This window comes from Mus musculus, chromosome X (genome assembly GCF_000001635.26).
Source record: "Mus musculus strain C57BL/6J chromosome X, GRCm38.p6 C57BL/6J".
Classification (NCBI taxonomy): domain Eukaryota; kingdom Metazoa; phylum Chordata; class Mammalia; order Rodentia; family Muridae; genus Mus; species Mus musculus.
This window is the reverse complement of record NC_000086.7, coordinates 21,706,190-21,778,278: the sequence shown is the minus strand read 5'-3', so window position 1 is coordinate 21,778,278 and position 72,089 is coordinate 21,706,190. Positions and strand designations below refer to the sequence as shown.

The 72,089-nt window shown below is 36.9% G+C and overlaps 1 protein-coding gene and 1 long non-coding RNA gene across 2 annotated transcripts; one reads left to right on the top strand and one right to left on the bottom strand.

The window, feature by feature from the left end:
- Window positions 1-33,167: 33,167 nt before the first annotated feature.
- On the top strand, window positions 33,168-34,845 carry Gm28269 (predicted gene 28269). Its single transcript, NR_163859.1, has 2 exons — window positions 33,168-33,378; window positions 34,478-34,845. It is a non-coding gene; the product is annotated as a predicted gene 28269 (long non-coding RNA).
- A 1,075-nt stretch (window positions 34,846-35,920) lies between these two features.
- Window positions 35,921-63,379, bottom strand: Slc6a14 (solute carrier family 6 (neurotransmitter transporter), member 14). The gene is made up of 14 exons (NM_020049.4): window positions 63,084-63,379; window positions 61,879-62,044; window positions 58,837-58,968; window positions 56,567-56,728; window positions 55,727-55,862; window positions 53,514-53,646; window positions 51,897-52,037; window positions 46,719-46,947; window positions 44,161-44,286; window positions 41,856-41,974; window positions 41,295-41,394; window positions 40,908-41,017; window positions 38,616-38,783; window positions 35,921-37,335 (listed from the first exon to the last, which is right to left on the bottom strand). Exons 1-14 carry the CDS (start codon window positions 63,129-63,131, stop codon window positions 37,189-37,191), a joined length of 1,917 nt encoding a protein of 638 aa, NP_064433.3. The 5' UTR covers window positions 63,132-63,379; the 3' UTR covers window positions 35,921-37,188.
- Window positions 63,380-72,089: the final 8,710 nt, after the last annotated feature.

Genomic DNA, 72,089 nt, shown 5'->3' with positions numbered 1-72,089 from the left:
GTTGAGTTGGGTCATGGTGTTTATGCAAGAAATAGAAGTCCTATAAGACAGGGCCTGATGAAAGTTTCATATGATAGTTGTTCCTTATTCAGGAATGGATCTTGTAAAGCACTTCTCTATAGCCACTTCAACTTGAATTGTGGGCACCTACCTCACAGGAGCTTCAACTGCCACTAACTACTTAGTAAAAAATAAGCCCTGTTGAACACCTCCCCCACAGCAGCTTCAACTGCCACTAACTACTTAATAAGAGGCAGTTTTGGAGAGCACCTTCTCACCATAGCTTCAGTTGCCATAGCAACTCAGAGAGGGATAGGGCTTCTATGTCAACATCAATTGCCAAAGCTCCTCAGGGATAGGGACTGGAGAGTACATTTGATGGCAATTTCAATTGCTAATAATTCTTCGATGAGGGGTAGTACCTAGAGGGTACCTTGCCTATGGCAATGTCAACTGGAAAAATCTCCACATTAAGGGATGGGGCCTGTACTGGCTGGAGTTTTGTCAAGTTAACAGAAGCTAGAGTCACCTGAGAAGGAAATACCTCCATAAGACTTGCCTGTAGGCAACTTACAGGGCCATTTCTTGACTGAAGATTAATACAGGAAGGTCCAGGTCAATGTGGAAGGTGAGACTTTGGGTATTTTGTCTAGTGTGCAGTAAGAAAACAAACATAGCAAACCGTAAAGCACCATTCCTCCACGGTCCCTGTCTCCAGGCTCTAGCCTTGAATTTCTGTAGTGATTTTAACAGAGAATGGAATTTCTATATTGATTTTAACGAAGAATGGACTACAAGCTATGAGATAAAATAAACCCTGTTCTCCGCTAGTTGATTTTGGTCATGCTGTTTATTGAAGAAACTGAAAGTCTAAGATAGGCTGTTAAGAACATCTCTCCTAAAGGAAGATTTATCTGCTAATAGCTCCTCAGTCAGGAATGGATCTTAGAGAGCATTTCCATAACAGATTCTACCAACATCTCCTCAGTAAGGGATATGCCACCTTATCCATGGCATCTTCAATTGGCACTAAGTCCTCAATAAGCTGAGGCCTGAGGAGCAACTCTCACAAGGCAGCTTCAACTGCTGGCAGCTCCTGAGTAAGCCAGTCGGCCTGGAGAACACCTGACTAAGATGGATTAAATTGCCAATAACCCCACAGTAAGGGAAAGAACCTGGAGAGTGTTTCTCATGACAGCTTCAATTGTTAATACTCCTCAGTAAGGGCTAGGTCCTGCAGATAACTCTCTTCCTGGCAGTCTCTACTGCAATAATCTCCTAATTGAAGGAGAGGCTCAGAAGATTCCCTGCTCCATGAGAGCTTTACCTATCAGCAGCTCCTCAGTACGGGCTATTTCCTGGAGAGCACTTACTCCATGAAAACTTCAGCTGCCAATAACATATAAATAAGGGATAGATCCTGGAGAGGGCTTTTCCACAGAAGATTCTATGGCAGATGACTACTCAGGAAGGATAGGGTAATGGGATTTTCTAGAGGAACAGAACTTGGAGAATGAATCTATTTCCATAGAAAGGGGATTCATTACAATAAGTAAATAAATAGGGCCAAGTAAATAAATAACTGTTATTTATTTAAATATTTACTTTAATTAATAATATTTGTTAGGATAAATAAGGCTTTTATTTATTAGGACCCAAATTAATGGTAGAAGTGAATGGTGTGGACAAGGAAGGGTTGGTGGATACAGGGGCTAATGGTAGTATACTTTCTCAAAAGTCTTGGAATCTAAATTGGCCACTTCAGAAGGTTTACACACAATTTATAGGAATTGGTAAATTATCATGAATAAGGCAAAGTGACCAATGTATTAACTGTGTGGGACCAAATGGGCAAACAGGGACATTGAAACGTTAAAGTAGGCTATGAAAAATTTATGAGTACACTCTTCTCAAAATATCTGGATTAAAAGCAGGTCTTTATACTTCGAATGATTTAAGAAGAAATCCCTTAGACGTGTGCCCAGCCATTTGTGGTTTAGTTAATTCCAGATACTGTCAAGTTGACAACCAAGACTAACCATCATAGCGACTTGAAAGCATGTCCTCCATGGCTATTTTAACTGTTGGTAGCTTCTTGGTAAGGAACATATCCTGAAGTAGACCCCCACTCCCACCCCTGCCCATGAAAGCCTCACCTGATGCTCAGCAGGAGATAGGGACTTGAGAGCAAATCCTGATAGCTTCAACTGCCTACAGCTCTGCAGTAAGGGACAGGGTTTGTGCTTGCTGGATTTTGTTTGCTGGTTGTTTTGTTTTGTTTTGTTTTGTTTTGTTTTGTTTTGTTTGGCTCAACTTAACACATGCTAGAGTCATTAGACAGAAAGGAAACACGATTCAGAAAATCCTTTCTGAAGAAAGATAGGCTTGAAGCCAACTCCTGAGGGTGTTTTCCTGATTGAGGATTACTGTGGGAGGATATAACTCACTGTAGGAAATACTAGAAAACATATAAGATGTGAAACTGTTAAGTAAATTACGTCAGACATGGCTAGATGAATATTATATTTTTGCTTAAATATGAAATATATTTTTTAAAGACACGAATAATTTGGATATAACGCATTGCTAGAGCACTTACTTGAGATGCCTGAGATGCTGGGTTTTTGTGAAATTCTCAGGAATTTCAAAACAAGGTTATAAAGGCCATGTGTGCTAGCATGTGCCTCTAATCCCAGTATTTAGGAGGTAGAGGCAGGCATGTCTTTGTGAGTTTGAGCTTAGCCTGGTCTAGATAACAAGTTCCAAGGTTACATAGAGATATCCTATCTGATTGGGTGTAAGATCCACTCCATGAGATGTAACCCATGCCTATGTGGCCAAGACCCTGAGAATGGATAGACTGTGGGCGAAGGAGAACAAGTACTATTGCTAAAGGAGCACAGTTATAAAAGGATTCCTAATAACATTCAGCTACACATGTAAATCACTACCTTGCTTAGTTATTTATCATTTTAAAAAGTCCTCTTGTAAGAAAGGGATGTGAACTAACACAGAGACCCACAACTGGACAATGTGCAGATAGTGAAAAATTTAAAACACTCAGTCCTACATGTATGTCTTTATCAAACTCCTCCCCTCAGGGCTCAGGAAACTATGTGGAAGAGGAGGCAGAAAGATTGTAAAAGCCAGAGGGGATGGAGGACAGCCCTTGGTGTGACTTCTAGGCACAACACGACTAATGTTCATATGAACTCTCAGAGACTGTGGCTGCTTGCATAGAGCCTGCACAGGCTCAAGCCAGATGGGGGCCCCTCATTGAGAGGGAAGTGTACAAGGGCTCCCCTCTCTAACTAAGAAACTATCACACATTGACAAAGGAAATTTTAGTTCTTTCCATTGGTGTCTCACTGGGTATATTAAGTACTTGGTAGGCCCCATGCCAAACAATAGATGGAAACACAAAATAAACTTAATGGTATTTTTTTTGTCTCATATTGCTTCATTTGAGACTTTTAGTTTTAGTGGCTTTTCACTTGTATTTTTTGGTGTTCAACTTTGTATTTTTATGGAGAGAGAGAGAGATGGAGAGAGAAAGAGATAGAAACAGAGACAGAGAAGCAGACAGAGAACATGTGTCTCTGTTTATTTTTTCTTTGTTTTTTTTTTTTTTTAATCTTTGCTTGCCTGTTTGCTTTCTGAAGAGAGAGAGAAAGGGCATGGGCTTGAGTGAGTAGGGATGTAGGTAGGATCTGGAAGAAGATGGGGTTAGGGCAACTGTGATCAGAACATATTGTATGAGGCAGGCATACTGACATGCACCTTTAATCCCAGCACTCTGGATATAGAGACAGGATGTTCTTTGTGAGTTTGAGACCAGCCAGGTCTACATAGTGAGCTCCAGGAGAGTCAGAGTTGTGTATTGAGGCCCTGTGTTGAAACAAACTCAAACAAACAAACAAACAACAAAAATGAACATATTGCATGTAAACAGTTTTCAACTAGAAACTAACAAACAAATTAGACAAGAAAATAGAAATAATTATATCTTGGAGGGACTATCTAGTGGAATGGGAGATGGTAACAAGAAACAAGAAAGGATTAGATAGGTGAATGTAATCAAAGTACATTATATAAATTTATGGAATATCATACCAAAACTATTAGCACAGTTTATAAATGCAAATAAGCATATATAAGGCAATAGAACACAATAACCATGACAAATTTTTAAATGAAATAAAGTAAAAATTCTAAAAATGTGAAAACTAGGGACAGGAGAGATGGCTCAGCAGTTAAGAGTGGTTGTTCTTCCACAGGACCCACTTTAGGCAGCCTACAACCTTCTATAACTCCAGCTTCAAGGGATCTGACTCTCTCTTCTGGCCTCTGTGAGTATTTTCACACATGTGACAAACACAGACACACACATGCATGTAACACATATTTTTAAAGAATAAAAAGTGAAGACTATATCAAACAAACATTTCCAAGGCTGAAATGAAATTGGTAGAATAACAGAATCCAAAATCAACATACAAATGCATTAGCTTTCTAAACACCAATAAGAAATTTAGTAAGAAAGAAATTATGATAGCAATTTGAAAATTAAAACAAAATCCGAGGAAAAAACTTTAAAGCAGTAAAAGCCTGACATTATAAAAGTTATAAAACAAGTAAAGAAATGTAGAAGAGAACTAAAAGTGGGCTAAGCCACTTAAGTTCATAGAGTTTTAATATGATAATATTTCCATACAAGCCAAAGTGAGCTACATATTCAATGCAGTACTTCCCAGCCATCCATATACCAATGAAATTGTTCACAGAACTCCAAAAACTATCCTAAAATCCATATGGATGCACAAAAGACTCCAAAGAACCAATCTTGAACAAAAGCAAATATGAAGGTATCACAATACTGATTTTTAAATTTTTTTGAGAATTTCATACATATTGTATTTATATCATTTCAACCAATCACTCTCCCCCTACAAAACTCTCATATCCCCCAACTACCTTTCACGTCCATGACCTCTTCCTTAGTTATTGCGATAGATAGATAGATAGATAGATAGATAGATAGATAGATAGATAGATAGATAGGACAGAAATAATTTGAAAATTATGCCACTGGAGTAATAATGTTCCCCTCAAGAGTCAGAGATTAACAAAAACCAGAGTGCCAGGTATCTAAAACTTCTCTTCAAATTGTTGCTAAGGATAAAATAAACTCTTAAAATAATATAGGTTATTGCTGTTGCCTCCCAGAACTTAAAGGTAAAACTTCATCGCCAAAGCCATCACTAATTTAAAGCATAGGAATCAGTCTGGATCTGACCTGGAAGGTTTCTCCCTGATGACCAGCAGTTATGGTATTAGAAGGCAGTATCCCACCCAGCTGCCAGCCTATGAACCACAACGATGATCAGCATATCGTGATGTCCCCAGGATTCAATAGTGCCACTTATATCTTAGAGGCAACCACAGTTGTTTAATTGAATTCAAGGCCTGCTCAATAGGAAGGAAGTATACTTGTCATGGTAAAGATAGCCAAAGATCACAGCTAGTAATGGATGAATCCTAGAAGAAAACCTTCTACTACTACTTTCCTAAACCAGATTTTTGTTGTTGTATTGTTTGGTTTGATTTTTCTACACAGTTTCTTTATGCAGTCCTGGATAGCCTGGGACTCCTTGTGTAAACCAGGTGACCTCAAACTCAGATACCTATCTGCTTCTCTATCCTGAGTGGTAAGATTAAAAGCATGCACCATCACCCCTGGCTATAAACCTATATCTCTAACGGCATTTAAATTCTTATCCTATATCCACAAATAAGTGTATCTCTCACCTCTCATCAAAGAACCTTCTATTTTCAGGAGATGGAAACCATTACAGTAATATACAACAAGTGAAAAGGAAGAGAACAACTGACCATAAAGTGCCCACTCCAAGCCAATTCATCTACACTAATACCTGATTTTTAAGACATAATATAGATCCACAGTAAACCAAACAAAATTATCTATGTATAAAAACAGACACATAAACAGAAGTTTCAGAATAGAGTCCAGGGATACTATAGGCATCATATTCAGAGATAACTACCCCAAATGTGCTTGATGTCAGAAGCTAAGCAGGGTCAGGCTTGTTCTGTACTTAAATGGAAGACCAAAAATCTTTCCTACATCTATGTAGTACTGATTATACACAGTTTTCCAAAAAATGTGCACAAGAAAACAATCAGTTTCTTCTACAAATGGTGCCAACAAAACTATATTCTCATGTAATATATTGAAAGTTTTCTTTCCCTTGTCTTTCACATTGTACAAAATAAATTCATCATTGAACTAAGACCTAAATATAAAACCTTAAATTCTGAGGCTACTAGAAAAATAGATAGAAGAAATGTTTCAAGATGTTGGTGTAAGAAATAGTTAAACACCCATGGAAGGAGTTACAGAGACAAAGTTTAGAGCTGTGACAAAAGGATGGACCATCTAGAGACTGCCATATCTAGGGATCCACCCCATAATCAGCTTCCAAATGCTGACACCATTGCATACACTAGCAAGATTTTGCTGAAAGGACCCAGATATAGCTGTCTCTTGTGAGACTAGGCTGGGGCCTAGAAAACACATAAGTGGATGCTCATAGTCAGCTATTGGATGGATCACAGGGCCCCCAATGGAGGAGCTAGAGAACGTATCCAAGGAGCTAAAGAGATCTGCAACCCTGTAGGTGCAACAACATTATGAACTAACCAGTACCCAGGAGCTATTGACTCTAGCTACATATGTATCAAAAGATGGCCTAGTCGGCCATAACTGGAAAGAGAGGCCCATTGGACTTGCAAACTTTATATGCCCCAGTACAGGAGAACACCAGGGCCAAAAAGTGGGAGTGGGTGGGTAGGGGAGTGGGGGGGGTATGGGGGACTTTTGGGGTAGCATTGGAAATGTAATTGAGGAAAATACGTAGTAAAGTAAAAAAAAAAAAAAAAAGGAGACAAGAAAAAAATAGTTTTCTGGATATATCTCCAAAAGAACAAAACAAAACAAAACAACAAAAAAAGAAACACTACACCAAGGTAAAAAGGCTCATGGCAAAGGAAATGGCCAACAGAGTAAAACAGAAGGGAGAAAATTCTGCAGGATACTCACTTAACGGATTATTAATAACTTGAATACATTAAAAATAAAGGACCTTAATAATCTTAACCTAAATGATCCAACTAAAAATCGTGTAAATGATCTGAACAAATATTCCTCAAAAATAAAATTTCAAATGGTCAATAAATGTACAAAAATGTTCAACATCATTAGCCACCTAAAAACTGTGAATCAAATTTACATTGAAATAACATTTCATCCTATTTAGAATGGCTATGATTAAAACAAAAACAAGTTCTACTGAGAATTTGATTAAAACTGAATTCTCATATACAGTTAGTGGAAATAAAAGGTAGTATGGAGACAACCCAAAGTAAAGCTAGTTTATGATCTTGGGCATATTAATGAAATGAAGTCAATGTACAAAACATATGCCAACTAACCTATGTTCAGTACAGTATTATTCATAATAAGTACATGCCAGCCTAGGTATCCATCAGCAAATAAATGCCTAGAGAAAATATATCTACACTATAGATTAGTATGATTTATTCATACGTGAGTAATGAAATCATGTCACTTACAGCAACATGAATGAAATTGGAGGACATCACCCTAAGTAAAAGTATGCTAATGATGAAATTAAATATCACATATTCTCTTTCAAATTTGCAAAAAAATAATAAAAAGTTGACCTGTAATTAGGATAGAAATTTGTGTGAACTGTAAAGATGTCAAGTATTGAGGGTCTTCTGGTTTGGTTTCTGTCATAAACACCATGTCCAAAATCAACTTGTTGAAGGAAGAGTTTATTTTAGCTTACAGTTTATAGTCCATAATAAATGGAAGTCAAGTCATGAACTCAAGGCAGGGACTGAAGCAAAGGCCATGGAAGAAAGAATTAAAGCTTTCTCTTCATGGCCTTCTCAACTAACTTCCTTATGCAAACCAGGATTACAAAATCAAGACTCAGTAGACTAGGCACTCCCATGAAATAAGCAATTAAGAAAGTGTCTCACTGACACTCCCACACAGTAATCCTATGAAGGCAAAATTGAGGCTCCCTCAATTGAGGCTTATTATTTGACTCTGTGTATTATGTATATTAAGTTGTCATTGTAATTAGGTTCTTTGTTTCCTCCTACAGTTGCCAATTAATGATTACTAACATATAAGAATTTTATTTTTGCAGTTGCCACTTCATTAAAAACTTTTGTATTAAACACAAGACTTTTATGTTTGACCTTTTAAGGCTTTTATGTAAATATTTCTTACTAAATTCACTGTAATGTTTACAAGGACAGGGGGAAAAAGAATAGTAAGAACTGCATGAGGCATGAAAATATCACAGATATGCAAAGTTGATGTATAGTAGTAAACATGTGTATGTGTGTGTGTGTGTATTAAATAATAAATCAAATTTTTAAAAAGGAAAAAGCATGTGGTGGTTGAATTTCTGCTGATGAACTAATATCCATAACACTGCATAGAATTATTATTTTAGGAATGATAAAGTACAAATACACATGTTTATATATAAACTTCCTTTTACTATTTTGCTATAGTACTTTCTCAACTATATTTCTTATTTCAGGTGGTTGATAGTTTTCTAATAGGATATTCATCTTTAGTTTGAGTTTCAGCCTTTTTCCACACCTGCATATGCCTATAACACCACAAATTTAAAAATAAAAAACATTTCTTTGATACATTTTTCTGAAAGCAAATATCTTCTCCTTTACTTGTTAAAAAAAAAAAAAAACTTGGCTTTCTCACTTTTAAAAGCTTCCAGATGAATGTTAAAATTCTTTCTCAACTTTCAAAAATCCTGTAGGGATTTCAGTTTGAATAACAGTAAACTTACATCTGAGTTTTGGAAATTTTGGCATGTTTATTATGTTTAGTCTTCTCATCCAGGAACATGCTATTCTTCTACATAAATTTACGTAAATGTTATCTCTCTTCCAGCACAGTTTTGTAACTCTGTGCAGTTATTTTTTATGGTTTGATTCTGAGTATTTTGTATACCATATGATCACTGAAAGTAGGCCCTTTATTTCTTCCTAAAATTGCCAATTAATGATTATTAATATATAATACTTTTAGGTTTTGGCCATTTTTCTAAAAACTTTCTCATGACTTTTAAGATTTTTGTATTTTATCTTTTGTGGTTTCTATGTGGGTATTTCTCCCTGCATTCACTGTAATATTACAAATAGCATTAAACTAATGTACGGGTAAATCATGCACTTTTTGATTTCTGATTAGAGTATCCCTAGTGTAGCATTGTTAAAGATGACATTGGTTATCATTTTTATTTGACTGTCATCATTTTAAGGATATATGCTTTCATACTAAGGATTTTTAAAAGCATGTGCTGGAGCTGGAGAGATGATGCTGCAGTTAAGAACATCTGTTTTTCTTGCAGAGGACCGAACTTTTGTTACCACACCCACACAGTGGCTCACAACCACCCCTTAACCATCCAGTGAATCCAATGCCTTCTTCTAACTTCCATGTGCACCAAGCCCTTATGCTTTGTACATTCATGGAAATAAAAACACTGATACATATAAAATCAAATAAATAAATATTAAATGTGGTTTTTTTTTGGTTTGTTTGGGTGTTTTGTTGTATTTGTTGTTGTATTAGCTTTGTCTGTTCTAGAACACCATAAACCAGGCTGGCCTTGAACTCACAAAGATTCAGCAGCCTCTGTCTCCAGAGTGCTGGGAATAACAATGTGGGCCACCAATGCCTGGCAAGTTTGTTAATAAAAAACAAAACAAAAACAAAAAAAAAACCAAAAAAACAAAAAAAAAAAAAAAACATGTGCTTTACATTGTTAAGTTAAAATGTCTGTTGGAATTCAATATATTCCTATTGTAAAAAAATGGTGTTGTCTTACAATACAAATTTCAGTTGGTCATATCTTCATGTTAATATTGTCTTTTATGTGATTTGCCTTGGTAATTTATGTTATTGGAATGCTAGTCTCCTTGTAAACATACTCATTTTTAACTTTCTTGTGCTGTATATGGCAAGATTTCATGGCAGGGATTTTTGATGTTAAAAACTTATTAGGAAAATATTTTAATTAAATGTAATCTGATATTTCTTGAACTTACTAGAAACTTATAAATTACTCATGAACATAAAAACACCATAAATAATGTCAGTTTTGGAATTTGCATTTTTTCTTTAGAAATCTACTAGTGGAATGATTTTGTGTGTTTTATTCAGAGCTGTAAATATAGCATCTTGAATAGTCCTCCAACAAAGGAGAAATTTAGTAAACAGCCATTGAGTAAATGACTACCCAGACCATTTTTGGAGTTTGTTTGTAAATGCTTTTCAATTTATGTCACATATTGCTCTATAAAGTTCTTTTAGGGCAACACACAGACAAGTAAAAATGAGGTTTTTTAAATTGAGATATAACATATTTCTTATTCTCTTAGTAAAGGCAGTAAATTCTTCAAGTGCTTTAATATGACCCAGACCAGAAAGACACTAAGAATGAACTTGAAATGTTACTCAAAGTAATAGGCATCCTATTTAGTTTAGATAAACTATTCCCTTTAATCATATAGTAAACTGTTTTATAACATAATAATAATAATGATGCAGATAGAGACTCAAAATGTTTCTGTTGTGTTTGACTTTTTCACAACATACATATTCTTTATCCATTTCAAAAGAAATAAAAGTACATGATCTAATAATTTTTACTCATGAGTAACTAATTTAATTTCAAAAGTATTTTATTTAAGTATATATGTGCATGTCTGTGTGAGTTATTTACAACAGAGGCGTGCAGGTGCAACGAAGGCCAGAAAAGGACAGTCAATGCCCTGTAACTGGAGGTAAAGGTAGTTTTCAGCTGTATAATTGTGGGTGTTGGGTCTCTCTTGCACCATAGGACTAATTTCAAGTATCTTTAACACACAATGCTATGGTAATTTATATGCCGTGATCTGTGATTATTGATCAATAATGTTCCACTTGTTTACTTGATTGAGTAATATGGTGCAACTCCAACTATTAAACATTCTATAGTTTAAAATTATAGAGCAACACAAACAAGTATAGAAATTAACTACTGCAATATCTTCTGCTGATGGAATGTGTGATAAGAGAATGTGTGATCAGATACAAAATGCTGACATAGAAGTCTCTCAGTTCATTTTTATTTTAATTGAGATCATTTTGTAAAAAAAAAAAAAGAAAAAAGAAGAAAGAAAGAAAGAAAGAAAGAAAGAAAGAAAGAAAGAAAGAAAAAAAAAGAAGGGAGGGAGGGAGGGAGGGAGGGAGGGAGGAAGGAAGGAAGGAAGGAAGGAAGGAAGGAAGGAAGGAATCAGTTTTTGTGTAGTTTGACAGAATTTGTTTTGTAGGATCTGCTTGGCAGGCTCCCCTTTTCTCTCAGTCAGCATCAAGTTATGACAGTTAATAGGAACATGCCAAAAAGCAAACAGTCAATGTGGTGGTACATGGCCATGAGTTACCATGATCAGGCCTGATCCTCAGGGAGTAAAATCGGGAAAGAAAAACTAGTTCTTTTGACAATTTTCATTAAGTCACAGTTGAAGGGATCAATTGTTGATATACTGAAATAGTTAACACAACAGTGCTCCTTTTCCACAATGCTCAAATGTCTAAAGAAAGCTTCACCAAAGGGTCACCTCATTTGTGGTTAATTGGCACAAGATTATGTGGTTTCTGAGAGAAAACATAAATCCTCTCCTAAAACTGCATAACAGTTGGATGCATAGTCTAGCAATAATTCTTTATTCTCCTCCCATCTTTAGTAACATAATCATAAATTTTTATCTAGTTGTACTGGTCACTCCTTTCTTAACTTCATTTGCAGCAAACTTTATCTTTATACACACAAGGCATGGTGGCACATATCCATAATTTTAGTACTCAAGAGATGAAGACTGGAAGATAAAAAGTACAAATTCATCCACTGCTTTCTAACAAGTTTGAGGCCAATCTAGGATACTTGTGCCATTGTCTCTAGATCTCTACTGCAGCTGAAACTGAACCTGAAAGAAGGAACCATAATTCTGCTACACTTGAATATTTAGCGTACAAGGACCAAGTAAGGCATCGAAACATATTTTTTGTATGTTTTATCTATTTCAATACTTAAGTATACAAAAAGAAAACCATGATACTACCATAGATTTTTCTTCAGGTATCTTCTAAAGTAGTCACATGTGTGTTAAACACTGCTTAGAACATTTGACTACAGCTTCTTAATTTTGGGGAGATTGGATGTTGCAGATTAAGAGGAAAATATCCCAACTTATATTGAAGTTTCTTTATAGCCATTGCCACACTCCATGTTGTGCCTAATAACTTTGTGACTACTTAGTCTTTTGTAATGTGCTATTAGACAATACACCCATAGCTTCTAGAACCCTAAAACTAAAACTACTACTACTAATAATAATAATATGCAAAGACACACACAAAAAAGGTAACATCTGAAATGTATTGAAATCACTCTGCTGCTCTGCTACAGTCCAACTACCTGCTGCTTCACCAATGTATGCAGGAAATTTTTGATTTAGACTTCTGTCTTGTTTTGTGACATTAAAAATTCATGTAACCTCTACCAGTATGTGTAATGGCAGGGTATTTTCAGTTGGTTAAAATGCCTATTTGCATCACCTAGTATAGTAACTCTACTTTTAGGCCATGTTTTGTTTGTCCTAATTTGCCTTCAGGTTTAACGTCCCTTTATATGTCACATGTAAAAATTATATCAAACACAGAGAAAGAAAAACACAGACTTGGAATTTACGGGCTGACAGCACTGATATGGTCCAGATTGAGGGATACCTCTCTTAATGAATTTAGATACTATTTCCTTTCAAAAGACTACTTTCTTTTATGAAAGTGAAGTCCTCCATATACACTATATACATCCTTTGGTCTCCACAAACACAAAATGTGACACTTAGAGCAAGAGAGATGGCTGTGTGATATAGAGCACATGTCTTTCTCTCAGTATCCACACAGTGGCTCACAAATATTCTATAGCTACAGTTCAAAGGAATCTGATATAGCCTTTTTTTGAATGCTAATTGATACATTCCTCTCTCCTTGTACTAAGGTCAAATCTAAGTGGATCAGGGAACTCCACATAAAACCAGAGACACTGAAACTTATAGAAGAGAAAGTGGGGAAAAGCCTTGAAGATATGGGCATAGGGGGAAAATTCCTGAATAGAACAGCAATGGCTTGTGCTGTAAGATCGAGAATTGACAAATGGGACCTCATAAAATTACAAAGCTTCTCCAAGGCAAAAGACACTGTCAATAAGACAAAAAGGCCACCAACAGATTGGGAAAGGATCTTTACCAATCCTAAATCAGATAGGGGACTAATATCCAATATATATAAAGAACTCAAGAAGGTGGACTCCAAAAAATCAAATAACCCCATTTAAAAATGGGGCTCAGAGCTAAACAAAGAATTCTCACCTGAGAAATACCGAATGGCTGAGAAGCACCTGAAAAAATGTTCAACATCCTTAATCATCAGAGAAATGCAAATCAAAACAACCCTGAGATTCCACCTCACACCAGTCAGCATAGCTAAGATCAAAAATTCAGGTGACAGCAGATGCTGGGGAGGATGTGAAGGAAGAGAAACACTCCTCCATTGTTGGTGGGATTGCAGGCTTGTACAACCCCTCTGGAAATCAGTCTGGCGGTTCCTCAGAAAATTAGACATAGTACTACTGGAGGATCCTCTCCTGGGCATATATCCAGAAGATGTTCCAACTGGTAATAAGAACACATGCTCCACTATGTTCATAGCAGCCTTATTTATAATAGCCAGAAGCTGGAAAGAACCCAGATGCCCCTCAACAGAGGAATGGATGCAGAAAATGTGGTACATTTACACAATGGACTACTAATCAGCTATTAAAAAGAATGAATTCATGAAATTTCTAGGCAAATGGATGGACCTGGAGAGCATCATCCTGAGTGAGGTAACCCAATCACAAAAGAGCTCACATGATATGTACTCACTGATAAGTGGATATTAGCCCAGAAACTTAGAATACCCAAAATATAAGATACAATTTGTAAAACAAATGAAACTCAAAAAGAACGAAGACCAAAATTTGGACGCTTTGCCCCTTCTTAGAATTGGGAACAAAACACCCATGGAAGGAGTTACAAAGTTTGGAGCTGAGACAAAAGGATGGACCATCTAGAGACTGCCAAATCCTGGGATCCATCCCATAATCAGCCTCCAAATGCTGACACCATTGCATACACTAGCAAGATTTTGCTGAAAGGACCCTGATATAGCTGTCTCTTGTGAGGTAAGCCAGGGCCTGGCAAATACAGAAGTGGAGGCTCACAGTCAGCTATTGGATGGAACACAGGGCCCCCAATGGAGGAGCTAGAGAAAGTACCCAAGGAGCTAAAGGGGTCTGCAACCCTATAGGTGGAACAACAATATGAACCAACCAGTAACCCCTGAACTCCTGTCTCTAGCTGCAAATGTATCAGAAGTTGGCCTAGTCAACCATTATTGGGAAGAGAGGCCCCTTGGTCTAGCAAACTTTATATGCCTCAGTACAGGGGAACTCCAGGGCCAAGAAGTGGGAGTGGGTGAGTAGGGGAGTTGGGGGGGGCGGGTCTGGGGGACTTTTGGAATAGCATTTGAAATGTAAATGAAGAAAATACCTAATTAAAAAAATAAATTAACCCCCCCCAAAAAAGATAGTTTCTTTGAGATTTTTTTCTGTTTTTCATTTATTTACTTATTTTTCAATCTTCTTTTTTCATTTTTTTCATTTTTATTAGATATTTTCTTTATTTACATTTCAAAATTTATCCCCTTTCCTCATTTCCCCTCCAAACATCCCCCTATCCCATCCCACTCCTTATGCTCCCTAACCCACCCATACCAGCTTCCCTGTCCTGGCATTCCCCTACACTGGACCATCAAGCCTTCACAAGACCAAGGGCCTCTCTTCTCATTGATGTCCCACAGAGGCCATCCTCTGCTACATATGCGGCTGAAGCCTTGAGTCCCTCCTTGTTTGTGGCTTAGTCCCTGGGAGCTCTGGGGGTACTGGTTGGTTCATATTGTTGTTCTTCCTATGGGGCTGCAAACCCCTTAAGTTCCTTGGGTCCTTTCTCTAGCTCCTCCACTGGAAACCCTGCGCTCAGTCCAATGCATGGCTGTGAGCATCCACCTCTGTATTTGTCAGGCACTGGCAGAGGCTCTCAGGAGACAGTATATTAGGTTCCTTTCAACAAGCACTTGTTGGCATCCACAATAATGTCTGAGTTTGGTAACTGTATATGGGATGGATCCCCAGGTAGGACAGTAACTGGATGACCTTTCTTTCAGTTTCTGCTCCAAACTTTGTCTCTGTATCTCCTCCCATGGGTATTTTGATCCCACTTCTATTGTCCTCTAACCTCTATGGCACCACACACACACACACACACACACACACACACACACACAGGTCATAAACACATATTCAGGAAATACACCCATATACTTAAAATCAGTAAATATTTTTTCTTATTTAGGAGTACTTGTCTTAAAAAATGAATTGTAAACTGAATTTCTCTGAATAAGCCACATTTGTGTTAAAAACACAAGGACATTATAATTGTGGACAGTAGGAGTGTTGTAAGTCAAAAGAAATATTAGACACAGCAGCAGCGGTCGCCATCTTGGTCCGGGACCCGCCGAACTTAGGAAATTAGTCTGAACAGGTGAGAGGGTGCGCCAGAGAACCTGACAGCTTCTGGAACAGGCAGAAGCACAGAGGCGCTGAGGCAGCACCCTGTGTGGGCCGGGGACAGCCGGCCACCTTCCGGACCGGAGGACAGGTGCCCGCCCGGCTGGGGAGGCGACCTAAGCCACAGCAGCAGCGGTCGCCATCTTGGTCCGGGACCCGCCGAACTTAGGAAATTAGTCTGAACAGGTGAGAGGGTGCACCAGAGAACCTGACAGCCTCTGGAACAGGCAGAAGCACAGAGGGGCTGAGGCAGCACCCTGTGTGGGCCGGGGACAGCCGGCCACCTTCCGGACCGGAGGACAGGTGCCCGCCCGGCTGGGGAGGCGACCTAAGCCACAGCAGCAGCGGTCGCCATCTTGGTCCAGGACCCGCCGAACTTAGGAAATTAGTCTGAACAGGTGAGAGGGTGCGCCAGAGAACCTGACAGCTTCTGGAACAGGCAGAAGCACAGAGGCGCTGAGGCAGCACCCTGTGTGGGCCGGGGACAGCCGGCAACCTTCCGGACCGGAGGACAGGTGCCCACCCGGCTGGGGAGGCGGCCTAAGCCACAGCAGCAGCGGTCGCCATCTTGGTCCCGGGACTCCAAGGAACTTAGGAATTTAGTCTGCTTAGGTGAGAGTCTGTACCACCTGGGAACTGCCAAAGCAACACAGTGTCTGAGAAAGGTCCTGTTTTGGGCCTTCTTCTTCGGCCAGGAGGAGGTCCAAATACAAGATATCTGCGCACCTTCCCTGTAAGAGAACTTGCCAGCAGAGAGTGCTCTGAGCACTGAAACTCAGAGGAGAGAATCTGTCTCCCAGGTCTGCTGATAGACGGTAACAGAATCACCAGAAGAACAATCTCCAAACAGAGTCAACTATAACTACTAACTCCAGAGATTACCAGATGGCGAAAGGTAAACGGAGGAATCTTACTAACAGGAACCAAGACCACTCACCATCACCAGAACCCAGCACACCCACTGCGCCCAGTCCAGGGAACCCCAACACACCTGAGAACCTAGACCTAGATTTAAAAGCATATCTCATGATGATGGTAGAGGACATCAAGAAGGACTTTAATAAATCACTTAAAGAAATACAGGAGAACACTGCTAAAGAGTTACAAGTCCTTAAAGAAAAACAGGAAAACACAATCAAACAGGTAGAAGTCCTTACAGAAAAAGAGGAAAAAACATACAAACAGGTGATGGAAATGAACAAAACCATACTAGACCTAAAAAGGGAAGTAGACACAATAAAGAAAACTCAAAGCGAGGCAACACTAGAGATAGAAACCCTAGGAAAGAAATCTGGAACCATAGATTTGAGCATCAGCAACAGAATACAAGAGATGGAAGAGAGAATCTCAGGTGCAGAAGATTCCATAGAGAACATCGGCACAACAATCAAAGAAAATGGAAAATGCAAAAAGATCCTAACTCAAAATATCCAGGAAATCCAGGACACAATAAGAAGACCAAACGTACGGATAATAGGAGTGGATGAGAATGAAGATTTTCAACTCAAAGGTCCAGCAAACATCTTCAACAAAATTATAGAAGAAAACTTCCCAAATCTAAAGAATGAGATGCATATGAACATACAAGAAGCCTACAGAACTCCAAATAGACTGGACCAGAAAAGAAATTCCTCCCGACACATAATAATCAGAACATCAAATGCACTAAATAAAGATAGAATACTAAAAGCAGTAAGGGAAAAAGGTCAAGTAACATATAAAGGCAAGCCTATCAGAATTACACCAGATTTTTCACCAGAGACTATGAAAGCCAGAAGAGCCTGGACAGATGTTATACAGACACTAAGAGAACACAAACTGCAGCCCAGGCTACTATACCCAGCCAAACTCTCAATTATCATAGAGGGAGAAACCAAAGTATTCCACGACAAAACCAAATTCACGCATTATCTCTCCACGAATCCAGCCCTTCAAAGGATAATAACAGAAAAAAACCAATACAAGAACGGGAACAACGCCCTAGAAAAAACAAGAAGGTAATCCCTCAACAAACCTAAAAGAAGACAGCCACAAGAACAGAATGCCACCTTTAACAACTAAAATAACAGGAAGCAACAATTACTTTTCCTTAATATCTCTTAACATCAATGGTCTCAACTCGCCAATAAAAAGACATAGACTAACAAACTGGCTACACAAACAAGACCCAACATTTTGCTGCTTACAGGAAACTCATCTCAGAGAAAAAGATAGACACTACCTCAGAATGAAAGGCTGGAAAACAATTTTCCAAGCAAATGGTATGAAGAAACAAGCAGGAGTAGCCATCCTAATATCTGATAAGATTGACTTCCAACCCAAAGTCATCAAAAAAGACAAGGAGGGACACTTCATTCTCATCAAAGGTAAAATCCTCCAAGAGGAACTCTCAATTCTGAATATCTATGCTCCAAATACAAGAGCAGCCACATTCACTAAAGAAACTTTAGTAAAGCTCAAAGCACACATTGCGCCTCACACAATAATAGTGGGAGACTTCAACACACCACTTTCACCAATGGACAGATCATGGAAACAGAAACTAAACAGGGACACACTGAAACTAACAGAAGTGATGAAACAGATGGATCTGACAGATATCTACAGAACATTTTATCCTAAAACAAAAGGATATACCTTCTTCTCAGCACCTCATGGTACCTTCTCCAAAATTGACCACATAATAGGTCACAAATCAGGCCTCAACAGATTCAAAAATATTGAAATTGTCCCATGTATCCTATCAGATCACCATGCACTAAGGCTGATCTTCAATAACAAAATAAATAACAGAAAGCCAACATTCACATGGAAACTGAACAACACTCTTCTCAATGATACCTTGGTCAAGGAAGGAATAAAGAAAGAAATTAAAGACTTTTTAGAGTTTAATGAAAATGAAGCCACAACGTACCCAAACCTTTGGGACACAATGAAAGCATTTCTAAGAGGGAAACTCATAGCTATGAGTGCCTTCAAGAAAAAACGGGAGAGAGCACATACTAGCAGCTTGACAACACATCTAAAAGCTCTAGAAAAAAAGGAAGCAAATTCACCCAAGAGGAGTAGACGGCAGGAAATAATCAAACTCAGGGGTGAAATCAACCAAGTGGAAACAAGAAGAACTATTCAAAGAATTAACCAAACGAGGAGTTGGTTCTTTGAGAAAATCAACAAGATAGATAAACCTAGCTAGACTCACTAAAGGGCACAGGGACAAAATCCTAATTAACAAAATCAGAAATGAAAAGGGAGACATAACAACAGATCCTGAAGAAATCCAAAACACCATCAGATCCTTCTACAAAAGGCTATACTCAACAAAACTGGAAAACCTGGACGAAATAGACAAATTTCTGGACAGATACCAGGTACCAAAGTTGAATCAGGATCAAGTTGACCATCTAAACAGTCCCATATCACCTAAAGAAATAGAAGCAGTTATAAATAGTCTCCCAGCCAAAAAAAGCCCAGGACCAGACGGGTTTAGTGCAGAGTTCTATCAGACCTTCAAAGAAGATCTAACTCCAGTTCTGCACAAACTTTTTCACAAGATAGAAGTAGAAGGTATTCTACCCAACTCATTTTATGAAGCCACTATTACTCTGATACCTAAACCACAGAAAGATCCAACAAAGATAGAGAACTTCAGACCAATTTCTCTTATGAACATCGATGCAAAAATCCTTAATAAAATTCTCGCTAACCGAATCCAAGAACACATTAAAGCAATCATCCATCCTGACCAAGTAGGTTTTATTCCAGGGATGCAGGGATGGTTTAATATACGAAAATCCATCAATGTAATCCATTATATAAACAAACTCAAAGACAAAAACCACATGATCATCTCGTTAGATGCAGAAAAAGCATTTGACAAGATCCAACACCCATTCATGATAAAAGTTCTGGAAAGATCAGGAATTCAAGGCCAATACCTAAACATGATAAAAGCAATCTACAGCAAACCAGTAGCCAACATCAAAGTAAATGGAGAGAAGCTGGAAGCAATCCCACTAAAATCAGGGACTAGACAAGGCTGCCCACTTTCTCCCTACCTTTTCAACATAGTACTTGAAGTATTAGCCAGAGCAATTCGACAACGAAAGGAGATCAAGGGGATACAAATTGGAAAAGAGGAAGTCAAAATATCACTTTTTGCAGATGATATGATAGTATATATAAGTGACCCTAAAAATTCCAACAGAGAACTCCTAAACCTGATAAACAGCTTCGGTGAAGTAGCTGGATATAAAATTAACTCAAACAAGTCAATGGCCTTTCTCTACACAAAGAATAAACAGGCTGAGAAAGAAATTAGGGAAACAACACCCTTCTCAATAGCCACAAATAATATAAAATATCTCGGCGTGACTCTAACGAAGGAAGTGAAAGATCTGTATGATAAAAACTTCAAGTCCCTGAAGAAAGAAATTAAAGAAGATCTCAGAAGATGGAAAGATCTCCCATGCTCATGGATTGGCAGGACCAACATTGTAAAAATGGCTATCTTGCCAAAAGCAATCTACAGATTCAATGCAATCCCCATTAAAATTCCAACTCAATTCTTCAACGAATTAGAAGGAGCAATTTGCAAATTCATCTGGAATAACAAAAAACCGAGGATAGCAAAAACTCTTCTCAAGGATAAAAGAACCTCTGGTGGAATCACCATGCCTGACCTAAAGCTTTACTACAGAGCAATTGTGATAAAAACTGCATGGTACTGGTATAGAGACAGACAAGTGGACCAATGGAATAGAATTGAAGACCCAGAAATGAACCCACACACCTATGGTCACTTGATCTTCGACAAGGGAGCCAAAACCATCCAGTGGAAGAAAGACAGCATTTTCAACAATTGGTGCTGGCACAACTGGTTGTTATCATGTAGAAGAATGCGAATCGATCCATACTTATCTCCTTGTACTAAGGTCAAATCTAAGTGGATCAAGGAACTTCACATAAAACCAGAGACACTGAAACTTATAGAGGAGAAAGTGGGGAAAAGCCTTGAAGATATGGGCACAGGGGAAAAATTCCTGAACAGAACAGCAATGGCTTGTGCTGTAAGATCGAGAATTGACAAATGGGACCTAATGAAACTCCAAAGTTTCTGCAAGGCAAAAGACACTGTCTATAAGACAAAAAGACCACCAACAGACTGGGAAAGGATCTTTACCTATCCTAAATCAGATAGGGGACTAATATCCAACATATATAAAGAACTCAAGAAGGTGGACCTCAGAAAATCAAATAACCCCCTTAAAAAATGGGGCTCAGAACTGAACAAAGAATTCTCACCTGAGGAATACCGAATGGCAGAGAAGCACCTGAAAAAATGTTCAACATCCTTAATCATCAGGGAAATGCAAATCAAAACAACCCTGAGATTCCACCTCACACCAGTGAGAATGGCTAAGATCAAAAATTCAGGTGACAGCAGATGCTGGCGAGGATGTGGAGAAAGAGGAACACTCCTCCATTGTTGGTGGGATTGCAGGCTTGTACAACCACTCTGGAAATCAGTCTGGCGGTTCCTCAGAAAATTGGACATAGTACTACCGGAGGATCCAGCAATACCTCTCCTGGGCATATATCCAGAAGAAGCCCCAACTGGTAAGAAGGACACATGCTCCACTATGTTCATAGCAGCCTTATTTATAATAGCCAGAAACTGGAAAGAACCCAGATGCCCCTCAACAGAGGAATGGATACAGAAAATGTGGTACATCTACACAATGGAGTACTACTCAGCTATTAAAAAGAATGAATTTATGAAATTCCTAGCCAAATGGATGGACCTGGAGAGCATCATCCTGAGTGAGGTAACACAATCACAAAGGAACTCACACAATATGTACTCACTGATAAGTGGATACTAGCCCAAAACCTAGGATACCCACGATATAAGATACAATTTCCTAAACACATGAAACTCAAGAAAAATGAAGACTGAAGTGTGGACACTATGCCCCTCCTTAGAAGTGGGAACAAAACACCCATGGAAGGAGTTACAGAAACAAAGTATGGAGCTGAGATGAAAGGATGGACCATGTAGAGACTGCCATATCCAGGGATCCACCCCATAATCAGCTTCCAAATGCTGACACCATTGCATACACTAGCAAGATTTTACTGAAAGGACCCAGATGTAGCTGTCTCTTGTGAGACTATGCCGGGGCCTAGCAAACACAGAAGTGGATGCTCACAGTCAGCTAATGGATGGATCACAGGGCTCCCAATGGAGGAGCTAGAGAAAGTACCCAAGGAGCTAAAGGGATCTTCAACCCTATAGGTGGAACAACATTATGAACTAACCAGTACCCCTGAGCTCTTGACTCTAGCTGCATATGTATCAAAAGATGGCCTAGTCGGCCATCACTGGAAAGAGAGGCCCATTGGACACGCAGACTTTGTGTGCCCCGGTACAGGGGAACGCCAGGGCCAAAGGGGGGGAGTGGGTGGGTAGGGGAGTGGGGGTGGGTGGGTAAGGGGGACTTTTGGTATAGCATTGGAAATGTAAATGAGCTAAATACCTAATAAAAAATGGAAAAAAAAAAAAAAGAAATATTACCCTCTTTGATAGCCAATAACTACTAACTTCCACATCTGACCCAATATTCTTATTACTAAGTAAAACTTCTAAAATATACTATAAAATATAGGAGAGCTCTGTCTTTCCCTAATTCTAAGGTTAAGAATGTCATAACTTATGGGACTAGTTAGTAGTGATTCTCAAGCTGATAAAAACTGGACTCAACTAGAACGAAATATACACCTGTCACATACCTTTCAGGCTCTGGGGATTTATGTAAGAAATCGCATTGATTAGTTTGAGAACTCATTCTGAAATTGGACAGCACCAGCATCCATCCCCTTCTCTTTCCAGATTACAATACATCATGACCAACTGCTTCAAGCTCCTGCTGCCTTAGTTTCCTTACCACAAGAAACTGTAACTTAAGCATTGAGCCAAAACAAATCATAAGTTGTTCTGAACAACAGAAAAGTAACTAAGACTCATATGAAACCATAAAAGATATTTGTCTACTCTACTGCAATTCAGCTACCTAATACCCCACAATGTATTTGGTAAATGCATTGATTTATGACTTTTATCTTGTTCTGTTGCAAAATAAAGTTTTCCATAGAGAAACATGATTCTGTAGTTGGTCCATGATTACTCATATTTGGCTCAGAACAAACTATCTCTTATTATCTCTGGAACAAATGTTATGTTTTTGCATTGAGAACTTTGGAGCCAACTATATGGTATTACTAAATTATTTCTTTTGAGTGCTAAGCTAGAAGTCCTGGGCAATAAGCCAAAAGATGATTAATAGGAAGTATATACTTTAATTGAAATTGTAGAGCATCTGAAATAAAGAATTGTTAAGAGAATTACTAATTTATAACAAATTAGATCTTTGAAGTCTATCAAAAATTTTATAAGTCAAAACTAAACAGAAACATCTTCCTGACTTATAAGCAATGGTTTGCTAACTTGTATAAATTGCTAGAGTTATTGGCTTCAGAAAACAATGCCTAGGAGTGGCTTCATTTAGGAAGTTGGAGAAAGAACCTAGGTACTTTATCAAAATAACAATTAATGACAAAACTGCCTACATACATTAAGATGAGATACTCTGAACTCAAAAATATTTCCAGAAACTATGCCTAAGACTAGAAAGACAGTGTGAGATAAAGCCAAGAGAAACTATAACTGATTTCCAGATGTCTACTTATTACTTTATGTGCATAGATCTTTTGCCTGAACGTATATCTGTGCACATACCTGGAGCTGGTAAAGGTCATAAGGTCAGAAAACAACTTCTGACACTCTGGGACTGGAGTTAGAGATAACTGGGAGCAACTGTATGAGTGCTGGGAATTTAACCTTGATCCTCTACAAGAGCAGCCAGTGCTCCGAACAGCAGAGCCATCTCTCCATTGCCTAGTTCAGACTTTAAAAATATTTAAGGAGGGCCAGTGTGTAAAAGTGCCTGCTACCAAGCATAATAACCCAAGCTCAATTCCTAGAACTCAAATAGTGGGTAGAGAAAATCAACTAGCATAGACACACAGTAGATAAAACAGTAAATAATAATGAAATATTCAAACACCCAAAATGCTTCCTGAGAATTTAAAGGATAGCAAAACTGATATTTTATACAGCTCTGTGAAGATTCCCAAGTTAAAGGGCCAGAAAATATCATCAACAAAAGTATAGAAGAAAACGTTTCTAACCTAAAGAAAGAGATGCCCATGAACATACAAGAAGCCTACAGAACTCCAAATAGACTGGACCAGAAAAGAAATTCTTCCCGTCACATAACAATCAAAACAACAAATGCACTAAGCAACAAAAGAATTTTAAAAGTAGTAAGGGAAAAAGCTCAAGTAACATATAAAGGCAGACCTATCAGAATTATACCTGACTTCTCAACAGAGACTATGAAAGCTAGAAGATCCTGGGCAGATGTCATACACATCCTAAGAGAACACAAATGCTAGCCCAGGCTACTATACCCAGCAAAACTCTGAATCATCATATATGGAGAAAACAAGATATTCCATGACAAATCTAAATTTACACAATATCTTTCCACAAATCCAGCCCTACAAAGGATAATAGATAGAAAACACCAACACAAGGAGTGAAACTATAGCCTAGACGAATCAAGAAAGTAATCTTTCAACAAACACACACAAACATAATTCTACCTCTAAAAGAAAATTAACAGGAAATAACAATCACTTTTCCTTAATATCTCTTAATATGAAAATGAATAGGCGGTGGTGTCACATGCCTTTAATCCCAGCACTTGGGAGGCAGAGGCAGATGGATTTCTGAGTTCGAGGCCAGCCTGGTCTACAAAGTGAGTTCCAGGACAGCCAGGGCTATACAGAGAAACCCTGTTTCAAAAAACCAAATAATAATAATGATGATAATAATACCAAGATATCCTAATTGATTGAAATTCAAAAATATGAGGAATTAGAAATTTGTCAGATGTCATCCCATGGTCTCTCTAATTTGGTAATGGGAGAAATATGTCCAATATTGGACAATCCATATACACTTTGTGCTTGTTTGTACATGACAGGGTCTTGCTGTGTGCTACATAATGGTCTTGAAATCATGCTTCTCCTATCTCAACCTCTCTATTAGTAGGATTGTTTATTTGAGGTTTTCCCACTATACTATGGTTTTCAGAAAAGCTTACATATTTCAAAATTATTTATACAGCCAAAAGAAATGTAGACAATTAATTTGGGAAGTGGCTTGTAAGAGAACAGCAAATAGTGAGACTGGAGGCTTTGTTTGATATTTATAACTATTGTATCAACTTTGAAGAAGGACTTTGTAAGTTACTCTTATTCAGAGATGACTGCTTTTCAAAATCATCACAGCCAATGAACCAGAATCTTACCCTCAACTAATGTCTATGCCACCCTCCAAGCAGAACCATTCTTCATTGAAAGAGTTGATGAACGACTTCATGGATAGACCATCTTAATACACACACCATTTCTTTTTTTTAATATTTTTATTAGGTATTTTCCTCATTTACATTTCCAATGCTATCCCAAAAGTCCCCCATACCCCCCCACTCCCCTACCCACACACTCCCACTTTTTGGCCCTGGTGTTCCCCTGTACTGGGGCATATAAAGTTTGCAAGTCCAAATGGGCCACTCTTTCCAGTGATGGCCGATTAGGCCATCTTTTGATACATATGCAGCTAGAGTCAAGAGCTCCAGGTTAGTTCATAATGTTGTTCCACCTATAGGGTTGCAGATCCCTTTAGCTCCTTGGGTACTTTCTCTAGCTCCTCCATTGGGGGCCCTGTGATCCATCCAATAGCTGACTGTGAGCATCCACTTCTGTGTTTGCTAGGCCCCGGCATAGTCTCACAAGAGGCAGCTATATCAGGGTTCTTTCACCAAAATCTTGCTAGTGTATGCAATGGTGTCAGCGTTTGGAAGCTGATTATGGGATGGTTTCCCGGATATGGCAGTCTCTAGATGATCCATCCTTTTGTCACAGCTCCAAACTTCGTCTCTGTAACTCCTTCCATGGGGGGTTTATTCCCAATTCTAAGAAGGGGCAAAGTGTCCACACTTTGGTCTTTGTTCTTCTTGAGTTTCATGTGTTTTGCAAATTGTATCTTATATCTTGGGTATCCTAAATTTCTGGGCTAATATCCACTTATCAGTGAGTACATATTGTGTGAGTTCCTTTGTAATCGATTGGGTTACCTTACTCAGGATGATGTCCTCTAGGTCCATCCATTTGCCTAGGAATTTCATGAATTCATTCTTTTTAATAGCTGATTAGTAGTCCATTGTGTAAATGTACCACATTTTCTGTACCCATTCCTCTCTTGAGGGACATCTGGGTTCTTTCCAGCTTCTGGCTATTATAAATAAGGCTGCTATGAACATAGTGGAGCATCATACACTGTTTCTTAAACAAATTTAACCTGTTCCCTGTGGGCTGAGAATGATGGCAATCACTCAAGTCAAATAGCTTTGACCATAGCAGGAAATGTGTATCTAAAAATTCTGCCTACAATTCATTCCTTGGTGCAGCAGAACTGTCAACTCTTAGCTTAGCTACTATGGAGGTAAAATCCTTTGGTGATGTGAGGGACGTTGAAGTATAGCCTTATTACAATGAACGCTAATGTCGAAAAATTGTTCTTATTTTGTGTTTGTACCACAGTAAGAGCCAAGATTTTAAGCTCTACTAAAAACAAAACAAACAAAAAGACTTTATGTATTTATGTTAATTAAAAAACCTAATAGTGATATATTATTTTAAAATATACAGTTAACATATTTGGATTTATTTAAAATTTATATTGAGAAAAATGTATGTATTTTCAGTTGTTGTAGACAAGCATCTAATAGTTATTTTTCACTTATCTATGAAAAATATTCTTGGAACATATTTATTCTATGGATTGCTTTGTGGAGTATGGGTATTTTAACAATACAAAGTCTTCTACTCCATGAACATAGAATATCTTCCCATTGTGTGTGTGTGTGTGTGTAAATATTACAAATTCATCCCTTCTGCATTTTCTCTCACTTGTTCTCTTCTAACATCTACAATATCAGACATAACATATTATATTTTTAAATTTATTTTATATGTATAAATATTTGTATGCATGGATTACTTGCACCGATTGGGTATTTGGTACCCATGGAGGCCACAAGAAAATGTGATATTCTCTGGAATTAGAAATTAAAGTTTGTGAGCCACAATGTGGTCATTGTTAACTGAAACTGGGTCCTATGCAAAGAGTAGTCAGTGCTCCTCATCACTGAGACATCTCTCCAGTTCTTGGGAATTTCGTGCATGCATACATAATATGTGATCTAACTCCAATTGCCCCTCCAACTTCTGAGGTTCCTCCAACACAGTCCCCTACCAATTTCATACCCTCTCTTTACAATCCTTTAATTACAATTAGTGCTGCTCATATATGTATGGGTGTGAGGCCACTCACTTAAGCATGAGAAAACTATTAGTGACCATGGTTTTGTTTGTTTGTTTGTTTATAAGAATGATTCACCTACCAATTCAACTGCCCACCGTTCAACTGCCAACAGCTCCTCCCTTATAGCAGTTTGAACTGCCAAAAGTTGTCCAGTAAAGAATAGGGTCCAGCGAACTCCTCCCCATGGCAGTTGAAACTGCCAACAGCTTCTCCCCCATATCATTTTTAACTGCCAACAGCTCTTCAGTAAGGAACAGGTCCCAGAGAACTACTCTCCCATTGCAGATTCAACTGCCAATAGCCATCTGGTAAAGACTGGGGCCCAGAGAGTTCATCCTCCATCTTTGCTGGAATTTGGAATAGACCAATCTTGTGCATAGCTCTTTAGAGTTCATGAATCTAACACCCATGTCATGTCCAGTAATTTGTACTTGCTAGCACTCCTTTCTATTTTCTACTTCTTGCATTCTTTCTGCCTTCTCTTCCACTGTGACCTGAATCTTGGTTGGGAGTGGCTAATGAAAAAGATGTCACATTTAGAGCTGAACAGTTATCCATTTCAGCACTGACTGCTGTCGACTGCAAAAAAAAATGTTTTTTTTAAATATTATCTTATTTATATGTATTGATTTTTTGCCTCCTTCTATGACTATACTCTACTTGCATGTTCACAGAGGCCAGAAGAGGATATCATGGAACCCGAGTTACTGATGTTTGTGTAAAAAAAAAAAAAAAAAGAACAACAAAGAGATATCTACATTAATACACATTATAATAAAAGTTTGGAAAACAAAGTACAGAAAAATGTAAAGGTATCAAGCATTATAATCCTTTAATTACAATTAGTGCTGCTCATATATGTATGGGTGTGCGGACACTCACTTAAGCATGAGAAAACAGTGACCATGGTTTTGTTTGTTTGTTTATATGAAAATACCTCAGTAAGTCTGTGAATGGATTTCTCAGGTGTTACCTGAAAGACTAGAAAATACTGGGATAGTATATTTAAATTGGCAAAAGACACACTTGATTGAAAACTATGTTTTCAGAAACAATATTATTTAAAATAAAGAGTGCCAAATATGGTGGCACATGCCTTTAATTCCTGTACTTGGGAGATAGAGGCACATCAATTCTCTGTGCATTCAAGGCCATTCTTGTCTACATAGTGATTTCCAGGCTAACCAGAGCTATATAGTGAGGCAGTGAGACCTAATGTGAAAAAATAAAATGAAAAAAAAATTAAAATAAAGTAAGACATTTTCAGATAAAAAAAAAAGTCATTACCACCAGACCTGTACCACATGAAATACTAAAGAGAATCCTCTGAACTGAAAGCAAAGGTCCCAGCTAGTAATTTACAACATGAAAACAAAGTAATTCCTCAAAAGTAAATAGATAAACAAGAAGATCATATATGCCCCAGTACAGGGGAATGCCAGAGCCAGGAAGTGGGAGTGGGTGAGCTAGGGAGCAGGGTCGAGGGAGGGTATAAGGGGCTTTGGGGATAGCATTTGAAATGTAAAGGAAGAAAATATCTAATAAAAAATAAAAACACAAATGTAGTTTATACATGCATTTGCTTAGTACCATACTATTTAAAAGAAACAGCACAAATTATATTTTTGTTAGGTATATAATGTATAAGCATTTATTCATGGCATTAACCAAAAGGTTCTAAATTAAGTTATTTCATTACTAAGATGTAATGGAGTTAAAGAGATGGTTCAGTGGTTTCTTGGCAGAGGTCACCTCCCCGCAACCAGATTGGGCACTTTATTACCACCTGGAATGAATGTCATGTATGTGTGTGTGTGTGTGTGTGTGTGTGTGTGTGTGTGTGTGTGTGTATAAATTCACTTTTTATTTATTTTTATTTTGATACTATATAAATATATGTATTAATATATGTATTATATAAAATATAGTTATATATAGTAAAATATTTAATTAATTTTTAAAATTAAAAATTCAGTGGAAGCATGCCATATTTTATTCTGTTGGGAAATGGATAATAAAGCATGCTAAATAGACACAATGAAATTTTATTCATCTGTAGTGAAAAATGAAATTAAGAAATGGATGAAACTGGAGGCAAAAAAAAAAAAAAACCCAACAATATGCTGTGCAAGGTAATTCATGCCCACAGACAAATACTGTGTGTTCTCTCTCGTATGTTGATCTTAGCTTTGACTCTTTTGTTCCGGCTGTTTTACACAAAGTGCTTGTTACAACCAGAAAACTAGGAAAGAGATATGAGCAGATTGCCTTAAGGAAAGGGCTGTAGTAAAAGAAAAGAGAAGAGGGAGAATAGTTTGAGCTGTAAGGTTCAGCAGAAAGAGAGAAAGGAGGAGTAAGAAAAAAAGTGTGTGCAAGTGGAAAGAAGATTAATAAAAGTTAAAGAGTGCATAAAGAAGCCAAGAGGAAGTCTACTGACTTGTAACACAAGTAAAAAAAAATAAAAGAAGGATTGAAAATAGTTATGCAGCATGAATAGATGGCAATGGTTCTAGATAATATGGATTACTGAATATAGTTCCCAGTCCCAGATATCATATTACCTCCCCAGCAGTAGGTCAAGGTAGCCACAGAAGTTTTTAAAATAATACAAGCTCTTGTCAATTCTGGCTGCCCACCAGAACTAATGGATCAGATCATAATATGAAAGAGACCACATATCTTTGTTGTAAGATACAGAGAAAACAGACAGCAATAAACTTCCTCCATGTTGGCTAGTATTCAAACCACCTGAGGGTGTAGAGTGGGAAGCTAGGGGATTAAAAAAAAAACACCATTGGTTTTGCTGAACTGTGACCCCTTTGTGAAGCAGAATCCTAACCTGTTGAGCAAAATAAGCCCACCTGCATGAAAGGCTTCAGTGTAGTGGGTGTGACCAACTGCCCTCTGATTGGATTCCAGGCCTGCTTCACTGGGGATTAGGGTTGTGAGTTTTGTTCTGTATGTACACTTTCTCTTTTGGTTTAGTCCCCAATCCATTGATTTATTATGAATCAATCTGGCTATCCTCTTATTGATTACAGGGCTTTTGTCAGAGCATAGGAAGCAGAGCATGTATTAATTCAGGTGGCAGGTGTGTGTGTGTGTGTGTGTGTGTTTCTTGTTTTGTCAACTTGACATGTTAAAGTTATCAGATAAGAGGAAATCTCAATTGAGAAAATGTCTCCATTAGATAGGATTCTAGGCAATTCCATGGAGGATTTTCTTGATTATACTGTATTAATGGCATAATGCTACTGTGGGTGGTGCCCAGGCCTGGGAAGGTGGTCCTTAAATCTATAAGAAAAACAGCTGAACATGAGTCTGAGGAGCAAGCCAGTAAAAGGCATTCCTCTATGGCTTTTGCTTCAGTTACTACCTCCAGGGCCTGTCTTCAACTCTTGCCCTCATTTCTTTCAATAATGAATCAAGGCATGAAAATGTAAAGAAACCCTCTCATCACCAACTTGCTTTTGATTATAATATTTATCACAGCAATAGAAAGCAAACTAAGGCACAGCATATGTATGGAGCATTTGTAAAAGCCTTGTTTGTGAACACTACAGTTAACCATAAGGGAATTTCATCCACATCTAAATTTCAGCTACTGTTCATAGCCAGATGCCTAACAATTTCATGTCTTCATTGTCTACCTGCAATTAATTAGTTTGTATCTCAACATGTTTGAGATTCAACATATGCAAGATCTAGTTTATTAATGTGAAATCACACATTTGCTCAATTCTCCTTACACAATTGAAGTAAACCACAAAGCCAGGATCTTCACCTTCCTTTGCATCCCATAGGTCACCAGCACCTAGGCACTTTCAAATTCACTTCCATAAACACTTGATAAATGTCTATCCCACATTCAAGAGAGCCCACAATCGGTAGAGTCATATAATCATACTTTGTGAACAACAGAGCTCTCAGTACACAGGTGTTTCACAAACATGTACTGAACTAATAATACTGGAAGCCTTGTGCTCATCCTTAGGAAATCATATGATACAAAAGAAGTTAAAGGAACTTCTCTTTATGTGTTTATGCACACAAGAGTTGAGTTATTTCTCAAGGAAATTAGGGACCACATGTTGACATGTACTTGTGATTTCTCCTGTTATTGTCTTCAGTTTGGGGTCTTGAGTTTAGTATCACCATTCACATTTAACTGAGTTTCTGCAACATCTCTAACTTGTTTAGTACAATGATTCTTCTATCTGTTGCCTCCTATCATTATGAATCTAATGCACTTCAATTCTTTGGTTGGAAAAACACAAAAGACTTGGTGCTCATGAAGCAGAGTGGAGGTAGAGATGAAGGGATGTGGATGAGGGTGAGGGAATAGAAACATGTATCTCAGAGCTACAATTTCCTGTGCATTAAATATCTGACTCTATTTCCATATTTTAAAAAACACTCAGAAATAAGCATTCTTAGTGAACAAATTTGTAGTGAAGGCTGTAGGAAGAAACATCCCTGAAATTACTTTTTCAACTCAAAAATGATATGAGTACACATAGCATATCTGGGGGCAGGGCTAGGGTTGCAGAAAATCCTAAAGAAGCCATGGGAAGAAAGTTCTTCTGATCAGTGTTGTTCAACATTTGGCTTCCCACTACCTTTCACAGTGTTTCTGATTTTTGTTTGTTCTTTTCAAATCACATTCCTTCTGTGTTTCCTTTATCATTTTCCTTTTATTGAAAATAGAGTCTTTATTCATACAATATGCTCTGTTTAGAGTCTCCCCTTCCTCTATCCCTCACATCTCCCCACTCCTCACCTCCCCTTCCCTCTGGATCCATTCCCTTTCTAACTTTAGAAAAGAACAGGCTTTTAAGAGATAACAACCAAACATGACAAAACAAAATATAATAAGATAAAACAAAAACTATCTTGTTGAAGTTGGACACAGCCACCCAATAAGAAAAACAGTTCCAAAAGCAGGTCCAAGAACCAGAGATCCACTTGTTTTCACAGTCAGAAGTCCCATTAAAAATACTAAGCTAGTAACTATAATATATTTACAAAGGACCAGGTATAGATCTTTGTGTGCCCTGTGCTTGTTGTTTCAGTCTCCGTTAGCTCATATGCGCCTTGCTTAGTTGATTCAGATGCCCTTGCTCTCTTGATATCCTCCATTCCCTCTGGCTTTTACACTATTTCTGCCTCCTCATCCATGGAATCTATAAAGGTGATCCTATGAGGACTCCTAGTAATGGGGGATATCCAGTGTCAACTGGTGATTTTGTTTGCAGATAAGGCTTCTAGTGGTAAGTCTGGTTTATATTCAATTGAGTTGTTGTTGGTCAAGAGACTCCCATGAAAATCCCCCAAACACCCTAGACTACTGCTAAGTCAAACTTACAGTGGGACCCCATCACCGATGACAACACCACACAACTTATGGTACATGGAGTGTTTCTGTTTTTGATTTTCTTTTTAACATTCTTCAAGTGAGTGATAGAGGTTGTAACAAAGACATGTATCGTTAAGCAACAAAGGAGGGGGTGAATGCTTTTCACATCACACATTTCATGGATCTATATATAGTCTATGTTTTTCACAGTATCATTCTGATGGAATTCAACCCCAACCTCCCAATTCTTTTTCTCCAACCTAATGACCTGGTCCTACATCCAGCCAGGCAGTTACTAGGGCACACCAGTCTTCCTGCTATCCAGGATGGTCTTGCCAGAGAGAGGACCCTAATTATGAGGCTGCACTTGTGTAGACAATGAGGAGCCATGACTTCAACTGCAGTATATAAGGCAAGGCTCCAGGCAACTCATGCCACTTATCACCAGGCACTGTAGGAAGTACCCTCCTTGAAACCAGACTCTGTTTGGTCTGGCTGCTGCCCTTGCTGCTACTGCTAATACATCTTCCTCCTATTAAGCAGACATCATTAAACAACCAACCATGATAAACGTAAACCTCATACTCCTCATAGTGAGCTGTTCTCTCCTTATCTTAATTATATCGTTATTGACACTACTGTTCCAGGTAAGTTAAGATTTGACTTCCCTAAGATTAAACTAGCTGAATATGGGGATGGGCTTCTCTTTATAAGAAGCAGGGGGAGGGAGGAGGGGATAGGAGGTTAGCAGAGGGTAAACCAGGAAAGGGCATAGCATTTGAAATGTAAATAAAGAAAATATCTAATTAAAAATTTAAAATATATGATGGAAAAAAAGAACAGAGAGGGGAAAGGAACCAAGGTAAGAGCATCAAATGCCGCTGCCCTCCCTAGAATTTGGACATTTCATGTTTCTTTCATATGGGCTTCCCAGGATTCACCACTGTATTCAATAGTTGTGGTCAGTTAGAAGATGGACATAGGTCACTAATAATTTGATTGGCTATCCAGCGATCCTCTCACACACAACATGAGAACAGAAGAGCTAAAAGCTGCTGTTCCCCACTATCATTATCTCATGTTAAAAATCTACCATGCCTCTCTCTTCTCTTCTCTTCTCTTCTCTTCTCTTCTCTTCTCTTCTCTTCTCTTCTCTTCTCTTCTCTTCTCTCCTCCATCCTCTGTCCTCCTCCACTCCCCTCCTAGGAATTAATCCCTCTTCTCTCATTTTTCTTTTTGCACTCTAAGTCAACCCATTGCAAAATCTATCCTGTTTTCTTTTTCTTATGTCAGGGCTCCATTCAGTTACATATGTATAATTACCATTATAGGCAACTGCATGAATGGCCACCATGATCCTGTTATTTTATTTTATTAATATTATTAGCTTGCAAAGTAGAAACTATGTATACTCAGTTATTTCAGGTCTAAATGTGTTGCTAAAGTTTCAGTGAAGTGCTTTTACATAAAAGTCAAGGTTATGGGTAAAAGCTACTACTGGACTTCCCGGAAAATTTATGTAAAAATATAGCACTTTGGATAACAAGGCAACTTCTTTGAGCTCCACCACCACCACCCAATCTATATATAAGTAAAACACACTTGTGAATTAGTGTAACCCTTCAAAACATTTCTAATCTCTAGGTCTTAGTGTGACTCAATTGGGTTTATAACTAAAATGGCATGAGATGGGATCTAGGATTTGCCAGGCTCTGATAAATCACAACAGTATAATTCTATTTACAGTTGATCATGGGTAAAAAATCACCCAAGAAGTTGTATCCTGGAGGGAAAAAAGTAACTGCAATTCGAAACCACATTCCCTTCGTTCCACTTAGCATCAACCGCATACTTTTAGCCAGTGGTGTTCGACGTGGTCCTGGTAAAAAGCAAGCATCAGTCAAGACAAATTCACTCAACAGCAAGGTAGACAAACTAGAACAGTTTATGATGATAAAAGGCCTGTATGATTGCGTGAAAATCATCAAGAAACCCACTCGAAAGCCAGACAAGGATTCTGACAGCGATGGTAACAATTAAAACACTGATGCTATGCAGTTGTTTGTGGCAACATAAAAAAATGATGCATTAAAAGAATGTGGGTGTCAGATTCAGCTTACAGACATTTATTGCTTCCCTGGCATTCTGTTTTAAGAATCAAGTATGGGCATTGGTTAATATATTATTGATTAGATATAAAGTATTATAATTTCTTATATAATATTCAATTAGTAATTTATATACACTTAATTATATATTATAGGGAAAAGATGTAGAAGAGTATAGTACAAAAAGGGAAGGGAGTTTAAAAATGTATAGCTTACAAAATAGCAAGAATAACTTCATTTAAGTTTGAAATTTTCATCTAAAGGACTGCATTTGTCTTACAAGTATCCTCAAAGGGAGAGGAATTACATGGAGCTGTTGTCTATTATGCTGGTGACTGCTTACTATTATTATAAAATCTTTACAGTAAAAAAAGAGTTGTTATTTGCCAGCCTGTAATACATGTTTGCCATAAATTAAAATGGTGATTAAGATCTATTTTTTCCACACTTGAAGGTAATGATACAAGTCTGTAACTACTCCTTCTAACCAGCTTCTGAAAAACAATTATTTCCATTTTATCCTCTCCCTGCCCAAATTATCTCCATAGATTTACCTCCACAAATTGCATGCATATATTTCATTGGTGAAAAGTACAACCCTGAAATAGTACTACAAATATAATGGGAGCAAGCTTTAATATGATTTGAATTGCAATGCAAAGTAAGTTTTCTAAGCTTTAGTTTGTAATCTGTCTCACATAATATTCTATAAAATAACATCTAGCTAGGATTTAATCTCCCTATCCTTGCTCACAGCATTGTATCGATCCACAAGGAAAGCCTTCAATGTATCACCAAAGTTCATCTTATTTGTGAACCATTGAGATGATGGTTCTTAAATGTTATATTATTTGTGAGTCATAGATCTCTTTGACAATTTTATGAAAATAATGGACTCACTATCCCCTAGAATGCAAATCCACATCCACAGAAAATGATACCTAAAATTTCAGTATTTTAATCTCCTTAAGCTCAGCATAAATCTTGAAATCTTTGCTATATATTTAGGATAGAATTTAACATCCTAAGTTGTGATATTTAAACCATAGATCAAAAATGCATAATAAAACATAAGGTATCATTTGTGAGGAAAACAGGATATAAAATTTTTATTGGTGACAATTAACAATTAGCATCAATTCATATATGAATACTTTGTTACACTTAGGCAAAAACAAATCTATAAAAGAGAAGATTATTGCTATTTATCTATTAGATATATATCATTATCAAAAAATGCCAAATTTAAAGTCATGTTATCAGTAACAATTTCATACAAATTCTACTTGCAATTGAATCTAGAATCCAGAGAACGTAATGAACTACTTGTTTTTCCTGAAACACAATAAAAATTAAACGTGTCGTGGTTTTATTCCAAATACAACTTAATGAATAAAGATATTCTGAAAGGTAAGAAGTATTCAAAATTTCAATATTTCATTTCCTAGGTTTATCACTGTCTGGATACCTGTTCCTCATTTTTGTATCATTTCACTCTAACTAAAGAGTACAACTGCAAAGCTTACATAGAAAACATGATACATAATAAATTGATAACATGTTTAGACATATTTGGATCACAGATATTAAACAACAATCCTCATATCACATACAGTCATTTTCCTACATATTTGTGGAACTTCTTTGGATAAAGATGTTTATTCATTTTATTTTATGGGTATGGGTGTTTTCTGCCTGTGTGTATGTGCACCATGAGCATGCAGTATCATAGAGGTCAGAAGAGGACATCGGGTTTCATGGAACTAGAGTTAAAGATGGTATTAGTAACCTTGGTGCTGAGAATTGAACCTACATCCTCTGTGATAGCCATTTATCTTGTCACTGAGCAATCACCCCAGGCCAATTTGTGACATATGTAAGGTAAGTGAGGACTTTAACTGTGTAACACTAGCTTTTAACTTCACTGACTTATTTCCCTATTCTATGAAAGAGAAAAGTACATATTTAGACTACAGAAGCAGTGTGTTTAAAATCACAAAGTACAAAGTATGATTACTTCGTAAGTAATCATCTCACAGGAGACCTTCAGTACACTAAAAACAAAACAAAACAAAACAATTACAGTAATATTTACAAAATGTCATTGCAAAACAGAACTGGGTATATGTACTAACAAATAGCTAATCTTAAAGAGAAACACATTACTAAACACTGATAGATTCACATTTTAATATTTCATTCTTGATTAAGTGAAAAAAGTACTTACAATCATGTACTGAGCATGACATGTACATTTCCCTAATTGATTAACATACAAATAAATTAAAAATCTCCCTTACTCTACAAAATCACATTATATAACAATTAGATATTTTCAAAGGTGACATCTCATTCTGGTTTTGTACTGCCACTAATAGTAGGTATTTCGTGGTCAGTCTCCTTTGCAGGTTCAGCCATGTCTCTGTATCTCTCCCCACGATGTTTTTCCAGGTATGGACCCCAGTTCGAAGCTGGTCTACAGCAGCTTATGATACGCTGAAATGCAATGACAAAAAAAAAAATCTCATTTTAGAATTTAAGTGCTATTACCCGTTTTAAAAAGGAAAATATTAAACTACACTTTTATGGTAAAGGCTTTTGCTAGCAAGAATGACATAACAATCATAGAAAAGTAGGAAGCTCTAGAGTCTTATGGAAGAGTTTGATGGGGGAGAGATTGACAGGAGGGAACAAGGACACAAGAAGATGTAGAGTCAACTAATAGGGCTCGCAAAGACTGGGCCACCAACGGGGGGAAGGGCATGCCAGGGAGCTGGAACTAGTCCCCTAAGCATTTATAGCAAATGTACAGCTTGGTCTTCATACAGATCCTCTAATAACTGGAGCAGGGCTATTTTGGTCTCTGTTGCCTGCCTTTGGATCCCTTTCCCCTACCTGGATTGCCTGGTCTGACCTCAGTGGGAGAGGATGTGCCTATTAGTCCTGCAATGCCTTGATGTGCCAGAGTCGGGTCTATTCAAGGCAGTCTTCCCTTTCTCTGAGGAGAAAGGAAGGCAGTAATGGGCAGGGAGTGGGGGACTGTGACGAGAATGTAAAGAAAATTAACTAATTAATGAAAAAAAAGAGAAGTGGTGATATCTTAAACATCATCTAACAATTGTAACTAAATAAATTGCTATTACCTGTTAATAGAATTATCCTAACTACTAAACCAAAAGAATGATTTCAGAAGATAGGTCTATGACACCTTTAGAAAAAAATGCAGCTTTCTTGCATTCATTTTAGTCCTTGTCACAGAGAATCTGATGGGAAGCTAAACTATTGTGCACTGGATATGTTTCAAAAATGAGAAAAGGAAGTTCCAAATATCTAACCATTTCTTTAGATCTGCTCTTGGATAAGAAGAGGAAGTAACTAAAATGAAGTTTCCTAAGCCTATCTTGTCAGTGTAGACTTGATCAACGCTATTACTGTAGGCCTCTGTGGAAGAAAGATGATTCAAGAGCAGTAAAGGATGAAAGATAATTTACCAGGCTAATTCAAATAAATACAAATTAATTACAATATTAGACTCTGTATTACAGACATATGAAGATTAAAAAGTAAAGATTACATAGAGAAGAAGCAAATGGGTCATTTGCTTTTTTGACATCTACAAGGATAACTATACAAATAAATGCAGAGATCACAAATGTTATGTCCTAAAGAGTGCAGTAAGACCTGAGGATACAGTAACAGACTTCTACAAGGAACTTATAGTAAAGTATAAGTAGATGTCAAATTTTATTATATATATATAATTTAAATGTGCTTACCTGAAGTATGTTTCCTTCTGCCTGAACTATTTTTATGATAGCCATAATTGGTATCCAAATAATGCAGAAAATGATCATACACCAGCCAAGAGCAACTCCCCAGTCAGGATATGGAATATCAGCATAATCAGGTCTGTGAAATTTCACCAGTGACCAGACTAGAATTGCCTAAGAAAGGAAAGCATTAAAAAAGACCAAAAGATTAGACTTTGTGTTATAAATGAGTCATAATTTGATATTTATCAAACAATAAAATGAAGCTATAATTATGTAAGTAAGATAAATGGGTAACAATAGAAGGCATTATAGAGTTTTCTCCAAGGCAAATAAAAAATAAAATTACCTTTTCCAACAACTTTCTTGTGGACACATACACAAGGAGATTAAACTGTTAGTTTGGTTTCATTCTATGCCACAAGCTAGCTAGCATATATATGAAAAAAAATCCAGTGAGAATACACAAGTAGACTTTTCTGTCCCTCCTTACCTGCTGTTATTTGTTGTACAAGACACAACTTTCTTCCCCCAACCCCTACCCCATTACTCAAATTTAAACATGTAGTACTGGCACATTTAACAAAACACAATTCCCTCCTAGCCTCTTCTTGAATAAAAAAATAAGTTTGATATTAGTTAGTGTTGCAAAGGTTCTGGCAGGACTTCTCAGGAGACAGCCATAACAGGCTCCTGTCAGCATGCACTTCTTGGCATCCACAATAGTGTCTGGCTTTGGTGTCTGTATATGGGATGGATCCCCATGTGGGGCTGTCTCTGGATGGTCTATGCTTCAATCTCTGCTCTATACTTTATCTCCATATTTGCTCCTGTGAGTATTTTGTTCTCCTTTAAAGAAGGACTGAAGCACCCACACTTTGGTCTTCCTCCTTCTTGATCTTCATGTGGTCTGTGAATTGTATCTTGGTTATTTGAAGCTTTTGGGCTTATATCCACTTATCAGTGAGTGCATACCATGTGTGTTCTTTTGTGATTGGGTTACCTTACTCAGGATTATATTTTCTAGTTCCATTCATTTGCCTAAGAATTTCATGAAGTCATTGTTTTTAATAGCTGAGTAGTACTCCATTGTGTAAATGTATCACAATTTCTGTATCCATTCCTCTGTTGAAAGACATCTGGGTTCTTTGCAGCTTCTGGCTATTATAACTAAGGCTGCTATGAACATAGTGGAGCATGTGTCCTTATTACATGTTAGAACATCTTGGTGGAGACTCGCAGCCAACCATTGGACTGAGTGCAGGATCCCCAATAGAGGAGTTAGAGAAAGGCCTGAAGGAGTTGAAGGGGATTGCAACCCCATAGGAAGAACAACAATATCAACCAACCAGAACCCCCAGAGGTCCCAGGGACTAAGCCATCAACAAAGGAGTACACTTGGCTCCAGCTGTATATGTAGCAGAGGATGGCCTTGTCATGCATCAATGGAAGGAAAGGTCCTTGGTCCTATGAAGGCTAAATAGATGCCCCAGTGTAGGAGAATCAAGGGCAGGGAGGTGAGTTTGGGTCAGTGGGTGGAGGAACACTTTCATAGAAGGGGGAGGAGGATGGGAAGGTAAGGGTTTCCAGGAGGTGGAAACCAGGGAAGGGGATAACATTTGAAATGTAAATAAAATATCCAATAAAAAAACGTGTTACAAAAATCTAAGATTTATTTGAAATCTCAGTATTCACAAAGGATGGAGGCAAGAGCATCCAGGGTTAAAGATAATGCTACATACTGATTTCAAGGCCAGGCTGAGATAAAAAAGAAAATCCTCCCTCCAAAGAAGGTAATAAAATCTTCCTTTTAATCAGCGATCTTCAACCCATGAGTTGTAATCCCTTTGAGGGTCAAACAACCTTTTCACAGGGGTCGCCCAAGCATTGGAAAACACAATTATTTACAATTCATAACTAGCAAAATAATTATGAAGTGCCAATGAAATTTTATCATTGGGGACTACCACAACATGAGGTATACTGAAGGGCCACAGCATTAAGGTTGAAAACGACTGCTCTAAATGATTTTTAGATTTTTTTTTCAAAATTCACTAGAAATAATTAAGGCAGTTAGGAGATGTTCTGGGACTTAATCTCTGAGTTGTACTACTCTTTTCCAAAAAAGGTATATTTTCCTGCTCAACTGACACACATATACACACACGCATGTCTAACACACATGTGAAGAGAACCAGTTGTAGCTGGTGGAGGAATTACTTAGAACAAAGTATAATCGTACATTTAAAGGTATGAGTCATATCATCAATAGCAAGTTCATTGTATACTGTTACTTACAGACAACAGAATAGGAGTGATGACAAACCAGCAAGCTCTCCACCAAAGCCAGAATATCCATCTTTTTGCTCCAATCATCATTTCTATATCTTCAATGAATCTATTTCCTCCTACAGAGAACAATTTCAGACTTTGAGCCCTTTCTTACAACTTCCATAGGAATTGTCATACAAATTGGTTTTCTTCATTTAAACACCTCACTAAACTGCAACAGTGAAGCATATACCTGGAATCCCGTTTCATATTCCAATTAATTCATAATGTACTTTGCTCGATAGATTGTATTTTACAACTATATGTGCAATTATACATATTATATAATCTCAATGAAAATGAATTAAATGATAGTGTATAAGACTTATAAACAGATCTGCAATCACCACTTACCATAAATCCAGATGATTCCTGCAATTTCCAAGATAGCAGCAATTAAAATTCCCCATCCAGCACAGAAGTGATCAATCAAATGAACCCAGTAAATTCCAGCCTACAAGGAAACAAAACAAAAACAAAATTCACACAAATTACAATTATATTTTAACTACAATTTTGGTAATGTATTCAAATAGAATATATTTTAAAACTATATGAAATGTATGTTTCAAGTATAAATTCAAGTATGGTTTTTGTCTTAAAAACAAGATTTTTTTAAATAATATACTACAATATTGGCAAAATGTAACCATTTAGAACAGTTGATTATGAGCTCTGTAATAGCTAACAAGAAAATAGACTTTATAATCCATTTGTTACTTGGAAAATTGTCATATTGGAGACTATGTACTAGCAAAGTTACAAAGGAGAAAATAACTGAAATTTGGAAAACTTCCATCCAAATAGAAACTGGACCTGTCACAAAACACCAGCTTGAACCTTAGTATATTTGTTTAAATTTAAAAGTATATTCCAATTAGTATTTGTCTACAGAAGTTAAAAGCTATCCTGTACCTGAGTCACACAGAGGAGGCCAAGGAGAAACAAAATCAAGCAGCATCCCAAAGTTATAGGAACCCTCATGCGTTTCATTGCTTTGGGAAACAAATCTTGAAATGTTGTTGTAATTGTTTCTAGAGGAGGAAATGGTGTATTACATTTCAACTGAATAAGACTATCAGAGAATTCAATTTCTATTCATCGAATTTACACAAATAAGCTGAGAATACACTCTGGGTATTGTTTCTTCTTAACAGTCAATAAGGTCTTTTCTCTTAGTCCCAAGGTTTAGTTTTCCAGCATCAAAAGAGGAAGAGAGAACAAGTAAACAGAAGGACTGAGAAGGAGAGAGAGAGTGGAAATAAAAGGAGGGGAAGAAAGAGGAAAGAAGGGAGGAATAGAATGTCTAATAGACAGATTTATCTAAAAGAAAAATGTATAAGCAGAAAGATCTATAATAATTATATTTTACATATTTGAAGGCTTTGGAAATCAACCAGAAGAACCTAAATTTGTCCTATAAACAGAATAAAGTAAGAAAATGGGATATATTATGCAATAATATAAAAATTGTTTCAAAGGTTCCAGGTGTGTGCTTCAGGGAAATTTCTTTTGTGTACATAGAATTATATCTATGGGGAGTTATTTCACCTGTGTGGGTAATTTGTGTGTGTTTGTATGCATACACATTCACAGGCTCAGCCACAAATGGGACATTTGTATCACATAGATAACACACACCAAGGCTTAGGGATCACAACCGAAGGGGCAGAAAGATTAAGAGCCAGAGGTCATGCAGGCCTCAGAGGAAAAGGGTATCCTCTAGTTGTGACAGAAGCACTGCACTCATGATCTCACAGCTGTAATTGCCTATGCAAGAACAAGCCAGTCAACATTCCAGCACCATGTGGGAGGGGGCATTTGTGCTCACATTTAACTGAAAAGCTAATGACAGTTGACTTCTAGAGGAGTAACAGTTTTCTGTAAATGTGTGACAGTTGGTCCATGTTCCAGTGGATGACCACTATGTATATGGGTAGGACAAATTGGAGTCAGTGGCTTAGTAAAGACAAAAAAAAAAAAAAAAAAGAGGATATGGAGGTGATGTGGAAAGAGTCTAGTTGAATATGATCTAAATACACTATACAAAATTCTCAAAGAATTACTAAAAATGTAATATTTTCAAACTTTTTCAAAATTTTCTTGTTGTGTACCTTTAGGAAATTTCATTTGTATACACAGAACCATACATAAGAAGAATGTATTCATTGTGTGCAATTTGCATTTCTATGTGTGAGTATATGAAAGCACATACACATACGTGGGGTGCATGTGCATATGTGTGCTACATGTAAGTGGGCAGAGGGCAGTCTTCTCAAGTGCCTTTCACATTATTTTTCTGAGACAGGGTTTCTTACTGAACCTGGATTCACAAATGGACTCTATTGATGAAACAGTGAGCCCCAAACAATACTACTCTCTCCACCTTTCCAGCCTTAAGATTACAGGACTGTGCCACTTTGCCCAGATTTTATAAAGATATTGGAGTTCAAAGTAATGCCATGATGAGAGCATAGCAATTACTTTTCTAAGACAGCTCCCCAGCTTCAGTGTGTAGAATTTTTAAAAGATGATTCAAAATACTAGTCAGTAGGATAATATATGATATAATAGACCCATATGTCTTGTTATGATAATATATATATATATTTACCATGAAACTTCAAATTTATATGAAATATTTAAAATTATGCTATTAATGGACATGTTTATATACATACAAACATGTATATATGAATGTATATATGAAGGTATGTATAACATTCACTCATGTACATGCATATACACTTGAATCAAATAGGACACTAGCGATTATAGTGGTTGCCTCTACAAAAAATAATGAGAAATATATTAGTGTTTTGTTAAAACTCTTTCAAGCTAAAATCAAGTTTTCAGGGAGAAATGAGATTGTTCAGGTACAGGGGGCAGGGAAGAGAAAATTGTCATTTTCACATTGCTTAGTATAGTGTACACTGAATTAAGAAACAAATACAAAACTCTAAATAAAGTAATTGAAAAATGACCCCCTCAAAAATATCTATCTGAAGCAAATAGAATAAAGTATTTCCTGTTCCAAGTAAATAAGTATATCATACTTTTATATATTTAATTTTTAAATTAAAATAATTTGTAAAATTCATTCTGTTAATAGTAGCTAAAAGGATATGGTATGATATTACCTGATAATGAAATAGGATGGTTTCAAGTACAGGAAACAGGATTAAATATCAGTTCTTTAATGCTAAAAGGTATTACTTACCAATAGAAGCAAACTGAGAATCAAGGCCCAATGTTAAAAGCATGAAGAAAAATAATATGGACCAGAATGGACCAGCTGGGAGTTGAGCTAGAGCTTCAGGATAGGCAATGAATGCCAAGTCAAATCCTAAGAAAAACATGTGAGTTTTTAAATTAATTGCCAGGAAAATTTACACATTTGAACATTTTCAAAGTAATATACTGTTAAAACCTCATCATGCTTTGGCAATGCAACTCATGACGTAGCGCCTTTGTTTTACTGGAGTCCAGAGACGTGGCTCACTGGGTGAAAGCACTTGATGACCTGACTTCAATCCCCAAAGTCTATGATGGAAGGAGAGAACAGATTCCTGAAGATTGTCCTTTGACCTCCACACAAACACTGTGATGTGCATAGACCTGCACTTGCTCTCTCTTTCCTCTCTCATTCACAGTAATAATAAAGAAATGTTGAGCTGTCACACTAATGTGAGTATACGACATAAATTAAGCTTCTAATACAAATTCTTTTTCATGAAAGTTGTCTTAGAATTTTAAACCTTTCATTATTTTAGTGATTTAATGTATAAATTTGTGTGTGTGTGCATGTGTGTGTGTGTGTGTGTGTGTGTGTGTGTGTCTGTGTTCATTCATGCCTCATTCATGCAAGACTTCAGGAATTCAAGGGCCATACTGTGCATATAGAGGTCTGAGAACAACCTTGGATGTTGGCCTTTGCTTTATATCTTGTTAAAATCTTTTTTTCTCTGCTGTTTATTTCTGGATAGCTGGCCCATAAGTGAGGATTCTCTTATCTTTGCCTCTTGTCTCTCCGTGTTCTGGTATTACAGGTTTTTCACACTAAGCATAGGCTTTTGCAAAGATTTGGGGGATTTGAACTCAGACCCTTGTGCTTGCATAGCAAGTGCTTTTACCCAGTTAGCCACGTATCCAGACTGTAATCAACTGACTGACATGAGGGGTGGTAGCACACACCTATTATCTCAGGACTTGTGTGGAGAAAAGGAGGATCAGGGGTTCAAAATCATCCTTTATTTCATACTGAGTTTGATACCAGCCTGAAATCCATGAGACCCTCTCTCAAATAACAGTAACAAAAAGACTGATGACAAAGAAGAACATATTTCTTAAATGACAAAAATGTAAATTAGTTCTCCTTATTCTAAAATTTGTAAAAAATAAAATGAAAATATGAAACATTTACAAAAATAAATGTACAGAATGGATTTTTGTGGTTGTTGCTTTTTGAGATGGGCTCTTTCTATATAGTTTGGCTGTCCTGGAACTTGTCATCTAGACCAGACTGAGAGAAATCTGCCAACTTCTGCCTTCCTACGACTGGGATTAAAGGCATGGATCATACCATGCCTAGCTGGAATGAATTTAGTCTTCCACCGTCTTGCCAATTATTTACCCAGAATAATTATAAGTAATACTATTTCAGTTTATAGATACCTGTAATATTGTATATAAAATAAAGTCCTAGATGGAATCTCATTTTCACTTTGATGCTATAACCTTTAAAGCACTTTGTAGTTTGTTCCAGTTTTTCTATGTGGCCATCAGTTTTAAGTACTTTCAGTTTCTGTACCTTCCCAGAGTACTGACATAGAGTTCATACCATTAGCTTTTCAACTAGTCTCTATGACTTTCTAAATATTTACATTTGTGCAAGACAAAATGTTTCTGTGTATCAGTGAACTATGAGGAAATGGACACTTAATGATCTCCAAAATTCCTTTTCATACAGGGATTCTTCAATATTTCTATTATATTATACTAAATATAATAAAAGTTTCCAAGAGATTCTTACTTAAATAATCCTAGAACTCATTTTTATGGGTCTTATAGCTGGACACCAAGGATCCTTTGACTATTGTCCTTAGGGTAAGAAAGTTTGTTAATCAGATTTCTTGAGAGCTGTACACAATTATGCACTGGGTCACTTGATTCTTCCTATTATATACGTTTAAAAGTTCAGATCCAATACTGTTAATTGCATATGGGAAAATTTGGTCATAGTTGTTTCTTTCATAAAGCATAGAATATACTTACCATTATACCTGAACCTTGTAATTGTGGATTGAGTAATTCATTTTAAGTATTAAATAAAATACAGAAAATTGTCTTCTTTTCTCATTCTTCTAGATAAGGTCTCATGCAGCCTCAGCTAGCCTCAGTTTATCTCAGTAAATAAGGCTAGTCTTGAATTTCTAATCCTCCTATCTCCACTTCCCAAGTGCTGAGATTACATGCATAGAACACCAAATCTGCTTTATGAGATGCTAAAAATAAAACTCAGGGCATTGTGCATGCTTGGCAAGCCCTGTACCAACTGAAATATGTTCCCAACATTATGTATTCAGAATTAACAGTTTCATAAAATACTCCTGTCTATCCAGATCTTTTAGGAGCTATTATATTAAAATAAATTATGTCAAATGAACTGAAAAATACAATAACTCTAATCATAAGTATAGATGACTATAAGTTATACCAGAGTTTCATAAGTGAGCTATATCTAACTAATCCAACTTGGTATCATAAAGAATTGTATACCTGATTTTACAACTTGAGAGACTTCTTTTCCAGATATATGAGCCATGTGTCCCAGAATAGAAAATATAGCAAATCCAGCAAACACACTAGTGAGGCAGTTTGTCAAGCAAACTATAATGGCATCAGAGTAACAGTTGTTGTTGAACTTGTTGTAAGATGACAGAGCCACTAGGCCACCCCAAGCCACAGAAAGGGAATAAAATATCTGAGTGGCAGCATCCTTCCAGACCTATAAGAGAACATTTTTTTTTTAAGTTTAAAACATGCACACTAAAAATTGAATTATATAAAATAATTCATGGGTTAATACGAGTGTGTATTATAACATAAGGAAATGAATACTTAAATGTCAACCATCAAGGTGAAGAAAACAATGGTAGGAGTCTTAATTTCTCTGTGTGTTTTTTTTTTCATGCTCCATTAGTAACTGACTCTGACTTTGGTGTCTGTGATTTCCTCATCCATTACTTCAAGACAAGGTCTTGCTATGTTCTCTGACTATCCTGGAACTTGCTCTGTAGACCAGGCTGGCTTCAGATTCACAGATCTGCCTGCCTCTGCCTCCCTAGTGCTCAGATTAAAGGTGTGCATCACCACTGCCTAGCTATTTATATTTATTTTTAGTTTTGAATGTTTACGGTTCATAGAAGAATTACCTTGCTGCATGGAAATTAACACAACTCGCCTTTGTAGTTCAGCATTGTGATATTTAACCATTATCAAATGCAGCCATATAAAATTTTAATTTTATATAATTTACATTTCTGAAATTTAAAAATTAGAGACTAGGGACAAGTTCAGGTGGTTTAATTAAAAATATGTCGTTCTGAGTAGACATGCATATATGAGAATTCTGAAAAGTAAATGGATGGCCAGGGATGGTTGGTAGATAAGCGATGAGTGGTCAGTATGCATACATATGTACATATGCAAAACTCTAAAATATAAATACAATTTTAAAAATTAAACACATGCCATTTTAATCATTTTTTGCTTCTCTATACCCCACTATAAATATTACAACTTATTCTTTCTCCTGTTTACTGATACTAGATTACTTAATGTTTTGCTATGATGTAACTTTGAACACTCTTATACATATCTCCTGCTCATGTAGGTGAGGATGTAGAATATCAAAGGTGATCCTCTCTTTCACTGAATCTTGTCAAGTCATCTTCTCGAATCTACCCACTAGTTAGTCCTCTTACTAGATGAAGATGAGAGAGGTTCCATTCCTCTCTAACAGTGGCTCTCTTAGTGGGTCATGACCCCTTTGGGGATCACAGATTATAAATAACTTTGAATTAAGAGATTTGATTATACTCACTACTTAAAAAAAATTAATGTTTTTCCTCAGGACTTCTTTTTCTGTTCACATGCTTCCCATTTTCTTTAATTATTTGCTTTATTTGATTTCTAGGATCTCTCTCTCTCTTTCTCTCTCTCTCTCTCTCTCTCTCTCTCTCTCTCTCTCTCTCTCTCTCTCATCCTTAATGAAATGGGGTTTCTGTGTACCAGGATGACAAATTAGCCTGTGGAATTTAAGTTATGCATAATCACACCACACCCAGTAACTCAATTTTGAAACTGAAATCTAAGATTTTGTGTTCTATATCTTAAGAGGTTTTCCCCTTCTAAATCCATGGATTACTTTTTTGTCTTCTTTATTTTGTGTTCTTATAATAAGCCAAAGTATTTTTGTTATTGCCATTTAATATAGCTGAAACTATTCAGTTTTGCTCACCTCTGTTTCTTTGTCTGTGTCTGAAAACAAAATTTAACCCAAGGTTATTGGGATGTTATTATGTATTCTCTAAATGAAACTGTTTTGTTGAAAATATAAATTTTTCAATTGCCCTGAAACTTATGTTACACATATTAATTACATATATGTTAGACATAGTATGTTACACATATTTCCACTTTGTGTCATTTTCAATTGTTTAAGGATAATTGACATGATACATTACATCCATTAGTTATCAATGATATCCATCGGATTATGCATCCTTCCCAGAGTGAAGTAATTTGTTATCTCTACCACATGCCAAGCTTTGTTTCTTCATAAAAATATTTTAAAAATTACTATTCTATACCACCTATTGGTATATCTGTTCCTATGCTAAAACCATGTTTTTTAATTACTGCAACATTGTAGTGCTTTTTGTAATAACGTTTTGTATCTGACATGATAGTTTCTCCACACTTTATATCTGTGTTGGGAATTTGATTAGAATTCTATTGATTCTGTGTACCAATGTGATATTAAAAACACATTAATTCTTAGCAAGGATGTTACTAGACAGCCCACCCTGACTCTGTGCTGTTTGTGTAATTCCACTCCTTTATCATTGCTGATGTCCAATTTGCCTCTCCTCCTTCTTTGTTAAAGGTCAACAGTTAAGTCGGAGATTTATTCAGGTTAATCTATTCAAAGATTTTAATTATTTGTCTTTGGATATAATATCACTCAAAAGAGAAAACTTTATGTACATAGATTTCAGATAACAGAGCCGATTTACATTTGAACAAAAAGTGTCCTTTCAGTTCTCTTAACACCATACTGCTCAGCGGAATGCAGGTTGAATAGCTTGAGTGTATGTGAATAACAATTCTGGTTTTAGAATTAAAAAGAATAAATTTACATCCAAACCATTCATCCTCTGTTTTTTCAGTTTAACTTCTTTAACTCATTGGTAGGTATGAACAATAACAATAATATTTAGAAAGCTGTGTCATAGTAGCTATAATTGTTATTATAAGAAACGATCATATAGTGTTTTGGTTTATTATATGTGTAAAAACAATACTTTTAATTTGAATATTATTTCAATAGAAGCGAATATCCTAGGGAGTTAAATATCACTGGGTCTTCAAAATACACCTTTCACGGTAGATTATAGCATGTCTATGTGAAGGGAGATGGATATGTGGGTGGATATGAATATATATATATATATACAGACAGACACACATAGACCAAGATAATTTCATTTATATATAACACAGTCATGTTTTAAAAAACTACCCTTAGTTCTTTCATTGTGTTCCACCTTAGGAGATGAAACTCATGCTTGTGTTGGTCTCTGAGCCTCTCTACTTGACACATTATGCAAGAATATGTGATTTAAGAGGAGCTGAGGTGGATGAGTCAGATTAGTGTTGAGAAAGAATGCTAATCTGAGAAAAACTATTGTCATCACCAGTAAACTCCCAAAACATGGAATGTGGCCCTTTGCTATGGGGAGTGGAGGAGTAAGAGGACTAAATTGCATGGTTCACAAGGAGCTTTAAATGTAGGTCTGACTCTTATTTAATAATAGAGACACAGAAACAGAGGCAAATATAAAATGCATATGAAAACTTCAAAATAGTTTCAAAAGAGTATAAAGCCCAGGTGTCTGAGGCTTATAAAAAGCCACTTAAACATATCAAAGGGGCTTTTCATCTGTGTTCAATGTTATGAGGCTTAAGAAAAATGGAGGGTATACTTCTTGGAGAAAACGAAGTAACTATATGATGATGTACTATCAATAGTTAAAATAATTGTACATCAGCCCACATTTACAAGAGTTTTCTATTTCTCCAGTATCTTATTTTATCATGTTTAATAACTTAACAGAAAAATGGTCTTCTGTTTGAGAATGGATTAGTAAACAATGTTAAAAAGATATGGACTAAGACTAATGAAGAAGTGCATTAAGATGCCCTGTGGACACACCAAAGTTTATTAATCTCCAAGTGTATAAAAATAAAGTATTATAATTCTAAAGTAATTATAACTGATGAGGTTAATGACAGTGAAAATTATTGGGCACTGCAAAAGTAACCAAACTCAGAAAATTACATTTCAATTTTTCAAAAGTTAAATAATAGATTTCCAAGATGCAAACTGATCAACTTGAGGTTGGTTACCAAAAACATTCGACAGTGATCAGATAAATATTTGATTTGTAAATATTTTAAAAAGAAAACTTCAATGTCTGGAAGCCAGCATTTTTTTTTATATAAAAGACAATAGAAGTCTAAAACTATCCATTTTGGATAGCACCACTGGTGTGGCAGGTAATATTAGCACATTTTTTTCCTTCTCTAAATTTTTATATAAGATTGAGATTAATCTTAATATGTGCCAAGAACATAATGGAACTACTAAAAACATGTAAGTGTCCTTGGTTTTTATCAATAGAAGCATGATAACTAGGTAAGCTTACTGTTAATGCCCATTACAATTAAAGCTGTAAAACATTTTATGTGCCCATGATACACAGCCATTGTCTAGAAATGGACTTTTTTTATTAGGCATTTATTTCATTTACATTTCCAATGCTATCCCAAAAGTCCCCCCACATGCTCCCCCACCCACCCACCCACTCCCACTTCTTGGCCCTGGCGTTCCCCTGTACTGAGGCATATAAAGTTTGCACGACCAATGGGCCTCTCTAAGAGAGTTATTCAAGACTAGAAAGACAACTCTGTGATTAAAAACATCCGTTGCTAATGATCCAAGGTCTATGGAAACAACATAATGGAAGAGAACTGACTCCCCAAAATTGCCCCCTGACTTCCATATGTGCACCACGCCATGTGTGTGGCCCCAACTTACAAAATAAATAAATTATTTACAGGTAAAAGTTTTTCAAACTTATATTCAAAACACGTGTTTCTGTTTGTAATAGAAGCAACAGTTTTATTTCTGGACTACTTGGTCCATGTAAAGTTTGTGTGCTAACTGTATAATCTATTGGGCAAATTTTGATCTTACTGTTAATATACAAACTTTTCAAGGAATTAGATGTATATTAGACCATCAAACTTTCTCTGGTATTCTTTAAATCTACCAAAAATTTGTTGAATGAGTCCCATAGTTCTATCTTTAAATTACAGGTGTTAGGGTATGAAATATTCTTTTATTTAGAATAGTAACCCCCCCCCAAACTGTAGGTCAAATAGAATAAGTACCATTAATACAATGAGTTTTAAGACTATTGCTGAACTGGATCTTACTTCCAATAAAGAGTTTTATTGACATTACATACATTAATCAGAATTTCTAGTGGGTGGAAACCCTAATCATTTAATTGCATATGCTTTTTGTAAGACATACTTTTTATAAAGCAGTTATAAGGTTTTAAGTTTTAACTTTTAAGGTAATTTAAAATCCAAATTAAGTCTTACCTCAGCTTCTCTTAGTTTTGTAAAATTTGACTGTGCTCCAATGTAATATGAAATGCCTTTTGATGCACCCTCCAAAGTTGCACCTCGTATTAACAGAATGAGAAGGACCACATATGGGAAAAGAGCTGTAAAATATACCACCTACCAAATAGAACAACTAAAAGTTAATGCCACTTTAAAATCATGCTATATAATTTTCTATGAGCAAAATTAGTAGCCAGTTGCTACTAGAGAAATAATTTACTCCGGGTTTCAAAACATAATGATATTAATACAACTTATAATTTCCTTTCTCTGTTCTCACCACTCCAAAAATGGATCAATTTCTTAAATGTTATGATGCAGAGGTCACTATTTTTAAAGTTCATGCTATAAACAATCAATTTATAAGCAACTTGGGATCAGATGGAATGCTAAGAGGATCCTTATAAATGTCCGAGGGGATTGAATGTCTCCTCTCAGTAAACATTTTTGCTGGGATGGGGAACGTAAAACTAGCAATATTACTATATTCAGTCCCCCAAGTTAAAGGGAAATACCTCTTAGTACATGTCCAGATCTTATGAAATCTTCATTAAAGTGAATACAGAGCATGCTGAACACTTGCTACTTAAAGCTATCTCCCTTAAGGGAGGTTGATATATACACATGGCACATAACACAGGTTTCCAAATGGACAGATTGTGCTTGAGGCTGGCTACTCCACAATAACATGTAATTTCTTTAATCCACAGATATCCTATGTTTGATAATATGCCTAAAGAAATGATCTAAATATGTTACCAAAAAATAATAATAAATATTAATTGCCTGATTAAATTGCTTTGAACAGATTTTTGTAAGAAAACTTATTGCATCATAAAAGAACCAAGGGTTTAAAAAATGTGCAAATGGAGCATATAGGAAAGTTTCCATGGGATTTGAAATATCTGCAGTATTTTTTCAAGGAAAGAATATATGTCATTGCATTCACATTAGTCCGCATGCGAGAGGAGTGTTTTCAATTATTGCTGCCCTTGAACTTTTAGGTAACATCACTCTGGTCAGTTAAAGACATGTAAAATTACAATTTTCTGGGTAGTATGCAATTTTTCACAGGAAAATATTTCCATTGTATTTTTTAGTTGCAGCTAAGCTCTTTAACTTAGAAAAAAAAAAACATGAAGAAAAGGAGACTCTGTTTCAGAAAAAGACCTTCAATGACAGAGAAGATTGTTACTCCATTAGGAAGACGAGTTCAAAGGAATGATTATTTTCTATGTCTTCCCATGAAGCTATTATCCTAGAAAACATTCTACACCAATTATCACCTCATTCAAGGTGCTTATTGTGCAACAGAAGTTTAAAACCATACTCTCGAACTAGTAGGCTCTGAGTTTTAAGCAACTGCCCAATGCTTACAATTAATTTTGGCTTTGTTTTAACAGTACCAATAACCCTATGTATATGCTTAAAACTACAATGTCTTATGCACAAAGGCTTACAAAGTTTCTAGTGTTAAGAATTTGACACTAAGAATTTGAATGTCCATATTATACAAAAATCAATTTATAATATTTGATGGAACTACAATGAAGTTGGATAGCAACCGCATCACTAAGGTGTCTTCCAACTTACCTTGCCAGAGGATTTGATTCCTTTAAACAGTGCTGCTCCAACTATGAGCCAAGCCAGAAGAAGGCAAAGTGCTAAATACCACACAACAACTCCAGTTTCATCCATTCCACTTGACCTCTGAAGTGTCACTTTACTGAAATGCATAAGCACAGAATCAATTACCTTTGCTTTTAAAAAATGGGCTTTGCAATGTGTTTCATCCAAAGGAAACCTTCAGAGTGTTGGAACTTAATCTTGTAAATCTTTTGTCAATAGACAATGTTGTATGGAGGGATCAATATTATTCATTCAAAAGTTGGATTTTGAACTTCAAAGTTACCCAAAGGCAGTCCAAACTACAAATACTGAAATAAAGCTTTAGTCATGTTTCCTGCCAACATTTTAATCTCCTCTATGCAAAGAAATTAATTTTTATCTGGTAGCTTCCTGTGACTCAATGTGGGATTTTCTCAAAAAAATTCATTAATAAGACTTTTAACATTGTATTATGTATTTACTTACTCAAACTTATACATATGATCAAATTGAAATGGACTGATTCTTCATATCATTAACAATTTTCTGTAAAATTCCACCATTTCCTACAGTAACATGTGTGGATTTATAATACTAGACCTGAAGCTAGAGAGACTTGAATTGGGTCCTCAGTGCTCACATCATGTGTCTCATAAAAAAAGAACCTTTAAAAAATCAGAATCCCAGTTTTTAGCATGATATTTGAAAACATTTAAAGACTCAAAATGTTAAAGCATCATGTTGGAGAAACATTATTGAGCTTCCTCAAAATAATTAAAATAGTAAACTATCCATCTTATCCTTTAGCAATCCCACTGTTTGATGTGTATTCAAAAGAAATGATATCAGGATGTCCAAGAGACAATTACACTGCCAAGTTCACAGCACTATTCATGAAAGCAAACACAAATAACTAACTTAGGTGTCCATCAAGAGATGAATGGACAAATAAAATATATAATACACACACCACCACACCACACTACACTACAATACCATCAATCTTTATATATAACCTGCTCAGTCCGTACAAGGCTACCGGTATGCATGTTTTCAGGAATGAGTATTTGGCACTGGACAAGCAATTGGTGTGCTCTTCCCTGAGGAAGACTGCTTCTTCTGCTCCCAGTTTACCTCAGGTCCCATCATACTTTGTGTTGGATTGAGGCCATATGAGCTGTTCCTCCTCCACTATGGCACATCCATTGGTGTCTTCCTTATTCAGCTCATATGTGAGTGATCATGTCATTGGAGCTTTCTATGTACAGCTTTTGACTTTCCTATGAGACATAATCTCACAGCCAATTGCCTGATCCTTTTCCTTTTACAATCTCTCAACCCCCTTCCCACTCCTGAAATGTTCCCTGAGCCTTAAATGTGGAAGTGGTGATTAATATTTTAAAGATTTGTTTATTTTTTAATGTGCACTAGTGTTTTCCCTGTATATGTATATATGTGTCATATAAATGCCTACTTCCCATGAAGACTAAACTAGGGCATTGGGATCCTGGGGCACTGGAATTACAGGGAGTTGTAAACCACCATGTGGGTGCTAAGCACCTAGATCTGGTCCTCTGCAAAAACAATGAATGGTCATAATTTCTGAGTCATCTCTCCAGACCTTAACTGTTTATCATTAGAATTTGCTTATTATATGAAAATTTTCTATTGTGTGGATACACATTCTACTGAACATGGGTAGTAATCAGAGGACAACTTTCAGGACTCAGTTCTCTCCTTCTACCATCGTGTGTTCAAAGTATTAAACTCAGGACATTTGGCTGGGCATCAGGCACCTTTATGTGGTGATCACTCTCATAAGTTTTATGATCCCCTAACATTAACATTTAACTGATAATTATTAATACTCCATTACTTACAGTGTTACGTGCACTGGACAACTACTTGTAAAAGGTACATTGTCAACAGAGAGCTGACTTTCAGGTAATTTAAAACTCACCAGGGAGACATAACCATTTGAATCAAATGAAGTATTTATCTGTTAAAGTTCTCCTGTCTTCTGTTTATGTAAGTTAAAATGAGGGGAGGTATATTGGTAAGCAGAAACATGTTCAACTCATAATATATTCCTGTATTAAAACTATAGAATAAAATGGGGGAAAAGAACTGACAATATTTCATTATATTTCATAAAATATTTCAATAGCATCTGTATTAAGAAGTTAAACAATACTTACTCCCAATACTGTTCACTGGGAAGTTGTCCTGGCCGAAAAACTTCACTACCATTCAAGCAGGTGAGATTGTTGGTATTTACCCAGCTTATATTCATAAACATCTCTCCTGCCCCTATGCTCACATTACAGCCAGTTACTAAAAAATGACATATAGATATATATAAGTAAATAAAAGAGATAGATAGATAGATAGATAGATAGATAGATAGATAGATAGATAGATATGCAACACTTTTCTGGGAAAAATATTTTAATGGAAAATACTTAAATTCCTGTTTAAATTATTATTTGGTAAAGGTAGTATAAACAAGTTACAAACAAAACAAAGGACATTAGATTCAATACATCAAATCTTCTCAAACACCAAGCTGGATACTAGCTAAACATTTAAACTGTGGTCATGCTTCTAGTAATAACTTCTATAAAAATAAGTTATTTCAGTGAAGATTTAGTACTTAACATAACCTTCAGTGGACACTTAGCTAACAATTATACATATGCTGACTTCTTTAAACCCTTCAAAAGCATTAAAATTTCCTAAGTTTACCCTCTGATTCGTATGGATAATCCCAATAGTATTATCTGATATTGACGGCACCCATACTTTATACTTACAATTTACTGCTATTAAATATAACACCTCAAAAAATCTACTCCCCCATTTCTTGCTATACCCTACTTAGAATTTAGACTTGGAAAAGGTACTTCTCATTGTGGCCTTGATCTTCATAAAATCATACTGAAATTGGTTAGAAAATGATTTAATCATTTAAACTTATTTTTAGAATAGCAGAATTTTAAGGTTAGCAGTATTTTAAAAGTTAAGCCAATGAAATTTACCTATTGGTGTTCTGCTACAGTTTTCGTCTGCCCAAGAAGAACAATTTGCCCACGGCAATACACTTTGAAAAGAAGCAAACAAGTAGTAAAGGCTGTAGGCAATTATGACATTATAATAGATTGCCACAAAAACGGATATCAGGACCATCGTGATTCCCACACCTGGAGAAAAAAAACAATTAAAAAAGTGAAATTTGTTTTGCTGATCCATAAAAAGAATTGAGCAAAATTTCCACAAAATATCCACAAAAACTATAGTAAATAAAAAGACCTTTTCACACAACTTTATATTGTAATTCATAAACAGTGTATCAGGCATGGAGAGGTGTTACCCTCTCAATACCTTTCTTCAAAACTTGAAAAGAATTTATTTTCATTATTTTTTATTGCATTTGTGTGTGCACACACCTGTGAGTGTGCAGATATGAAAGCAGGTGTCTGCAGAGTACAGACACACGAGATCCTCTGGAGCTGGAGTTAGAGGAAGAGCCTGAAATATCCCACATTGATGCTGGTAACCAAACTTGGGTCCTCTGGAAAAGCAATGTTCTTAACTACTGAGCCATCTCTGCAACTTCATCTTCTCAAAGGTAAAATAATTTTGATGCTTGGCTTTTGGAGAATGCTTTTCAGATGGTGAGAAAGGTTACTATAGCTATAGCCTTGGGACTGGAGTGATAGCTCAGTGATTAAGAACACTTGCTGCTTTTCCAAAAGACTAGAGGTCAGCACCCATACTGGGTGTGGCTCACAACTTCCTCTATCTCCAACTTCCATAGGATCCAGTACCCTCTTCTGACCTCTACAGGCAATCACACATGTGAGTATGTGCATAGTCATTGTACATATACATGAAATAAACTAATATAAAATTTAAAGCCAGAGCCTTGAAATTTACCCACAACAGGACTGTGTAATTAGACAATTCAAAATGTAAAATTGTCAAATAATTACACTCTGGTAATCATCTTTTAGTGTCTTTCCTAACCCTTCCTGTATATGCATCCACATAAGAAATTAACATTTGAAGGCTTGGGAGGTGGCTCTATGGGTAAAGTGTTTCCTAAAGCTATAGAGGAGTATGTACCTGAGTGTGATTTCCAGCATCTATACTTTTCTCCTTTTAAGAGTTTGTTGCAATAGACTACACCTAAAATCCTACCACCAAGGACGTAGAGACAGGGCATTTTCAGTGCTTCCTGCCCATCCCATGTAGCTAAACAATGAGCTCCAAGTTCAATGAGATACCATTTCAAAGGAATTAAGAAAGATATATGACCTTGACCTTCACTCTACATGCATACACACACACCATGCATGCACACAAATATGTACACATTTGTACATATTTTGTATGCACAAAATATATACAAAAGACGCAATTCCATCTTTGGCTTACAATGCCTCTTTGTATTTTTTAATTGAAAGAGAAAACTGTGTTTGTCATGTACTATGTGATGATTCAATTGTACACATATTGTGGAATGAATTAATCTTCAAATTAGCAAGCACATTACCTCAAGTGACTATCATTTTAATAGTCAGCTTACTGCTTACTGTGTTGCTTATGAGATTACAATACATGAATATAATATATTGTCATCAACTATAGTCACCACGCTGTGATTCTTTTTTTGGTTTGATTCTCTAATTTATAGATTTATAGGTTAGCTTTCTTAAAATTATTTCTTACTTTCCCTAGACATGGTTTCTCTGTGCAGCCCTGCCTGTCCTAGCAGTTGCTCTGTAGAACAGACTGGCATCAAACTCAGAGATATGCCTGTATCGGCCTACTGAGTGCTGGGATCAATGGCATGAGCCATTACTCTCTGATAAATGTATTTCTCTTAACTATATCCATATAGCTTATCATTTTTGACCAATAGAGCTTCTTCCTTCTTATTGACTTCTGCATCTAAGCATTGATCAACTTCTGTAAGATCAAATGTATCATAATTTTAAACTCTTTTCTTCTGCTAATTGGAAACTTTTATATGTGCCTCTAGACCAGTAGGTCTCAACCTTCCTAATGCTGTGACACTTTAATACAATTCCTCATGTTGTGGTGACCCCAAACAATAAAGTTATTTTTGTTGCTACTTTATTACTGTAATTTGCTACTTTATTAATTGTAATGTAAATAATGTTTGATAGTCAGATGATGTTAGACCTGTGAAAGGGTCATTCCACCTCCCCAAAAGGAGTCATAACCTACAGACTAAGAGCCACTGATGCAGACCAACAGATGGTGAAAAGTTTTAAATACCAACCTTGAAACAGTGGCAAAATCCTCCAAACTGAAACTGGACCTAAGCTAGCAAATTGTCCCAGTGAACATTCCAGAAAGAACAAAGGCAGACCAGCCAATGCTAGCATGATTGCATAGGGTATCAAGAAAGCACCTGAAAAGCAAAAAGATAAATATACTATTCCATTTGAAAGTCTCAGGGGCACTTTGACAAGTAGCATAACATTTCCAAGTGTCCTAATATAATAGAATTTGAGTGATCTTGTTTGAGGTCCAAAATATATTACTTTTAGTGTGAAAGTACTGAATTGTATTAACAGTGAGTCTCTCATTAATCAAATTGCAATGGAAATGTTACCTCGTAAGGTTACTATGATTATTAAAAACAAAAGGGTATAAAAAGTCAGCCAGTGGAGCTGAGAGATCAGAGATTGTAGATCTAGATATACATTAAAATGCTGGCTCTATCTTCTCTCATTTATTTGATCTGAGGAAATTTTTCTAACCTGTGAACATTTCGTTCTTATAAACCAAAAAGCAATACCAACTCACCAGTTTCTGTAAAGAGTTCCAATGCTGGGCCTTTGGGAGTTACTAATCAAATGTAACCGTTTACTGATCAAACAGTGGCAACACTGCAAGCACATGCTATGTTTTCAGTGTTAGTTCTCCATCCCTTCCTTTCTTTCTTTCTCCCTTTCTTCCTTCCTTTCTTTCTTTCTTCCTTTTTTTCTATCTCCCTCTTTCTTTCTTTCTTTCTCTTTCTTTCTTCTTTCCTTTCTTTCTTTCTTTCTTTCTTTCTTTCTTTCTTTCTCCCTTTCTTTCTCCCTTTCTTTCTCTCTCTCTCTTTCTTTCTTTCTTTCTTTCTTTCTTTCTTTCTTCTTTCTTTTTCCCTTTCTTTCTTTCTCCCTTTCTTTCTCCCTTTCTTTCTTCCTTTCTTTCTCCCTTTCTTTCTCTCTCTCTTTCTCTCTTTCTTTCTTTCTTCTTTCTTTTTCCTTCTTTCTTTCTCCCTTTCTTTCTCCCTTTCTTTCTTCCTTTCTTTCTCCCTTTCTTTCTCTCTCTCTTTGTCTCTCTCTTTCTTTTTTTCTTCTTTCTTTTTCCCTTTCTTTCTTTCTCCCTTTCTTTCTTTCTCCCTCTCCCTCCCTTCCTCCCTCCCTTCCTTCCTTCCTTCCTTCCTTCCTTCCTTTCCACCTGTTTTCCTTTTGCCTTTCTTTCTTTCTTTCTTTCTTTCTTTCTTTCTTTTCTTTCTTCCTTCCTTTCTCTCTCTCTCTTTCTTTCGTTCGTTCTTTCTTTCTTTCTGCCTTTCTATCTTTATTTCTTAACAATACATGGATTATTTTTTAACTGTCGGATATAAATCTTACGTAGGGTTGATAATACAAATTACTGCAATTAAGTTCATAATTTTCTTAATAGTCACAAATCTCTTTAGTCAGTGTTAATAAGAAATGTATTGTTTTCTAAAGAAGACTCTGACCTTTTTGAGACTTGTTCAGTTAACTTCCAATATCACAAGAACCAATCTCCCACATAACATCCACCCCACTCCCCTTTTAAACCTTTTGTTTTTACCTTTTCTACTGTATTTGGGGTATGATATTGCTCATTAGAATGTTTACTAGACTATAAACTGAAACAGAGACATAATGTTAAATTTCCTAACCAAACAATCTAGAAGTCTTGGCAGCTGTTATTAAAAACAAGATGGAGCTCAATGAATGGAGACGGGCTTTTGCGTTATGTACACTTCATTTGTTGTTTCAACTTTTCCAAATTATTTCCTTGCTACTCATGAATTCTTAAAGAATTTAGAGAATCTAGATTATCTATTATCCAAATAATGTGACCTTTAATATGCCATATTAACTTTTAGAAAAAAAATAGAAGAAAGACAATAGCATATGAAAAATAAAATTATTTCATTTGCATTATATTTTATATTTACTCTATTAAAATTAGTTTAATTCATTTCCTAGAAAATTGTGGTGATTATTGGGTGAATATATGATGTCAAATCACAAGGCATGTCTTATTGTAAACACAATTGTAAGAAGCTCAAAGGAGCCTTAGGACATAGACACCAAAATGATCATGATTATTGACTCATACATCAAAACCACTACTGGATGACCTAAGCCCTAGATGAGAGAACTTAAGCTACCCACACTTAAAGTATTTAATAAACAGAGCTCTTTTCTTGAGTCTCTGAGGGCCAGTGTGACTGTTTTAACACACTCAATTAACAAGATATGTGGTTGAAACATCACCACACAAAATCCTATTGTGCCAAGAGAAAAATAATTATACTGGCAAAATTTCAATGGTATTCAATTATGTAATACAGGCACATGTCACCTCAATACTTCTAACAGAACCTGTAAGCTCAAGTAAGTTAAAGTGGTGTAACTGAAAAGCTGTTTCCACATTACTAGAGTATTGTGCAATTCATTTTCTTTCGCTCTGTGGGTCGCCTTGGTTAGTTTCATGTTCTTATTGGGCCTACCTTAACAATTCACAAAGTATAAAAAGCATTATTTTTGCAACAATAAAACAATCTTGCATTAAATTCTACTGTATGTTATTTATATTCTACATGATCGATGGAATTTGAAATATATGTAACTGAATATTGCAACTTAAGATCTTATTTTAGAACCATAATCAGTCCATACTGAATTATTAAAACGGCTTGCTCTAGCTAGGCAAACAATTTACTTGAGCTTTAAAAGTCCTAATTGAGGATTATATGGTATCTCAAATTAACTCACAAGTACTACATGTAATATTTTTATCAAGTTTATATCTGAGAGTTTTCTGAAGCAGTTTCCAAGCTTGAGCTAGTAGCTCGCAGTTCCCTAATACATGTTTTGCCTGGTTTTTTTCCTCTTTACTAACTCAGAGTATCATATACCTCTCTTTAGCTCATTGTACCTCATTATACATGTGTGATATTTTAATAATATATACTTATATGTGTTATATAAAATATAACAAGTTATGCTATATTATATATACAGAAGTTATATAACATACCACTGGAAGAAGAACAGAAGGAAAGGCCTACCTCCGCCATTGGTGTAGGTCAGATATGGGAATCTCCACACATTGCCCAATCCCACTGCATAGCCAACCATGGAAAGAAGATAATCTGACTTTTTGGACCAGTTACCACGTTCCTGATTTTCATCATTTTCACCAACATGGAAGTTCTCGGATGAAGCTGTCACTTTCTAAACAAGAAAAATATCAACATTTTCCTTTTCTGTTACACATTCCACAGACACATAATTTCAAAAGTCCAGAGAGTAATAGAAAGGGAGGGTGAAAAACTCACGGGGGATTCTTTTCAAAATCAATAGAGTTCTCCCATCTAAGGACTAGCCAGGCCCAACCCTGCTTAGCCTCTAAGATCAGATTGAGAGCATTCAGAGTAGGTAATTTTACTTAGACTTTCCTTCTTCAAATTTAAAAAAAAATCTATAAGTAGGTGTTTTCACTGTCTCTTCAGCTAAGACCATCCCAAGTTTAATGGTACAAACATGAAGGCAAACGAAAGTAAACAAATTAAGAAGAGTCAACATTTCTGAGATTATAGCAGGTCGTTAAGAAGTATCAGATCTCGCCTCTAATTAAATAAAAATCAATTCATACACTTTTTAGAGCACACAATCACTGTGCTGAATAATACCAGAGACAAATTTTACGGTCCCACCAGGTGGAGCAACTCTCTCTCTCTCTCTCTCTCTCTCTCTCTCTCTCTCTCTCTCTCTCTCTCCTCCTTCCTCTCTCTCCCCTCTCTCTCCCCTCTCTCCCCTCTCTCCCCTCCCTCCCCTCTCTCCCCTCTCTCCCCTCTCCCCCCTCTCTCCCCTCTCTCCCCTCTCTCCTCCCCCACTTGGAGAGGAGCTCTTTCCCAACCTGATAGCTGCTGCTTGACTATGGAATGCTCCCAGGGTCAGATAAGGACAGTACATTCTTTGCATTTCCCTGCAGCATATGAACACGGTATAGAGAACGACAAAGAGCAGCATTCTCTGGGTGTTCTCAAGGTACAGGTTGAGGTGCTCCTAAGTTTCCTAACTACCAGCAGGAAAGTTGTTTTTCACGTCAACTTCGTGAGAACAACGTATCAGGCATACTTGAAAAGAGTTGAAGAGAAAGAAATATGCAAAATAAGGAACAGCTACAGAAAGCAAAAAACTAAGACTCACTCTCCCTCCTTGTTTTCCCTTCCTGACTCCCCTACACCACCAGAAACTTCCAGAACCCTACCTCCTTCTGTCTGCACTTGAAGAAGTTCGGGCACTTCAATCTGTCCATGGTTCACTGGATCCCTTGGTGTGCCTCGCCTCTCCTCTTCTCACAGTCTGGCTGAGCTTGACTGGTGGCAGGTGCACACTCCCCGGTTGCTACCTGCCAAAGTGAGCCACCTTGCCCAGGGGTGGGACCATTTATGGAGGGAAGCTCTCTCCTCCCCCTCGCTGACGGCCAGTCCTTTCAATTACCGGAAGGGACCAAAGCAAGCCTCTGGTTTTTCCCCCAGGTAATCCTGAATGTAGCAATTCCTTGCCCCAGCCCTAGGAAAGGGCAGGGCTGTGAGCAATTGAGCTCCGCAGCCAGAGCCAAAGAAGACTGACAACTTTTGACTCAGAGCTGTGCCGGTGCCTTAGCAATCTTGCCTCCTTTCCTGGATTCCTGGCTTCTTCCAAACCTCACTTCTCAGGTCTCTGTCCTGGGGCCAAGTGCTGATCTCCCCTGGTGCTGGAGGTAGGAGAGACCCAATCCGCCGGGCTTATTTTGTTTGCTATAATTTTTGTGAACAGACCAGACTGCTCTGGGCCCTCCGGTTTTCTGAAAGTTTTGCTCCTCACTAGAAAGCTCTTCATCACCCGGAGAGAATGCTGCTCCCAGAGGGGAAAGCCCCTGAATTGGGAACCTTGAAATGTAGCCAGTTAAGATAAGATTACCCAGCTGTCTCTACCTGAAAAGAGCGACTTTGAATCTATGTCCTGGAGCTCCTTTCTCAGCCTTCGGAATAGTTTTGCCTTTTACAAGGATTGCTTTGTGTAGTATTTCAAAGAAGCCAAACACAAACAAATTATTGAGCAGGTTTATGGGAAATTCGAACCTTAACAAAGGACTTCACTCTGTGAGAAAGGCGAGGCCTAGAAAGTAAACTGTAAGGAAACAAGCCAGGTTACCTACAGAGGAAAGACTGCAATTCCGATCACCAGTGCAGCGCCTCTTCATCAAAAATTCAAAGAATCTACACTCAATCTGTCCATGTAAGACATGGTGGCAGTTTTACCAAATTGTATAAATTCATACAAACAAAGGAACCAGCAGAGAGCCAAGTTTTCATCTATGTATAGTCCCTTTGTTCCTCACTGGCTGACAAGGATTTTCCATTTGCAGTAGAAACATGTCCTCAGGAGTTCAGGCAGATAGAGCAAAGTAGAGAGGGATGCGGAGAGGTTGTGACCTGAAAGTATCAAAACTTTGCCTTGACCTTGTTGGTCAATATCATACAGGCTTGTTTGGGACTTTATATGCACACACACTGACATCGCACATATACATAAGTGTATGGGGGGGAGAGAGAGAGAGAGAGAGAGAGAGAGAGAGAGAGAGAGAGAGAGCGAGAACACTGAAATGTCCCCTTAATAGTATTCTAGACCACTGATATTACCTAAAGGCTAAGATAAGGGAATCATTAGCATCTTTTACCCATAAAAGAAAAGGTAGTATGAAAAGATTTATAAAAGAGCTGAAAAGCAAACCAAAAAGCGCTCAGCAAACTGTCCAAGTCTCAAGGGAGAAGAGTAACCCACCGTGAGCCAGTGTAAACAGCTGGTAAATAAGGAAGTAGAAGGAGAATAAAAATCCTAGCGACTGATACACTGTGGGGAACACAATGTGTATGTACTAGACAACATTACACAGTAGAGAGGTTTCTGTCAGTATTGGGGTTAGAGCAATTGAGGCACAAACTTTATGATAAAGGTTATTTTAGTGAATGTACATTTTGCAGTTTATTGGAAGGAAACATTCATCCCATTACTAGGCATGGCACTTCATGACCTGGCTGCCTATCCACTTGCATGACATCATTTCTTGCCATTCTTTGTCACTAACTCTTAAGCTTGTGTGTCCTATTCTGTACATAGTGTTTCTCACCTATGTGTGAAACACACACATTTTTTTTTCTGGAAATTCCCATTTCTTCCTTATTTAGTTAACTACTACTCACTCATCCTTTAAACCCGTGCTTAGCTGTCATCTCCTCTGGATCTTTCCACAGAGATCCCTTATGTATTACAACAGACTCGATTTAGATGCTTCTTATCTATTCCCATGATACCCTAGAGTCTTTGAAAATTGTGTGAAATGGTTTGCCTATAGTCCTGTAAACTATTAAGCATTTTAGTGCATGAAGACTCCCTAAAGTCTCCTTGTGCTCTAAGCCCAGTGTGGTTCAGCAAATGTATACCATTTGACTCAGAGTTATACGAGGCGGTGCAGGCCGGTAATCCTAGGCCTTGAGAGATCAAAGTGGGGGGAGCAGGAGCTTACTGTCACCTTAGGCTCATAATGAGTTCAAGACCTGTCTGGATCATGGAAAACTCTACTTCAAAACAAACAAAACTGTGACTCAGGGAAGCCATTTAATGATTTTACTATCAAGCCAAAAGAAAGAAAAACTAGTGTTAAGAATTCCAGGACTAGAGAGATGGCTAAGCAGTTAAAAGGACTTGTTGTTCATGCAGATAACCCAGGTTCAGTTCTCAGCACTCACATTAGACAGCTCACACAACTACCTAGAACTTCAATTCCAAAAGATCCAGTCAATAGGTGCATTTGCACACATAAAATAAAGTTTGTTTGTTTGTTTGTTTGTTTGTTAAAAATTCGCATTCAAGACATCAAGTAATGTCAAGGGGAATATTTTGTCTCCTTTGGGTCTAGCATAGAAATTGATGAACAAACCACATTTGTGAATTGTGTATTTGAAAATTAGAAGGAAAGTAAACATGACATTGATGGAATGGCTTAGAGAGCAGAGGTGATTGCCACCATGCCTGATGCCCTAAATTAAATCCCCAAGATGTACCTGCTATAAGGAGAGAACATACTCCTGAAAGTGATCTTCCAACTTCCATACATGCATAGTGTCACACACACAGAGAGACAGAGAAAGAGAGACAGAGACAGAGACAGACAGAGAGACAGAGAAACAGAGAGACAGTGACAGAGACAGAGAAAGAAACAGAGATAGAGAAAATAATTGTTAAGCATAGAAAAAGAGTGAACAAACAAGACAGGGACGCATACAAACTCCTTCCTAGGATCACAGGAATATGAATGAGCCAGTGTGGGAACTCTTAAGGATAATATGTTGATAGCTGGAGTACTTAGAAATAAGGTTGGGGAAAGAATGAATGGACATGGGCTGTAAAGAAAACCTAAGCTTATGCTCCAATAGCAAATACTGAAGTGATAAGTGTGTTGACAAATATGAATGACAAGATCTGCTTTTGCTGTGAAAGAAGTCTAAATAAAAAGTGGAGACCTCCTGCCTCATTCACTGGGTTGTGTGGTGATCAACTTTCAACAACGGGGCTTCTCTTTCTTGACACATACATCCATAGACCAGAATATAATTAGCTCTTTTAAAAGCACTATTGTCAGCAATAGGAAGATTTATTTAGAAGTAAGTTATCAGCAAGTAAAGATTCATTTCTAACTGTATTTTTTTCCAGGAAACTGAGTGAACATATAGACCTGGGATATTTATTTTTTATTTTTCATTGTATCAATTTTATATTAATTAGAGGTATGTACATGGGCATGCAGGTACCTATGGTGTTTATAGACATCTGACCCCTCTAGAACTGGAGTTTCAGATCAGTTACTATGTTGTGTTCTACTTTAATAAGAAACTAAGGGCAACAACATCTTTGAAGATTTTATGGGCCATTTCTGAAGCATCGTGTTTGCTATCCTATTAGTGTTAATGATACCTTGAAATAACCAAGAATAATTTGATTTTCCATACCAAATAGAATATTATGCATGAATGAAATTCTATTTAGCTTCTTTCTCAGTAAGACTTAAGATACTTCTCTGTATATGTACATAGTCTTGGAAGGTGTAGCTTAGTCTACACCTACACTTCTCCACCATGTGTATCTCACATTGTGAATGTCCAGGAGCCAATTGTGAGAAGTTTGGATTCAGATGAGGCATATAAGGACGGTAAGTGCTGAGGGCTTCAGGATAGCTAGATTTCAGCAGCTATAGCCTAGATTCTAGTACACTTTTCTCTGAAGTATTTCAGACACACAGGGTTTGGTACCTAAGGAATATGTGTAGATAACCATAAGACACAGTGCACCTTTTTCCTGAATCTCTTTAACCAAATTTATTTGAATTAACTGGACAATGAAGACTATTTAACTTTGATGGTATTATTAATATACAAACTAAGACTTTTTTCTGTTGGAAGAGGAAAGTCCTTTTTTCGGTACAATATTCATTCTTTCATTCACACTGAAACTAAATATTAATAGTCACTAAACTCACTCCTTAAGTTGGTAGTACTAGTAAATATTTTACCTTGACCTGGTTATTTGATACTATTATAATGGAGCACTAAAGCAGGAAAATAGTCTACACCCCAGAAACATGGGTATTTCTCCTTTTAAGAGTGTTGCTGTAAGGGATGCTTGTTGCTGAGTTACACAAATAGCAGTTAATTTTGTCAGAAATATGTGCAATGTCCTTTAAAGGCCATACCCTTAAAAAAGTTGGAAGCTAAATCTTTTGCTCTCCCACCGAAGAAAATATGATCTACAGAATATACTGCTCTTGTAATCTACTTGAAAAATAGAGATGAAAATTTCAGTATGGAGCCTACTTGTAATATGTTTATTACTAGATTAATATGAAGAGATGAAAATAAATCAGTGAATATGAGTTGCTAACACTGTGTTCATGTACAATTATTTTCAATCTCTTTCTATCTGCTGATTAGAATTAAACCACATCACTACATATTCTAAAGCACTGCAAAAGGAAGTGCTACCAACCTACCCAACCATGTAAAAACAGTATAGCTTTAATTTTTCTTGCTTGGCTGAAGCTCTTTAATGTGAATGTGACATACAGTAGAATGTCAATGCCGTGGACTCAACAACCAGACCTCTTTGGCTAAAATTGACCCCCACAATGCCATCTGGGACATTCTTCATTAATGTGCATTCTCTTCTTAATGAAGGTTATGACAATTGAATTGTTTGGGCTTTATCGCAGTCAGATATTTCTCCTAACAGTAACAATGTGAACATCTGTGACAACAGTAACAATAAGCATCACCTTAATAGGAGCCTTTCTCTTCAACCATACCCAACATAACTGGTATTTTCAACCATCAGAACAGCTCACTACCATAAAAAGTACTAGCATTATTCCTTTTTTTTACAGATGAACAAAACAGCCACACAGATGTGAAAGAACTGTCTAAAATCATAAACCTTGAAAAATGTTGGACTGACAATTAGTTCTGGTGACAAAACTTGTCCTATTCCTAAATTATTATACTTGGTGTGTGAACATGTCCCTTTCCCATTTCAGCATTTTCTGATTATTCTATGACTTCTTCCCTGCTTCTTTTTTTTCTTTTTCTTTTTTGGTTTTTCAAGACAGTTTCTCTGTATAGCCCTGGATGTCCTGGAACTCACTTTGTAGACCAGGCTAGCCTCGAAGTCAGAAATCTGCCTGCCTCTGCCTCCCAAGTGCTGGGATTAGCATCACGCCCAGCTCTCTTTCCTGCTTAACATTCTCCCCTATTATTTACTTCTCCTTCTTCCACTGAGTCTTGTCTTGCCCAGTTCTTGCTCTGGACTATTTTCCCCTTCTAGGTAGGCTTCCCTTTTCTACCCTTCTCCTTTCAGTCTCCCCTTAAAACACAAAGGGCAGTTAGTATGCAACCACTAGAGCAAATAGATAACACCTTAATACTGCTGATATCTCACTGCTAATGTCAGGACATCCTTCTCTGGAGATTGCTGAAGGGAGCTAGGCTGATGCTGTGAATAAGCCATATTGGAGCCATTTCTGTGGTTTTGCTGCCTGTACTCAGCACTGCTATGAAACTAGCACCAAGACCAGAACCTGAGAGGAATTATGAATAGCGTGAAGTTCAGCTCTGTTACTGGTATTCTTATAGCTCTCAGTATCAGCAAGGTGCGCCAATCATTTACTAGTACTCTTGGGTGCCCATGACCCTGTATTACTGGGATTTTGTTGTTTTCAGGCTTAAGAGCTGTGATCCACCTGTCCTGTAATTACACAACAGCAGCTAATGCTTCGGTGTGGGTTACCGCCTGACTCACTTGTTTAGATCTTTTGTGTCCAGAAATGAAGGAAGCTGTGTGATTAAAACTTACAGGAAAATATTACTTGAAAATAGAGAAAATTGCAAGACAGTCTTTTTAATACCTGGTTAAATCCTTCAGGCCAACTGGAGCTGCTCATTCTAATGATGTGTGCTTTGTAAAATAGGCACCATGTGTACTAGGTCTATGTGTCCAAATAGTTAAGGAAAAAACAAGCATATTGCTATCATGTGGTTTCTTTATGAAAAGAAAGCTAGTGATCTACAAAACGCAAACCTTCTGAAAGATTGCTTACTCTAACTAGATAGCCTCTAGGGAATAGGGAAAATCCTAGATTGACATACAGTTCATTAAACAATGGTAGGTACAAATAACATACTCCCCACCCCCACCCTCAAGTACTTCCTTAACCAGGGTAAATTTGATTTCCATTTCTCTTGAATAAGGGCTTCCTGTAGCCCAATTCACCAAGCATGGGTGACATTGAACTCTTGATCCTCCTGTCTCCACCCACGAAGTGCAGGGATTACAGCTATCTTGCTTTGTTTCTTCAGTGATAAAGCTTTCTGGAAGCTAAGCAAGCACTCTGTGAATTGAGCTACATCTCCAGCGTCAGACCCCATTTCTATCATCTGAAAATACTTTCTCATCTTGTCACCTTTAGAAAAAGGACAACCTAACCTGTCTATACTTTTTTTTTCTCCACTCCTTCCTGCTCTTGCCAGGTCTATTGGCCACTATCCTACTCTGTCTTATGAGATTGCCAGTTCTGGCTTTCCACAACAGAAAAAACAAAAACAAACAAACAAAAAAAAAAAACCTACTGTCAACAAAACATATGCACATGAATGTGTACAATCGTGTGAGTTTTTAAGGTTTGAAGCCAGGCAAAGGTTTGCACATACTGAAAACACACCGCCAGGCTAAACCCTTAAGTCTTTTCATTAATTTGTTTTGAGGCAAGATTGCACTAAGTTGCCCAGAATGGCCTCAAATTTGCTACAGAACCCAAGGTGGCCTTGTACTTGCAATCTTCCGCTTTCCTCAGTAGATACAAATGTACACATCACCACTAAGCCCAGATAACAATTGAAATAACAAGAATATGAGGTTTCCAAGGCTTAGACATGATTAACATTGGAAGAGAAGAAAGCATTCATTATAATACTTTGGTCATTATATTGAATTATCCCTCCACATCTCATAACCATGGAAAATTAGTTTTGTATTTTAATCATAGTGCATTTTATTTATTATCATTAATTATTTGATTTGCATCCCAAATGTTGCCCTCCCTCCCTGGTCTGTCCTCACAGAATTCTTCCCCCATCCTCCTTCCCCTTCACCTCTGAGACGGAACCCCCCTACCCTCAGCACACCCCTTTCCTGGGGCATCAAGTCTCTGCAGGACTAGGCACATACTCTTCTACTGAAGCCAGGCAAGGCAGTCCTTTGATACTTATGTGCCTCGGACCAGCCTGAAACATGGTAAAGTATTATAAAGCAAGTAACCAGGCACAGTGGTGCATAGCTTTAATCCTTTAATCCAAGCATTTGGGAAGGGGAGGTGGGATGATCTCTAAGAATTTGAGGTCAGCTTGGGTTGCATAATGAACCCCTGTGTCAACAAAAATAAAGGTTTAAATAAAAAAGTGTGTGTGTGTGTGGGGGGGTGTTAGCCTAGTAATTACATTATTTAAAAATATTCATTCAGGCCAGCAAGATGACACATAAGATAGGTGGACATGCTATTTAAGTTTGAGGGAACTTAAGATCAATACCTGAGTCATTGGTGGGAGGAAAGAATTGACTCTCAGAGCTTCTCCTCGGACCTACACACACACACACACACACACAGAGAGAGAGAGAGAGAGAGAGAGAGACAGAGAGAGACAGAGAGAGACAGAATGATGATGATGAGACATTAAATTAAAAAAAAAGTCAAGTAAAAAACTAAGTTTAAAATTGAACACACCTCCCTGTTTGTCCTCTTATCCCCACTAGCACTGCCGCAGTTCACATTAAGGAACTAGCCAAAGTAAAGGAATACAAATTGTTCTGTCATTTCTTAGCTGTTTTTTCAGAGTCTCTTTCTCCCCTGCCTGGTCAGAGGTGGGAAGAGTTATTGGTACAACCTGCACTCAGCTGTCGCCAAATCACTGGCTATGAATGGCTAGTCATTGATACCCAAATATTGAAATCATTGGTGGATGGGAAGTTTTTAGAACAATATAACCATGTGGCTTCTGCTGCATTGTTCTAGGACATCAAGTTTCTACCTTTTGGGTTGGGGATATAACTCCAAACAAACTTGTGTTGGAAAAATGTGAATTTTTTGAAGTTTCTCTCAGCTTCTTTCTTTTATAGTCTTCCAGAGAACCCCTGGCTGCTTAAAACACCTTTATCAACTAACTGGCACTCTCTCTTGGGTTACATATTACCCAGAAGATTCAGTCCTGCCTACTTTTGGTATTTCACTTGACCAATAGGAATCACATGCATGCTCTTGGTGCCAAACTTGAATTTTAGCTGTTCTATTGACACCCCATTCTTTATTTTGTGACTAATATTTTCTTTTTGTTTTTAACTAGCCATAGAAGACAAATAAGAGGGCCCACTAGATAAACAGTGGTTAACAAACAAAAGCAAATAGCATGCCAATATTGACTTTTATCCAGACAAGCAGTTGTCTTGCAGTCCCCTTTACCTTTACTTGGTATTGAAACACTTCAAGAAGAAATGAAAACTCTAAGACATATATTTTACCATATAATTTCTCATATGATCTTCTAACTGATACCGTAAGATAGATAGCAAAGTGGTCAGTGCCTCCCTTTATCACAGGGAGAGCCTAAAGTACAAGGGGTAAGGTATTCTGCAC

What these genes read in the sequence shown, in the direction of transcription:
- Slc6a14 (NM_020049.4), bottom strand. Translation starts at nt 63,131, where the DNA reads ATGGACAGATTGAAGTGCCCGAACTTCTTCAAGTGCAGACAGAAGGAG. An exon ending in TCAAGTGCAGACAGAAGGAG is followed by an intron (nt 62,045 to 63,083) that starts GTAGGGTTCTGG and finishes TTTCTTGTTTAG; the next exon opens with AAAGTGACAGCTTCATCCGA. An exon ending in GCCTCCTCTGTGTGACTCAG is followed by an intron (nt 41,395 to 41,855) that starts GTACAGGATAGC and finishes GTTTCCTTGTAG; the next exon opens with GCTGGAATTTACTGGGTTCA.